Source organism: Podarcis bocagei (assembly GCF_964188305.1).
Source record: "Podarcis bocagei genome assembly, chromosome: 13".
NCBI classification, from domain to species: domain Eukaryota; kingdom Metazoa; phylum Chordata; class Lepidosauria; order Squamata; family Lacertidae; genus Podarcis; species Podarcis bocagei.
Genome location: NC_138138.1, coordinates 6237502 through 6308243, shown reverse-complemented (window position 1 = coordinate 6308243; position 70742 = coordinate 6237502). Strand labels below are relative to the sequence as shown.

The window sequence follows — 70742 nt, the reverse complement described above, 5'->3', positions numbered from 1 at the left end:
CGAGGACAGTGGGGAAGACGCGCTGCGCTTCCCCGCTGTCCCGGAGATTTCCCTATGGGCTGTCGTCTTGCGAGGCAAGCCCATAGGGAAATTCATTTTGCGAAGCACCTCCAAAACGGAAAACCCTTTCGTCTAGCGGGTTTTTCGTCTTGCGAGGCGTTCGTCTTGCGGGGTACCACTGTATTAAGTTAAAGGACTAAGACAAAAACAAAGAGGGAAAGGAATTGCTGAATTAACCAATTGAACTGGAATACAAAAAAGAGAGGTGAGAGGAGGTCAGGAAAGCAAGGAAATGAAATGTAAGTCAATCAAACCTTTATTAGGCATTATGCAAATAAAACCATAGGAGAGAAAATAACATGTAAAAGCCTTGGAATATATATAAAAAGGCAGCAGTTGGCTACATACATATATATATATATATATACATATAGAATCAGTGGTTTTCCTTGTTAACCTGCTCCTTGGAGGACTGCTGCCAAAAACTCGGCTACCCCCGCCGTTACCCTTTGGTCAACGTCGGATAGGCAGAATGCCACACATTCACCTTGCTGGGGTTCCAGACCGCCCAAAAGAGGGGAGAGCACGCGTTGACGTGGGGTACTGTACAATGGGCAATGAAAGAGAATATGCTCTACAGTGTCCGGGACATTCATAGAGCATCTGCAGAATCTCTTGTTTCTAGGGATGTTTTGATATCTTCCCCAGACAAATGCTGAGGGAAAGACATTCAACCGGGCCAGCATAAAAGCCCTACGTTGGGCTGGGATTATTAATTTAGTGACGTAATTGGCTCTGCTATCTAAGATATTTAAATCATAGAATATGGGGGAGCAAATTTTGTTTACAGCTGCCATAATATTTTGTCTCTCGACATCCTTTAGTCTAGCTAGGATATTATGGAAGATGTATTGCTCATTAGAATTGTACAGGGGCTCCAGCTCGATGCCTAAAGATTCAATCTTTTTTTCGAGGTACTGATACCATCTTGATTTGTAGGAGTCTTTGAGCAAATCAGCGAGCAGGCTTGATGGAGGGCAGCGAAAATGGCAGCGTAACCAGTACTTTATTGAGGTGGACCAGGCCCAGTATTCCATTGTGTGTATGCCTATTTCTGCACACATTGTTTCATATTTGATCACAGCTGGGAGTCCAAGAATACGTCTCAGAAAGCTGGAGTGAATCTTTTTTAGATCACTGTTATATGCTTGGACCCATAGCGGGATTCCATAGAATATCTGGGCTTGCACTTTTGTTTGAAATATCTGATTGGCCGCAGGAATAAATTGATTACCTTTCTGAAAATAAAAACGGGCAACTGCTGATGAGGTGCACTTTGCCTGTTTTATGGCATTTGTGCGATGATTTGCCCACCCTAAATTGCTCTGGAATAAGATTCCCAGATACCTATAGATTTTCACTTGTTGGATTTCTTGCCCTCTTATTTTCCATTTCTCTAATTTCCAACCATTCGAGAAGACCAAAATTTTTGTCTTCTCATAATTTATAGAGAGTTTATTACATTCGCAGTAAAGGATCAGAGAAGATATAAGACGTTTCAGACCCAAGCTCGTTAATGATAGTAGGACTGTGTCGTCTGCGTATAATAAGAGAGGAACTGGTTTCTGATTAAGTTTAGGGGCATGTGATTCTATTTTTTGAAGGTGATCTGGCAAGTCTGATAAAAATAAATTAAATAGAAAGGGGGCAAGAATACACCCTTGTTTTACCCCTTTCGAGTTTGGGATGTCTGATGAAAGGTGACCTTTGGTGTTAAGTTTGACTTGACAGACATTGGAAGAGTATAGATTTTGTATTAGAATCAATAAGCGCTGATCAATTTTTAATTCTGCGAGTTTCCTCCACAGCTTTGGGCGGTCAATTGAGTCGAATGCACCACGAAAATCTACAAAAGCAGCATATATCTTAGATTGCCTTTGGGATCTGTATTTTTCAACCAAATGCATAAGTGTAAGGCAGTGGTCTAATGTAGAACAACCTTTGGAGAAACCTATTTGTTCTTTCCCTGGTAAATTTAGATTTTTCATCCAGGTAAAGAGTTTAGATAAAAGGTGCTTAGCGTAGATTTTCCCTATCACTGATAGTAAGCTTATCGGTCTATAATTCCTTGGTTCTTTTGGGTCGCCATTTTTAAAGATTGGGATAATTATATACATATATGTGTGTGTGTGTGTGTGTGTGTGTAATGAAATGTAAGATACGGAAGGATTAATTTGTTTTTAAGTGTGTTTTCTATTTTTTCTTTTTTTTCTATACTTTGTATTTTGTATGTTTTTTCTCTTTCCCCCCCTATATTTTCCCTTGTCTCTTTTATTTTTAACTATGTAATTTTTTGTTTCTGAAATTTTAATAAATATCATTCAAAAAAAACACACAAAGAACGCTGTAAACTGTAGGTGTGCTTTCATTGTTGGCATCTGTCTGTCTCGAGAGACATTGGAGTGCGCCTCTGTGGATGAAGTCAAATGGTCAAAGTGAGCTCCCTGGGGTGCAAAGCCAGGCAGTGTGTCTGGAGGTCCTGAGCTGCCCAGAAGACAAGACCCCCATCTTGGCCTTGCTGATGTGGTCCAAAGGAAAGCAGAGCAATATGTTTGGTACCAGCTTGGCTGCAGGAGTTGCTGGAAGAAGGTGTACAAGGCGCCACCCAACTGTCTCAGGGTCTCCACTCTAGATTTGTGTAGGCTTTACTCCTTGCCTTTTCTTCTCCCAAAGATATCCCACAAGGCAGTGGAGGTTTAAGATCAGAGTTTCCTCCTAGATGGGCAGCCTTCGTAGGTGGATGAGCCCCATCTGTCTCTTACTTCCCTCTGCAGCACGTGTAGAAACCGCCTTCTTGACCGTTGGACCCACTCTTGGTCTTGCCCGTTCAGTCCTCCTGAGCTTGTTGTGGTGATCACACAGGGTCCCCGGATGTTTCACCGTCTATTGATCCCTGTGCCACCACTTTATTTTTCGCTGCCACCACCCAGGCCCTACCTGGTACAATACTGAGTCCAGTCAGGGTTAAATTAGAACATAAACTTATGTTTATTTATTGCAGTTTAACAAGGGTGTGGTTTCATAAACAGTATCAGTCAATTACAACCATGGGGTGCCTATCCAGGCCTATAACTTCCGCTACCTGCTCTCACTCACTAAACCACCTCTCAGATATTTACTTGTCTTCCTAGCTCCTAACTGTTCCTGACTCAGCTTATTTCGCTACACTAACTCAACCTACCCACACTCTATCCCAATTCACTCCCACTCCAACCAACCACCCAACTCCCAACGAACACCTCCCTTTGCCCCTCCCAGAGCTGGTTTTATAGTCCCTCTGACTCCACCCCCAGGTCCTGATTGGGTAACCTGTTTAACTATTTCACCTCCAGCACTCTCATATGTTAACGTCACAGGTAGAGGAAGATCCTAACTCATCCAGGGTTTGGGAGCAACCCTTACCAGGTTCAGCTGGCCAATCGAAATTGTTTCTTGGGGTGTGGCCACTGTCCCATGCAGACAGCTTCTAGAAGCCACAGGTGAGAGCTGAGTGCAGGGTGGGACCCAAAGGTGAACAAGCCACCTCAGAAGAATGTTTCCCCCTCCAGAGGTACTAATCCTCCCCTAACAGCCCATACACCCTGTGTTTTGGTAATGCAAGGTATATTCAGTGGTTTAGAAATACTTCTGTAAAAGGCCTGATGGTTGCTCCTTTTCCTCCAAGATCCGCTTCTCTTCAGTCACTTCATCGTGCCATTCAGGATCAATTTTGGGTCCAATTTTTTCCAAGTGGGATTTTAGTTATTAGGAGAGCGTCACTGGGCCCTGCTTTGAAAATAGACATCTCAGTTCTCCTGCTGTGTTTGCTGACTTCTATTTCTGGGTGATAGTAAGACATTATCCTGTGAAAATCTTCTGCTCAACTGACATTACCTCTTAATTATATCTCCATTAAAACTAAATTAGAAAGCAGTCAGGAATGTTAAGCCAATTGAATTGCTCATTTGTCTGAATATCCCAATACTTCTTTTTTTTGGGGGGGGGATGTTGGCTGATGCAATAGAATGGTTAAAGACTTACTTCATTGCTGGGAAGTGTCAGTCATAATATTAAACTCGGATAAACTGCTTGGACAATGCAAGGCTCTTACATGGTTAAACCTTGTTATGAGTCTGGAGTTGACCTTTCTGTTTTCATTTTTAATTCAACAAGGAGATTTTAATATTAAGTAGGGCTTGGTGGTTGTTGTTTTCCCCCTCATTAAAAGGAGCAGCAGCAAATCATTCCATAGATAAGCCCCAGTATGACCAAGGAAGGCAAAGTAGGCCATAGTATTTTTAAGGCCCTTTGGCAACAAGTCCTGTTCCTCAGTTCATGCAGATCAAAGTCACAGCCAATAAGGGGAAGAGAAGAGTAGGAATGGCATAAAACCCCCTATGATCCCATACCACTGAAGGGGACTCCTGGGTAGACCTCACTTCTTGCAGGTCCTTGCCATCAGAAGTAAATGACAGTATCACTAGCTTGGGCAGATTTACACCAAGAGGAGAGCAAAATGATCTCACCGCTCTTCAACAAATGCTCCCCTGAGCAAATCTAGATCCTGGTGTCAGGATGCTGTCAGCGGTTCCTGGCTGGTTGCCCAGGAAAGTATAAAGACAAGGGAAAGTTTCTTACAGTCCTTTTTTATTTCAGTCTTTACAGAAGGAGACTATAGATCCCAACCTCTTGGATAATGGTGTTGTCCCAAGTGAATCTCCACCCCTGTCTCTCCGACTTCCTCATTCGTCATTCTCATCACCTCCTCTATGGGTGCCGCTAATTGCCCTATGTCTTTGAGCTCTTTGCTCTCCTACTTTTAAGTCCCACCGGGTTCTGGGAGATGGAGAGTCGGTTGATGCTTTCTAATGACAACATGTCAGCCAGGTGTTGCTCTGGTGCTCCCATGATTCCCCAACTTTCCCCCTCATCTGTCTCTGAGCTGCGACCTCCCTCAAACCCCTGTTGTAAATCTATACTGTCTTCCTCTTTCTCCTCCCTGGAAGGGTCAAGATTGAGAGGCAATCTCCACGACTCTGTTCCTGACACCTTGTAACAACCAACCATGACAACCTCTAGGGACAGCAATGGAGAAAAAGTGTCCTCTTGTGATATGAGTGCTCACACACCATCATGCACAACAACAGCAACCCCCTCATCTAAATTTGTTTCTTTTCCCTTCTTTTGTCAACAAATGTGAGGAATAGCCAGGTAATGGGAAAAGGCCAAGGACAAATGAAAAGGTAAAGGTAAAGGACCCCTGACAGTTAAGTCCAGTCACAAACAACTCTGGGGTTGCGGTGCTCATTTCACTTTACTGGCCGAGGGAGCCACAGACAGCTTCTGGGTCATGTGGCCAGCATGACTAAGCCGCTTCAGGCAAGCCAGCAGTGCACGGAAACACCATTTACCTTCCCGCCAGAGCAGTACTTATTTCTCTACTTATTTATCTACTTATTTATCTACTTGCACTTTTTTGGGTGTTTTCAAACTGCTAGGTTGGCAGGAGCTGGGGCAGAGCAACGGGAGCTCACCCCTGAGATTCGAACCGCTGACCTTCTGATTGGCAAGCCCAAGAGGTTCAGTGGTTTAAACCACAGCACCACCCGCATCCCTATACAGTATAAGGGCAAATTAGCCGGGCTCAGTACATTGTAACCTGGCCTTTCAAGTCAAATTTATGGAAAAGTGTCCTATCAGTGGCTTTATGATAGCTAAATGGACTCTGCAGAGTGGACAACTCAGTCATTAGAAACAGACAGATGAGTTAGTGACAGTGTGTAGACCACAAGATGAACTGCTGGCCTGCTGCCTAAATGCAGATGTGACATTTTAGACAATGCTGAGGATGAGTTGATGGTCATGGGACCCATGGCTACCAGTTGCACTGGAAACTGTCATTGTGTGATGCTGGGGGGGGGAGGGAATTGTGGTTGCTAGGTAGGAAGTTGAAATCCAGGAGAGCTTAGAAATGTTACCTGTACCATGTGTAGGACCTGTGAGACAGGTGGAGCAAGGAAGTTTCAATGTGTGGATGAGATGGTGGTATCAAGAGCAAAGATTTGGCATTAGGGAATATTTTGGTATAAGCCAGGCCTATGCAAGAGAATCAAGCTCTACAATGTAGGTAGTGTTGCTGATAATATAAAAAAGTGGCCCTGCAGCTTTTAAACTGGCGTCTGAGGAAACCGAGACAGGAACTGTTGGGTATCCACTTCAGTAGGAATCATAAAAAAAGGTTTCTGATCAGCCAAAGTGGGGTGAGATAGAATGGGAGCACACAGTAGGACGTGAGACTCAAAGGACCGTAGAGAAAAATACACAACAGAGATACTTGTTTATAAGCTAATGCTTGAAGTCTCCAAGCCAAGATGAAGGGGCGTGGAGTGCTTGGTTTACATGGGTATAATGGGAATAATAGAAAACTGGTGAAATGGAGAGAACTATGTTACTCTGTACAGCAAAGAGAAGAGGAAATGAAACAAGCAAGAGATCTCAAAAGGGGCTAATTTAGTCCTGGGCCATACTATCATCCCCTAACCAAAATGCTCAGGGAGATCTGGAATGGAAGATGAAATAACGCAATCACCTAGTGTTATAAGGATGGGTAATTTCAATTCGCCTAATATAAAATAAATAGATTTTTCTGGTCACAACAAAGAATTAAAATGGTATTCAAAAAAGTGTGCGCTGGAGCAGTCGGCCATGGAAACTGACCAGAGGGAAGCTGAATACATCCCTGAAAACCTAGAGAGCGTAAAAGATTTTTTGTGGAATGGGGTTTCAATAAATGTGAGTTGCGAGAGCTTGAGACTCTTGATCTCAGGACTGTGGGTTCAAACCCCATGTTGGGCAAAATATTCCTGCGTTGCAAGGGGTTGGACTAGATAACCGCTGTTGCCCCTTCCAACTCTACAATTCTATGATTCTATGACACACAGCTCTGCTTTTCCTTTAGATCTGCCAATGTGGCAGTGGATCTTTAGGCACCAGGCAAAAACATTCCTCCTCTCCCAGCCTTTGGCTAATCAAACCATCTATGACTTTTTGTTTGTTACTATGTTATGTATTTTTGTGTTTTTATATTGCAAACCACCCTGTGGTCCTCGGATGAAGGGTGGTATAGAAATTTAATAAATAACAATAAATAATAATATGTGAACAATTGCCAAGAGAGCCCAACACAGTCGGATCTGAATTCAAAAAACCCCAATCTTATTTTTTTTAACAAATTGAGGGGTTTGATGAAAAGGAATTTGAAAGGGAAATTCAAAAGAGTCAAATCTCCCCAGAATACTCGAGAGTTACTCAATAATAGAAGCTACACTCACAAAATGAAGGACTCCCAGCATGAAATGTGGTCACACCTCACAAGGACTGGGGAACTGTGTTTGGCAAGAGCCTCTCAAACCTGATCAGGAGGCCTTTAAACTAAACCCTGCGGAGTGAGGTGGCCGAAGGCCGAAGCAAAGTACTGAGCAAAGTCAAGGAGGAGGCAAGTAAAGAAGCTTCTTCTTCTAACTAGTCCCCATTTTCTCTATGCAGATTCACAGAACAAACCAGGTGAACTTGAAATTCTGATAAAGCGTGTTCTCCTTCATGGAGAGCAGGTGTTGCGGTGGGGTCTAACAGGACACCCCCTCTTGGCTACTGGGTGGGACCATTTGGGTGGCCATGACTGTGATTGGGCCAATTTGGGATGTTGGGGAGATTTTGATGTTACCATTTAGAGGGTTGGCCCGAAGGTTATATATTCTTGGCACGCAGCTTTTTTCAGTCTCTTTTGCTGCGTGCATCGGATCACCCGCCCACCCTCCCTAATTTAGGGCTGTTGCGTTTGACCTTGCTATGCCTGTCATGGGGTCGTCTGCTTTGGGGGCAGGGGCCTGGTAGGAATTTTGTCCATTTGGCAGGTTGGCTGGTACCATTTGGTTTTTGCCTACTATGTAGCAAATCGTTACAACTTGTAAGGCTGCGGTTAGGCATTGGTTAAAATTTGGTTGGTGGAGGGGATGTGGTTGGCTGTGCCTGCCCCTCCAATGCTGCTGCTGCAAGGGAATTCCATTAAAGGAATCCAGGGGTTTGCCATACATTTGTCCGAATCCCTGGCATGGGGCTTGGGCCGCACTAGCCCCTGGGAGCATGTGGGGAGGGGTGATGGTATGGTGCCCAGCCCCATTCTCTCCCCAATATTGTTTTCCCTTACTGGCTTTCGCTGGAATCTGAAAGTCAGTTCTGTCCCTGGGCGGGGACAGATGGTCGTAACCAATGCCTAAGCAATCACTCACATTATGTATTTTAATAAAGTTGTGGCCAAAATTGTGCCAAAAACCTTAAACAAAAGTGCTGTGTGAATTGTGATTTATTTAGGGGGTGGCTTGGGGATCTCGACACACAATGGAGATGAACTGCACGGATTGGTATCTAGGGCTGGATTGAAAGAATGTACCCCACTAGCAGAAGCCATAGAAAGGACTTCTGCAAGCAAAATGGGTGACTTCCTCCCTTCTCCTGCCCTCTCCTCCCCCCGTGTGCCTTCTGCTCCCCCAATTTGGTTCAAATGGGAGTGGGGGTGGGAGAATCGCCTGTTGGGCAAGGAGGGGGTGATCACCTTTGTCTGGCAATCTTGCGTTGCCTGAGCTGACAGAAGGCTTCCATCTCATGTTCTTTATTTCTTCCACTCCCGCTATTATGATTCTTTGAACTGTATCCTTCCTTTCTTCTTTTAAACACAATCTGTAAGCTTTTCCTGCTCATTTTCTCATGTGCGATACCTGATGTTACAGCCAACCAAGCCACTCTTTCGGTTAGGTTGGTGGATAATCATTCTTGGTGCTCAGCCGGTGTCTTTCTACAGAGGCTAATTGGTGGGAGGAGATTGCTTAAGGCAGGGTGCTCAGACTAGGAAGGCCAGCAGGACATGGAAAAGGTGAGGCGTCCCAGCCCCTGTGGCTGGAGGAAGAGAGCGGGTGTTTGCGTGTAATTAGAGAGAGCTGGAAAGCTGGCTGAAGGCACATTTTAGTGCAGGGATGAAGATCTGCTGCCTTGCAAGACTGCACTGCTGTTTTCCTTCAACTGCATTCTACTTGTAGATGCGTGAATCAAGGGAATGTCACCAAAAGTGCTATACGTCTCACGGTGTTCTCTCTGCCAAAGGAAACGTGGCCCTGGATAACACTGCCCCCGGGGCCTTTCTTGTGCAACAACAGCCAGAGGTGTGCCTAGGCTCCCTTGCATCCATGGCAAGGAGCTGTAACAGTGCCCCCAATTCCTTGTGTGGGAATGTTCAGGGATGCAGGAGAGGATATATTGTTTGATTATATCCTTTCCAACTTGTGTTAACAAGTTCTACAATTTAGCAGAGTAACATTCCCCTTTTTAAACTTGCAGAGCTGATGCGTTTGCTCAGGCTTGCTAAAGCCTCTAAAATACATTTTGTTGGTAATTCCCCATTTAAGGTAAAGGGGACCCCTGACCATTAGGTCCAGTTGTGACCGGCTCTGGGGTTGTGGCGCTCATCTCGCTTTATTGGCCGAGGGAGCCGGCGTACAGCTTCCAGGTCAGGTGGCCAGCATGACTAAGCCGCTTCTGGCGAACCAGAGCAGCGCATGGAAACGCCATTTACCTTCCCGCTGGAGCGGTACCTATTTATCTACTTGCACTTTGACATGCTTTTGAACTGCTAGGTTGGTAGGAGCAGGGCCCGAGCAACGGGAGCTCACTCCCTTGCGGGGATTCGAACCACCAACCTTCTGATCGGCAAGTCCTAGGCTCTGTGGTTTAACCCACAGTGCCACCCATGTCCCTAATTCCCCATTTAGTCCCTCATAAAAAGATAGACACGACACAGTCTTCTATAAAAGTATAAAAAGAGTTTACTCACACATTCTGTTCACAATTGGATCCCAGAAGGCAGACTTAAGTTACAAAAGTAATATACACCTGGAAACTATTCCATAAGGAGACAGGTCCTTTGTCCTCTCTTGGCTAGAAGCTAGAAGCCAAGAGAGCATCTTATGCTAAGCAGATGTTACTCCTTTGACAAATGTGGTCAGAGAGAGAGAGATGGCTGATCAGTCCGGCTCTTTTGTTACCTGGGCAGGTGAGGTCACGTCCACCTCTAGTCACATGCAGAGGAAGTCTGTCCCAGCCTAGGAGAAACAGGAAGTTCCAACTGGCTGGTCCAGACATCCCCTTTTATGTCCACTCTAGGGATGTTGTACTTGACTGCTCTTGTGTTTCACATCCCACACCTTACACCCTTGCCAACGAGAAGTATTGTTGCCCCCCATCCCTTGTGTCCTCGCCAGAGGAGACTGTGCTCCTTTTCCAGCCACCCAGAGCAATGGGGAGTATGTGGACCGGTGGGCGAGTTCCAAGCCAGAGTGGAGAGGCGGGGGCCAACCTGACCAAGGTACACCCCTGACTACAGCATCCCTGACAGAGGCCAACCAATCTCTGCTTCAAGACACCCAGTGACAACAGAGCCCAACACCTCCCAAGGCAGTCTGCTCCACCGTCAAACAGCTCTTACTGTTATGGTGTTTCTCCTAATGTTTCAGCAGAAATCTTCTTACTGGGATTAAAGGACATCGAGGCCATTAAGTTTACAGATAAAACAGTCTGATTTTAAGGTGGAGACTGATGGCGAAGACAGTATAAATGTAAGAAACCGCAGAAAGGGGGGAGGGGAGTAGACGTATGATATGGAATAATTCAAATTTATGTTTTGTGTTTGCTGTAAAATGAAAAGTATAAATAATTTTTTGAAAAGAGAGAGAGACTGAAGGCGAAGAACCATAAAACTTTCCAAATGGAGCAATACCCGAAGTGTTTAATTGCAAAGAAGATATGCCTTGGGACAAAATAAACCCTAACCACTTTTGCTTTGGTAGCGTCCACAACGACCATCATCTTGCTCTTCAGGCCGAGGGAGCCGACGTTTGTCCACAGACAGCTTTCCAGGTCATGTGGCCAGCATGACTAAACTGCTTCTGGTGCAATGGAACACCGTGACGGAAACCAGAGCAGACGGAAATGCCATTATTATATATTATATATTATATATTATATATTATATATTATATATTATATATTATATATTATATATTATATATTATATATTATATATTATATATTATAATATATTATATATTATATATTATTATATATTATATATTATATATTATTATATATTATATATTATATATTATATATTATATATTATATATTATATATTATATATTATATATTATATTTCTCACTCCCCCATCTGACTGGGTTGCCCCAGCCACTCTGGGCAGCTTCCAACATATATAACATAATAAAACATTAAACATTAAAAACTTCCCTATACAGGGCTGCCATCAGATGTCTTCTAAAGATTGTATAGTTACTTATCTACTTGGCTTGGTGGTCACATAACCCCATACCCTCCAACATTCCTCTGATGAAAATAGGGACATCCTAAGGGAAAGTGGGACATTCCGGGATTAAATCAGAAATCAGGACAGCATCTGTAAGTCTGGACTGTCCCTGGAAAATAGGGACACTTGGAGGGTCTGTCATCAGTTGGCAACACAGTGGAAGCACGAGCGCTAAGGCCCAAGCAAAATGTGATGCTAAAAATCAGGCTGCTTCAAAGATCTGTGATTGTTTTATCGGCTTCAAGTAGAATCCGACTTTATTCTGCAATCTTGACTTCATACGAAACATTCTGGCAATTGTCCCAGATAACAAAACAAGCCCCCAGCAAAGCCACCCCACCCCACAACCTGTGCAAGCCTAACTAAAACTGCACCCTAACGTGTTCAGCAATTCTTACTCACTCTTTCAAATGCTGTTTTGAAGTACTACTAATCTGCAAAGAGGGGGCATATATTTGGCCTGCCAGATGTACTTCAGGGACTCAGTTGTATATTAAAAGATTAAAGCCCCGGACCAGATTTCTTCTTCTTCTAGATTTAACGTCATATGGCGTGATTGATATATATCAGAAAAAAAGCCTTTTCTGTCTAATGGCTCCCCTCACCCCCCCCCCCCGAATGGTAGATTTGGTTCTGTTCTCTCTGTGAGAATTCCTTGAGATTCTAGAGATTGAGATAAAAACTATTAGTACATTAGAGCTGCGGTTTTGATAAATGTCTACATTATCAGCTCTCACGAGGCACCAGCTGAAACCATGAATTTTTCATAGCACAGCCAGCACAGTCACCCATAGATTACATTACTCTGTTCACGAGGGAAAAAAATAGATTGGGCACAAGCTATTTATAGATTTCCTTTCCAATATGTTCCTTCCCAAAGTTGAAGTTTTTGAAAAGGACTGTCATATACAATTCTTGGTATACTGGATTACGCTTGTCCCACCGCCAAGTCTTCATTTATTTGGTTTATATCCGCCGTTTCATCTCCAAGAGAACTGCATTCAAGATGGCCATTCTCTGAATGGGGATTAGCAAGACTTTGTGAATGTAGTCCAGGGAATGAATGGATGTATTTGCTCTTCTGGAATCCTCCAGAAGGTTTGCTGGGTTTGACCTCTGCAGTTTTGAAAGGGCAGGAGGGGAATGAAACCACATGTTTTCCAAGGTATCATTTGAAGCAGATGTTATGGGGACTATGCCGTTGTCTAGGGCAGTGGAGAAGCACTTTTGTTATACAGTGGTACCTCCGGTTAAGAACTTAATTCGTTCTGGAGGTCCGTTCTTAACCTGAAACTGTTCTTAACCTGAGTTACCACTTTAGCTAATGGGGCCTCCCGCTGCTGCTGCGCGATTTCTGTTCTCATCCTGAAGCAAAGTTCTTAACCTGAAGCACTAGTTCTGGGTTAGCGGAGTCTGTAACCTGAAGCGTATGTAACCTGAAGCGTATGTAACCCGAGGTACCACTGTAAATGCAAACTATGTTCTCCACATGTAAAAGGTGCCAGTCAAGAAACACCAACCAAAATTTTAATAAGTCCCCATGGGCGCTCTCTCTCTCTCTCTCTCTCTCTCTCTCTCTCTCTCTCTCTCTCGTCATGTTGCTCCATTCATTCTGCCATCTGCCCACTCTTTCCTTCTTATTTTATAATTTTTTTATTTAACTTTCAAAAATATAAACAAACAGCAAAACCAATTCCGAATCCAAATGTTGAGATTGCCCTGAATATGCTGGCTTCCCTCCCATCCCTTCATGGGCCCTATTAATCCTATTTTCAACTGCATATCACTATTTCTCCAATTTGTTTAAATCTTTTTAAGTTATCCACACACACTGTTACATCACAAGTATGTTTAAAATCCTGCCAATGTTTTAACCTACTTAAAATAGTCTTGTATATACATTATAAACTTTCCCCATTCTTTTCTTAAAAATCTTGTCTTCTTGATTCTTGAGCTTCTCAGTTAATTTTGCCAACTCCTTCCTTCTTAAGGCTGCATAAAAGGTAAAGGGACCCCTGACCATTAGGTCTAGTCGTGATCGACTCTGAGGTTGCGGCGCTCATCTCGCTTTATTGGCCGAGGGAGCCGGCGTACAGCTTCTGGGTCATGTGGCCAGCATGACTAAGCCACTTCTGGCAAACCAGAGCAGCACACGGAAACGCAGTTTACCATCCCTCTGGAGCGGTACCTATTTATCATTCCGGACCTCCGGAATGAATTACGTTTGGAACCAGAGGTGCCACTGTATTTCCCATAGCTTTCAGAACTTGCAATGTCTGTTGATGTTCTTTCTATGCTGTCTCCTTTTCTTGTTTCTGGTCCTTGTTAAGCAGTGCTATATTTCTAGAAAAAGGTGCCAGAACTCACCATGAAAGCCTCCCTTGTTCTCTTATAATGGCAATGGCACCCACTTGAGAGGTGCCGGAACTGAGTTCCAGCTGAAGAAAAGCCTTGTTAAGTATATTTGGTTTAATTTACACTGAAATGAGAATGTGTGTGTTGGTGAGAGGGTTTAACTGGAAGACTCCGTTTAAGCTAAGTTAAGAGCGAAAGGGGCTCTCTGACATCCCTTGATGGGTAAATAATTAACTGTTATCATTCTCAGGTATCTCTGACATGATGTTTTAACCGTAGGTCACATTAGAGGTAAAGGTAAAGGACCCCTAACCATTAGATCCAGTCGTGGCCGACTCTGGGGTTGCTTCATTGGCCGAGGGAGCCGGCGTACAGCTTCCGGGTCATTTGGCCAGCATGACTAAGCCGCTTCTGGCGAACCAGAGCAGCGCACGGGAACGCCGTTTACCTTCCTACTGGAGCGGAACCTATTTATCTATTTGCACTTTGATGTGCTTTCGAACTGCTAAATTGGCAGGAGCAGGGACCGAGCAACGGGAGCTCACCCCATCATGGGGATTCGAAGCACTGACCTTCTGCTCAGCAAGCCCAAGAGGCTCAGTGGTTTAGAAGAGTTTGGATTTGATATCCTGCTTTATCACTACCCAAAGGAGTCTCAAAGCGGCTAACAATCTCCTTTCCCTTCCACCCCCACAACAAACATTCTGTGAGGTGAATGGGGCTGAGAGACTTCACAGAAGCTTTTGTGGGATGTGAACCACATACGGTAGCAGTCAAGTACAGCATTCCTAGAATGTACATGCTACGACAGAGGTCGGCAACCTAAGGCCCATGGGCCAGAAGTGGCCCATGAGGGTCGCTTAACTGGCCCATGAGCCACCCCCCAAACTGAGCCGCCCACTCGGCAAGTCCCTGCATGCTGTGCTAAACCAGCGCAGCGCGGGGACTCTCTTCCGCGGCTCGGGAAATCGCTTCTGTGCATGCCCAGATGCTGGAAATCGTGTCTGTGCATGTCCACGGCGCCGGAAATTGTTTCTGCGCATGCCTAGACTCCAAAAATTGCTTCTGTGCAGGTGCGATTTTCAGTGTTTGGGCATGTGCAGAAGCAATTTGTGGCACCGCGTACATGCGCAGATGCGATTTCCAGCATTGTGCTGTGCCGGTCCGGCTCATAGAGGATCTGTGCGGGAGTGATCCGGCCCATGCCCGGTAAGCCTTGCTGACCCCTGTGCTAGGAGATGCTTTGTACCAGCCAGGAGAAAACTTCCTGTTTCCTCCTGAGCTGGGACAAACTTTCTCTGCATGTGACTAGAGGGGTGTGTGGCCTAATCTGGGGAAGAGGAGCACACCATCTTCTTTTGCTCCTCTCTTCTCCACTTTGTTTTTCTCTATGTATGAGCAGAAGTGACTGCCTGTCTGCAGTCACTTGGGACTAACTCCCTTATGGGGTAGTTCCACATGTATATATACTTTCGTAAACCTAAGTCTGCCTTCAGGGATCTAACTGTGAACTGAATGGATGTGAGTAATAAACTACTTTTATATTCACTTTAATAAGATTGCTGTGTATATTCTTTTTTAAGAGGGACAAGAAGGGATCTTACCAGGAATCTTATATAGAGAAGTTCAGATGAACCTGCAACAAGCAAACCGCTGTGCGTTTAAAGGGAAATATTTAAACTCTGCTAAGACATACCGTATTTTTTGCTCTATAAGTCGCACTCCCCCCTTCTAAAAAGTAAGGGGAAATGTGTGTGCGTCTTATGGAGCAAATGCAGGCTCCATGGCTTCAGCGAAAGTAACACAAAGCCCCTGGAGCGCAGCTCCCGCTGCACTCCAGAGGCTTCGCTTCGCTGGAGAGGCGCTGCGAAGCTTTCCCTCCCTGTGCAGCACCCCTTCAGCGAAGCGGGAGGAAAAATGGAAGGGGCTTCGTCTCTCCTGCTGCGCAGAGAGGGAGAGAATATTTTTTTCTTGTTCTCCTCCTCTAAAACTAGGTGCTTCTTATGGTCGGGTGCGTCTTATAGAGTGAAAAATACGGTAAAACTTGTTAACGCAAGTTAGGAAGGATATCATTAAACAATATATCTTCTCCTGCCTCCCATAACATTCCCACAGCTTTAACCCACAGGGCTTCCCTTAATTTCTGATCAGTTGACTGGCACTTGCAGTAAACCGCAATATGGACAGAGGTTGGCAGCACTAGGGAAGTGGTAGATATGCTGTATTACAGAGTTCTCAGCAGACACTGACGGAAACAGATACATTTCTTTCCGGATAAGGGTTTCTAGTGCTGCAGATGCAGAAGATGTAAATGCCCAAGTGCTGGCACTGGGAGTTTTGTATCAACTCCATATGCCAGTGCATTTCATAATCAGACATCTAAATGCTGGCATCCACACTCAGAGTGTACTCCAGTTTAAACCTCCCAACATTTTAGGCTATTAAGGTCCTGAATAATTAGAACGAAGAAAATGTTGCAGCGTGACACGGTTCTGTGTGGGGTGCCAGCCAGCCAGCCAGCCAATTCCCTTTCTGAAATACTCCATTACACGTGTCTCCATTTTTCCACCCTGCCCTTCCCATTCAGCATTCTGTCACCTGCTAGTGCTTAGCTGCTGAGTTCACCAAGAAGGAAATATATGGGACTGAAATGCATTTGTGAACAAATGGTAAAGTCAACTGGGATGTTATCTGCGCAAGCCCCAGGGAAATTAGCGGAAGCTGTGCCAGGTTGCAAGTCTCATTAAAATAAAGCAATGGAAAATAGCCATGACTGGCTTTGCCAGACCGGTCTAAGTTTGCAATTCCTACATGGGGGTAAATCCTATTCAAGATGCATCAGCACACATCTGTGTTGCATATTGTAGAAAACGGCAACACAAGCCCACTTGTTCTTGCTATTCTTTTTCAGTGACAGGCTGTGTACAGACTACAGTTTAGTGTACATTCTGTGTGCTCCATGTGCTGTTCTTTTTCTAGTGTTGTACACACAACACCAGCCCCAGTTCAGACATACCCATTTCTTCCATTGAGTTAATGTGTTTTTTCACAAACTAGTTTTGATGCAGAAAGAGATTTTAAAGCTGAATAAATTTGCATCACAGCCCGCTTGTATACAACTAAAAGTGCATGTGACTTGTGTCTTTCTTGCTGGGGTGGTTCCCTACCAGGGTGAGGTCTCAGTGGATGTACCACAGTGGAGAATCCCATTTCCTTTCTGCCCTTCGGGACCATCGCTTAGCTTCTGATTGTTCATTCACCTGCTTTATTAATGACCTGCAGGTGACACATTTTTAAAATCCACATTTTGAGATTGCCTGATAGATCAAAAGATAAAGGTAAAGGGACCCCTGACCGTTAGGTCCAGTCGTGGCCGACTCTGGAGTTGCAGTGCTCATCTCGCTTTATTTGCTGAGGGAGCCGGCATACAGCTTCCGGGTCATGTGGCCAGCATGATTAAGCCGCTTCTGGCGAACCAGAGCAGCTCACGGAAACGCAATTTACCTTCCCGCCGGAGCGGTACCTATTTATCTACTTGTACTTTGACGTGCTTTCAAACTGCTAGGTTGGCAGAAGCAGGGACCGAGCAATGGGAGCTCACCCTGTCGCAGGGATTCGAACCGCCGACCTTCTGATCAGCAAGTCCTAGGCTCTGTGGTTTAACCCACAGCGCCACCCACGTCCCTGCACACAAAGGTAAACCTAAACAAATACCTGCCCACAATATTGGGCTAGATGAACCAATGTTCAGGACTCAGCAGATGGCCATTTCCTATGTTCCAGACAGAGGGTATTCTTGATAGTGGCCTCCGCCCTGTGGAAGGAAACAAACAACTATCAGACTTGTAGAAGACATCTGAAGGCAGCCCTGTATAGGGAGGTTTTTAATGTTTGATGTCTTACTGTGTTTTCATTTGTTGGAAGCCACCCGGAGTGGCTGGGGAAACCCATCCTATAAATGGGTGGCAAACAAACAGAATGGACAATGTGACATTTTGTGCCACCTCTCTGTAAAAGTGCTTGAAAACCATGGGAGCACTTCCACAAGAGTCCTTCACTTCATAAAATTCTGTTTCCTTTGTAACTTTGAAATAGTCACGAGGTTTAAGATTCAGTTCCAGATCCCAGGGGACAACATGTTTGTGCTGCGTAATAATATTATGAGTTCTGCGTCTATAGCAGAGGTCAGCAAACTTTTTCAGAAGGGGCCGGTCCACTGTCCCTCAGACCTTGGGGGGGGGCAAACTATATTGGGGGGGGGGATAACGAATTCCTATGCCCCACAAATAACCCAGAGATGCATTTTAAATAAAAGGACAAATTCCACTCATGTAAAAACACGCTGATTCCCAGACTGTCCGCGGGCCAGATTTAGAAGGCGAGTGGGCCGGATCCGGCCCCCGGGCCTTAGTTTGCCTACCCATGGTCTATAGAAATCCATCCATTAGGGAAGCATAGATGTAGCCAAGGAGGAGCAGGGAAGGGCAGCTGCCCCACTAAATCAATAAAAATACATAAAAATATATAGCTAACTGAGGTTATGTCACCCCAAAAAAGGCCTGCCACCCCTAACAAAAGTCCTTTTTTTAAAAAAAAGTTTTTTATTAAATTTTAACAATGCAAAGTATAAAAGAAAAAATACAAAGACAAAGACAAAAAGAATATAGACACAAAATACATACTACAAAATACAACAATACAAACATTAAGCACAAAAATACAAAATACAAAAATACATACATTAAAAACTAATAATGAAAAGAAAAAGCACATATAAGAAAAACACAAAAATCCCCTCTTTCTTAATTTTACATCTTAAATTCACATATTTTCCTGACTTCCTCACGTCCCCCGTTCTTGTATCCCTTTTAAAAGTTGGTTCAGCAAATTCATAGCCCATTAATTTATCTGTTGTTGGTTTAATCTTAGATTTTACCTTGTTGCTAGAACCCCAGCATTTCATTTCAATGTCATCAACATTCAGAAATTTTACAATATTTCTGCAAATAGGCTTTAAATTTCCCCCAATCTTCTTCCACTGAGTCTTCTCCCTGGTCTCGGATTCTGCCAGTCATTTCCGCCAATTCCATGTAGTCTATTAGTTGCATCTGCCAATCTTCCAAGGTAGGTAGATCTTGTGTCTTCCAATGTTTTGCGATAAGAATTCTTGCTGCTGCTGTAGCGTACATAAAGAAAGTTCTATCCTTCTTTAACACCGATTGGTCGACTATGCCCAGGAGGAAGGCCTCTGGTTTCTTCGGGAAGGTATATTTAAATACCTTTTTCAGTTCATTATATATCATTATTCTGCTCAGGGGTCACCTGGGGTTGGGAGGACTCCACCTGTCCACGCAAATGTCAATGAGCAGCATCTTAGGCAATGCATTTGGATTATAGGGTGTGTTGCGTTGGACTGGGGCCTTATTCCATTTCTAACCCCTCTAATCAAATCGCCCAACAGAAGTAATTGCTGACCAGAGTTGTATGTTAAAAAACAACAACAAGCACCATTTATTGCATTTTTAAATAAGTGTGAGACAGTTCAGACCCCTGAGTTTTGCAGGCAGATTTTTCACCTTGTTACTTATTTATACAACACATGTTGCTTTAAAAAAAGGGGGGGGGGTTGTATTTAGCTTTGCATTTTTCAACTCCTCAGCCTACATATTTAGTCCTTCATCAGCTCGTGGGGGTGGGGTGGGGATACATTATGGAACTGTAAATCACTGCAAAAACCATCTCTTGTAACTGTCAAACTATATAATGGGAAAAGTCATAACTCTAAGATGTTTCCCAACATCCCTCTGCTGCCTTAAATGAAGATATAATTAACCAGTGAAGTATTTTGAGTCAATTTGCTGTTTAGGAACTTCTCTGTCAAGAGCCCAGTGATTCACTGCTGTATCTTATGCATGTCTTGAAGTTGCCCGTTAAATCATCCCAAAATGAAATGCTTCTCTAGTGTATGTTGTAAGCTAATTGCTATATTAACAAAGCCATTAGTAGGGAATCCAACCAAATTTCAGAGCGATTTCAGTCATAGGCCTTATTAAAGAATAGTGCTTGCTCCCTTGATTGGAAATAAATGATCAGTCACTTTCACTGAATAACTGTTTCCTTACTAATGAAAAGTCAGTAGAATTAGGACCATTTTCCCTGAGTCGAGTCCTACTTCAGAGGGAGGGCAGCTCAGGTAGGGGGTGACATGGTGGGGAAGTAGCAGTCTCCTGACCTCCTGACAGCTGAGTCAGTCAACTGGGAAGTTCATCACGGTGAGGGTTTGCAAAGCATGCCTTCCTATTCGCTTGTTTTTCCCTTTTGTCCTGAGTTCGAGTGTCTTCAAAGTCCACGACACCGTTTTGTAAAGGCTGTTCTCCAACTGGAGCACTCACAGGCCAGCGTTTCCCGATTGTTTACAGTACTACATTTCTTTAGATTAGCCTTGAGGGAGTCTTTAAACCTCTTTCGTTGACCACCAGCATTACATTTTAAAGTTTCTTGGGAAGACAATAATCAGGCATAGCCCAGGTCTATAAGGCTGCTTTCCAGGTGCTTTGAGCAAGTGGTGTGAGGCATCTGGGCATTAGGAATACAAGCCAAGCCTGGCTCTGTGGCCCTCCTAAATTGAGGTTAATCTGTTCCTGGGCAGCTGGCAGAGCCCCTCTTCGCTGGGCATGGAACTGCCACATTCCCCGGCCTCCACAGGAGACTCACAGTCCCTCTCTGCGTCTGTTCCTTTTTGGACACCATCAAACGAGGGCAATGGCAACTGGACTTCTGATCCTAAACTGAATAGTGGTGTGAGGCTTCTGGGTATTACCATTACAAGCCAAGCCCTCGCTCCATGGCTCACCTAAATTTAGGGAATTCTGTTCCTGGGCAGCTGGCAGAGCCCCTCTTCACCACATACCCCTGGCAACGTCGACTGTCCTACTGATCCTAAGCCCAGCCCAGCTTCAGGCCCCTCACCAAGAGCCCCCATTCTACAACCCACCACTCTCAACACTCCCAACTGCCTCCCCACCAACATTCAAACTCCCTTTCCAAGCTTCCTCCAAGCTTCTCTCTCCACCAGAATTCCACTCTCTCTCTTACCCCCTCCCTCCCTGCTTGACATTCCCTTTGGAACTGTAATAGCATCACCTCAATTACCATATTGCAAAAACAGAGGAAGAGGGTACAGATGGGAAATGTCTGGGAATCCCAAAGTCTAAACTCAGAGACCCTGGCTTATGTCTCGCAGGAGGAGTCAGGATCTACCCTGGACCCCAACCTTTCTCTTTTCCCTCCCTGTGTCATATTAAAGATTGTAAGCCCCTTGGGGCAGGAACCTTCTTATCAAGGGTCACACGCAGCAGTGGTGCAAAGATATAATATAAAATAAATCTCAGTGGGATCCTGCCCCATGCAGACTGAAGCCCGCTAGATGCCTTTCCCTTAAAACCAAAGGGTGTGCACAAACCATCCATTTGGGTCTCATGCAGCATGAAAAGGAGCTAAGTCTGCAGAGCTGCACTGCTGAGAGACAGGGACTCAGACCTTAGAAATACAACTGGCAGAGAGGGCTCTGTGTGAGGTCCCTTTCCCTGCTCTCCTGGATGCAGACATGCTTCTTCTGCATGTTCCTGGCGTTGGTTATCATGTAAATATCAGAACTGTTAAAAAAGCTAGGTGCCACCCCCACACTCTGCAAGATGCCGGGGGCATCTGACAGCCTGGTCCTGTCCAGAGGGGCTTCTCCCCCACAGCAGGGCAGCCCTGGAACCCCAGGCATCTCTCCCAGGTTTTCCCATGGTCCACCAACCCCTTTGGGCATGTTCCTGTCTCTATCCCAGGTGAGGCCCTGGCTTGGAAAGAAATCTGAGCCTGCACTTTCCCCCTGACTTCCAATCTGCCCTTCAATACTCCAAATCTTCAAAATCTTACCATTTCTGAATCTCTAGGGTTTAGGGGTGAGCCCTGCAAATGTATAACACACTCTTTTGCCTCCATAGATTTTACTGCTACTGTTGCTATGAATTTATTATTATTATTATTATTATTATTATTATTATTATTATTATTATTACTCCTTTATGTATATGCCACTCATCTCCTCTGGGCCTCGGAGCTCCTCCTACCTTCACAGTTCCTTCTCATGATGGCTGATGGGCACATTTGTCTTGGCAAGTCCTTCACCATCATCTGGCAGACATCCCTCTTGCTGGCCACTATAAGGCTTGCTTGCAAAGCAGCACTTTGTGACATCAGCTGGCAAAGAGGGGCCAGGCTGCTGGGTTGTCAGGCAGTTGAACTAAGAATAATGAAATGAGGGAGGGGGGGAGTCAAAGTGTGCTGGGATGAGGCCCCCGTGGGTCAGGCCAGAGGGTGATGTTGGGGTGTGTGGTTGTGCCTCCCTTTGTTCTTCATCTTGCTCCCCTGCCTTTGCCACTTCCTTTGTATCTGGGATTGGACCTCCTTACTGACAAAGCAGTAGAGGACGCTCACCCACAGGCCCTGCAAGGAGCTGAGCAACAGCTCAAAGAAGAAGTTGAGGTAGCCCATTGCATGTTCATCGGGAACCAGCAAAAGCACCACCTCATGAACCCCCGACAGCGGGATGAGGGTCACAGTTGACTTGGCCAGTTTGAATCTGTAATCGGTAATGCGTCTGTTGCGGCCGGAGTTTGCAGAGCACGATCTCAAGAATGTGCATGAAGATCACAAAGTTGAATAATGCCATCAGTTCTGCATGTACTTGCCAGTGCTGATAGTACATTGTTGTCGAAATCCACCAAAGTGAAATCCCAAGACTATGAAGAGTTCTTCAAAGAGGGAAGGACAAAATAAGAGACCAGGGTTTGATGCAAATGCAGCATGTAGCATTTGGGGATGTTTTTTGGAGCACCACCACCTGGCAGGCACATTAGGATTTTGAAACAGCCTGCCTTGCTGTTACATTTCTTAAATAAAAAATTAAAAAGACAAATTTCTAGTCCCAACGAGAAAATATGGTATATTTGGAGCTGCAGCTGATCATGGGACAAGGCAAAGTGGGCCGTGTTTGCTGCACGGCAAGATTGCAGAGTCCCCTCCCCACAAGAGACAGTCTCTGCCTCTCTCTCTGTACCATCTCTGGGATGCATGGAATCAGATGGTAGGCCTTGGGCTCCTCATCCCAGCTGTCAACTGCCTGGCCATGGTTCTCCAAAGGGGGGCAGGTAGCAGTTGCTCCCAGCCTGGCCTAGATAGACCAAGGATGGAGCCACCCAGGGGCCTTTTTAGGCCATAGCTCAGCGCACGTGGAAGGCCGCAGGGTCAGTCCTCAGCATCTCCAGGTGAGGCTTGGGAATCTCTGATCCCCAGGTGAGCTGCTGCCAGCCAGGCCAGAGGAAGACAGTCTAGAGCTCCTGGTACCTGGGATCTGGCTCCTGAGGCAGCTGTCTATGCAGCCCAGTGGGTGAGGTCTTCTGCCAGGCAAAGGGCCAGGCGCTTTCCTGCATATTCACCTCTGGCGACTGAACACTTCATGGCCGAGCTTCAATCTGTCTCTCTGTGTGCCTGTGTTGGGTTAGCACAGCAGGAGTGCCAATGCTTCTTGCATCCTTAGAATCAAAGAATCAGAGAGCAGGAAGGGACCTTGAGGGTCATCTAGTCTAACCCCCGCACTGCAGGAAGATGCAGCTGTGCCAGATGGGGATCGAACCTGCAAGCTGGGCCTTCTCATCCCCACACCTGAAGCCAAGCAGGGAGTTGAATCAAGGCCCTTCTGGGTGGCCAGAAGATGCTCTGCCACTGAGCCACAGCCCCTCCCAAACAGAAAGACAGGAAGGGGATTTAGACCCGGGATTGCTCCATCTACCTCAGAGTAGAAGACAGCCTCCAGATTAGGACTGGAGACCACCCCTTCCCCCTAGATGTTGCCCCAATTGGTTCTTTTGTTATGTTATGTTATGTTATGTTATGATATGATATGATATGATATATGATATGATATGATATGATATGATATGATATGATATGATATGATATGATATTATATTATATTATATTATATTATATTATATTATATTATATTATATTACAATACACATTGAATTCCCTAAAACGATTCTCATCTTAAGTCTGTGTTATACCTCCTGCAGTCCTGCATCACTTTTGAGCTTTTCCATCATTCCCACTTTCCCTCCCCACTGCACCCCACCCTGTTACTCTGCTTCCCCTCCAGTTCACTCAGAGAAACATTTCTGGGTATTCCCAAGTCTTATTCACCACGCTGTGACTTTGCAGGTGGTGCTGATAAAGATATCCCCGAATGGCAGCTTCATTTCTTTCCCTCAAATGGACCAGGGCTTCTGCCCACCCATTCCTGCTTCCACACAGCTGCAAGACGTCCAGGAATCAGCATCCCAGAAGCTGACCGCTTCTTCTTGCACAGCTTCCCAATCAGCGTCCCTCTCTTTACACACGAGGTGTCCGCTGCAGCCCTTCCCTGGGCACAAAGCAGCAAGCCATCTTAGCTGTGTTGCCAGGGGGTGAGATTCCTTTCCCAGCCAGAAGGGTAAAAGCAGGCAGAAGTTGGGCAAAAAAATAAATAAATATTAATCTTTTTAAGATGCTTGAATGGAGTTGAGGAGAATTCTGGCTGAAGAAAAGCACTGCTGCTCCCTGCAATCATCCTGATAGAACAAGCACTTCAACTTCCTGTTCCTGGTTCCAAGGAAATGGGTGTGAGGAAGCTGCAGGTTCCTCATCCCTGTTCTAAAAAGCAGATGTCTTCCCCCCAAAGATCCTGGGAACTGTAGTTTGTTAGGCGCTCTGGGAACAGCTCCCATTAGCAGAGATCCGTGGAGTCCTAGGAACTCAGTCATGAGGAGGAACCAGGAAAGTGGGATGAGCTCAGATGCCAGGTTTTTGAGTTGGGGAGGGACCCCGTGCCTTGGAAATGGAAAACTGTTGGGTGTTGAGGGTCCCAGGATTGGGCCTTGCCTTCAAGGGGGACGCCTGGGAGATGGGGCTTGGTCCTGCTCAAGCTCAGGAAGGGATTCCCCTCAGATCAGATTGGCTCAGGCATATCTGAGAGGAGCCAGCAGATGTAGCGACAGCTAGATTGGGGACTGGGAGCAGCTGGCAGGACCATAGAACAAACACCGGTCCTAAAGGATCTACGGTGGCTCCCAGTACGTTTGCTAGAACAATTCAAAGTGTGGATTCTGTATACCTGAAGAAGGGATGCCAGCTGCTCCTTAAAAAAACAGAATTTTAAAATCCCATCCTTGACAGAAACTTAAAAGGATAGGGATCAGGCTGCAAAACCTTGTTTTGAGCAAGTCCAGCCATGAAGCTAGCTGCCTCCCCTCCCTTTTCCCCACTTAAGAAAGAATCAGGCATGAACATGGGAACTTTAAAAATAAGCTTTATTTACTTTACAAATCATGCATCGGTTCACATCAATAGTGGCATTAAAAACTGTGCAGGCAAAATAGTGTTATACATTTGCCGGAGACACCCCCCCCCCTCCCCGCAAACCACAGAAATACACAAAAGGTAGAATTTTGATAAATTGGGATATCAATGAAAGTACAGGCTGCACAACTGTGCCAGGCAAGGAATTCCTGGGCTGACTTTTGCAAACCAGGCTGGCCCGTCTAGCAAAGGGCAAATCTGTTAACACACCTGAGCTTGCTGGGCACACGACCCAAGGGGAAGTGGGGATGAGCCCCAAAGGTATGGTGGGTGCACAGTCTATCATTTCAAGGGAAAGGTCTCTAGCAGGCTTTAGCTCACACGGGGCAGAAACGTAGTGAGATTTATTTTGCATTATTTCTCTGCACCATCACTGCGTGTGACCCTTTAAAAAGAGGTTCCTTAAACTCTTTAATTTGAGGCAAGGAGGCAACAGCGAAAGGCTGAGGGTCCAGGGTGGTCCCCTGAGTCCTGCTGAAAGACAGAAGTCAGGATCTGTCAGTTTAGACTTCTGGGTTCCCTGGCATTTCCCATATGTATCCTCTGGGACAACACTGCGCCTCTACCACCACTGGCTATTCCTGGTCTCAGCTCGCGTGTGACGCTACAGTTCCCAGATGGACGCAGAGTACGATTGCGAGCATTAAAACCTCAGGAGCCACCAGCAATTTCATGCTCTGCGAGTTTGCCCAGCAGCATGGTGTGGCGATGCAATAATTGGGGAATCTGCAGACAGTGAGAGCCCATTCACATGAGAGCCCATACTGTATCCTGCTTCCGCCACAGGGCCAGGCCTCCAAGGATGAGGCTCCAGATCCGGCACCCGGGATGAAGAACCGAACAACATCCCGGCGGTTCCCGGCTGACGTCCCTCGCACCTCTTCCCCACTGCCCCTTCTCCATGTGGGCATGGCTCCTTCCTGGCCCTGTTTGGCGCAGAAGCAGCAGCCAAGGTTTCCACCCATCAAAAACACTTATTCTGGAGCCGGGGGAGAATTTGGCTGCTGCTTCTGTTCTAGGCCGGTCGGGACGGAGCCCAGACACCCGAAGGGAGGAGTTCAGGGTGGGGCAGCTTATAAGATCAGGTAGGAGGAAATGCCCCCTTCCCAGGCCCCCCACTGTTCAAACTGTGCTAGCGTGGCTGGGAGCTAGGAGCCTGCTGATGTCTCCGTTTTCTTTGCAGGGAGGGAGCCTTTCCCCAACATATACTTTGTCCTGGACAAATCCCTGGAGAGACGTGACGACCCTCAGGTACTGGGGCAGAGGGAACAAAGGGGTCCTGCCATAGTTTTTGGCCCACCACAGCCCATTCTCATATGATGTCCTGCTTCCTCCACAGGGCCACATCTCCAGGGATGAGGCTCCAGCACCTGCTCCAGGGACGAAGAATGAGAGACCATCGTGGCGGTCCTTGTGGAACTTCTTTTGGGGGGTCATCAAAAAGGGGCAGTAGTTTTTCATCCGCCCCAGACCCTTCTCATCAGATGCTTCCTGCTTTCTCCACAGGACCACGCCTCCAGGGATGAAAAACCCTCGCACCTCTTCTCCACCTCTTCAGGTAGGAGGAAATGCCCCTTCCCAGGCCCCCCACTGTTCAAACTGTGCTAGCGTGGCTGGGAGCTAGGTGCCTGCTGATGTCTCCGTTTTCTTTGCAGGGAGGAAGACCCAGCCCATTCTCATCAGATGCTTCCTGCTTTCTTCACAGGACCATGCCTCCGGAAATAAGAAACACTCAACCCTCTTCCCCACTGCCCCTTCTCCATGTGGGCATGGCTCCTTCCCGGTCCTACTTGGCGTAGAAAGAGGAGCCAAGGTTTCCCCCCATCAAGAACAACTCAAGAGTTATTCCGGAGCCGGGGGAGACTTGGGCTGCTGCCTCTGTGCCAAGCTGGCCGGGACGGAGCCCAGACGCCCGTACGGAGGAGGTCAGGTTGGGGCAGCTGATAAGATCAGGTAGGAGGAAATGTCCCTTCCCAGGTCCCCCCTCCTGCCCCAGACTGGGGCTAGCGTGGCTGAGAGCCAGGCGCCTGATGATGTCTCTGTTTGTTTGCAGGGAGGAGAAGGTTCAGCCTGGGAGCCGCTGCATCATGGGAGGGACTGGAGCCCAGACAAAGGCATCTCACCCCAGAGGTACTGGGACAGAGGGAAGGACAAAGACCCCCATAGGAAGGCAAAGTGTGGAAAGGCTCAGAGTTCAGGTAGGGGGAAATCCCAATTGAGTGCAGGTTGGGGGGAGGAGCAGGCCTGTCTCTCCCCAGCCCCTCGCCCCCTCCTTCAAAGCCAGGGGTCTGGTCATTATGTGCCCAGGCAGGAGCAGCCATGGTTGGCAGCCAGTGGTGACGTGGGCATGGGCAGCCTGGCAGGGGGGCTTGTTTTGTCCCCCTCCTTCCCTGGGTCAGCTGGCCAGACACCCTCGCCAGCGCTCAGGCTGTCCCTACAGAAGGGGGCCCTATGTCTCCACGCAGGAAGGCCCTGCCTCCACTGGCTTGCCTGTCCATGGGCTGCTGCTGGGCTGCTCTGTGCCAAACAGGAGAAGGAAAGAAGGAAGAGTGAGGAAGGGAGGGAGCTGGGAAGGCAGACTGGCGGGGGGGGGGGAGAGAAAATATTGAGGGTGATGTGCCCCAGAAGGAAATCACTGGGGATGGCCCACGGGACCCCTGTCCCCTAGAGAGTACAATATCCTTCTTCCTTCACAGGGACGTGGTTTGGGGATACCACAACCAGCCCAGCAGCAGCCCAGCGGTGCAGGGAAACCCACCAAAATCCGGATTTATGTTGTGACCTTGTGTGGCAGGGGAAGTGTTTCCCAGTGATCTTGCCAGCTGGAGGAGGAAGGTCTGATTTAGAGATCCCTATAGTTTTATGGAGAGGGTTTCTCTGTGGTCCACCTGGCCAGGACAAGGAGTGGGATCCTCTGCCAAGGCTGCGCTGGGGCAGTTTTAGGATGGCATGACTGGGGCGCTCACGCTGGGCACCACGTTGCAGAGGGGGCTAAAACTATGCGGGAGAACAAGAGGGAGGGGTGCCAAATCGTAGGGTGGTACAGGCAGGGCTGTAGCTGGGGGGGGGGTGAGGTGGGCCCCCAACAGGTGAGGGGTGGGGCACAAAATGGGCTCAAAACTATGTCCATAAATGTGTCTAAATATATAGATGATAATAATAAATATTATGATCTATATATCTATCTGGAACTCCTCCAAGCAATCAGAAGAACAGCTTGTTTCTTCCTCAGGCGAGAGGCCCGCCAGAACGAGGGGGGAAAGGCTCCCACTTCAGGTAAGTGGAAATGCCAACTGTGTGCCCCATATTTTAGGAATGCTTCCTTCCTGTGTCCCCCCACCCTCATGCGCCATCTGGGATCCAGGCGCTTGCTGATTACTCCATTTCCTTTGCAGGGAGGGAGCCTTTCCCCAACGTCTACTTTGTGCTGGCGAAATCCCTGGAGGGACGTGGCGAACATCAGGTACTGGGACAGCAGGAAGGGGTCCTTGTGGAACTTCTTTTGGGGGGTCATCAAAAATGGGGCAGTAGTTTTTCAGCCGCCCCAGCCCCTTCTCATCAGATGCTTCCTGCTTCCTCCACAGGACCACGCCTCCAGGGATGAGGCTCCAGCGCCTGCTCCTGGGACGAAGAACAACAGACCATCATGGCGGTTCCCGGCCCTTATCCTCGCCTGCCCCACCCTCCGTCCGTTCCCCGTGCTGGCATGGCTCCTTCCCGGCCCTACTTGGTGCAGAAGTAGCAGCCAAGGTTTCCCCCCATCAAAAGCACCTCCCGAGTTTTTCCAGAGCCGGGGGAGACTTGGGCTGCTGCCTCTGTGCCAAACCGGCCGGGACGGAGCCCAGACGCCCGTACGGAGGAGGACAGGTTGGGGCAGCTTATAAGATCAGGTAGGAAATGCCCCCTTCCCAGATGCCCAACACTCCTGACTATGCTAGCGTGGCTGGGAGCTAGGAGCCTGCTGATGTCTCCGCTGGCTAGGAGCTAGGAGCCTTTCCCCAACATAGACTTTGTTCTGGTCAAATCCCTGGAGAGACGTGACGACCCTCAGGTACTGGGGCAGAGGGAACAAAGGGGTCCTTCCATAGTTTTTGACCCATCAGAGGCCCATTCTCATATGATGTCCTGCTTCCTCCACAGGGCCACACCTCCAGGGATGAGGCTCCAGCGCCAGGATTATTATCAAGAGACTGTCATGGCGGTTCCCGGCCCCTGACCCTTGCCTGCCTCCCCCTCCGTCTGTTCTCCATGCGGGCATGGCTCCTTCCTGGCCCTACTTGACGCAGAAGCAGCAGCCAAGGTTTCCCCCCCATCAAAAGCACCTCCCGAGTTTTTCCAGAGCCGGGGGAGACTTTGACTGCTGCCTCTGTGCCAGGCTGGTCGGGACGGAGCCCAGACGCCCGTACGGAGCAGGTCAGGTTGGGGCAGCTGATAAGATCAGGTAGGAGGAAATGTCCATTCCCAGGTCCCCACCCTCCTGCCCCAGACTGGGGCTAGCGTGGCTGAGAGCCAGGCGCCTGCTGATGTCTCCGTTTGTTTTGCAGCGAGGGAAAGGTTCAGGCTGGGAGCCGCTGCATCCTGGGAGGGACTGGAGCCCAGACAAAGGCCTCTCACCCCAGAGGTACTGGGACAGAGGGAAGGACAAAGACCCCCATAGGTCGGCAAAGTGTGGAAAGGCTCAGAGTTCAAGTAGGGGGAAATGCCAATTGAGTGCTGGAGTGGGGGGGGAGCAGGCCTGTCTCTCCCCAGCCCCTCACCCCCCTCCTTCCAAGCCAGGGGTCTGGCCATTATGTGTCCAGGCAGGAGCAGCGATCGTTGGCAGCCAGTGGTGACGTGGGCATGGGCAGCATGGCAGGGGTGCTTGTTCTGTCCCCCTCCTTCCCTGGGTCAGCTGGCCAGACACCCTCGCCAGTGGGTGTACTTTGTTCTGGCCAAATCCCTGGAGAGACGTGAGGACCCTCAGGTACTGGGGCAGAAGGAAGGAAGGGGTCCTTTTGAAACATGTTTGGGGAGTCGTAGGAACACTGTCCCCTGTGGCTGTTGCCCAAACCACCCTTATAAAAAGAACAGGTAAGAGGAAGGAAAGATTTGCATGGGGCTGGGAGAACACCCTACAAGTTGAGTGTCAACAGAGAATGGAAGAACCTTCCTGCATGAGAGGAGAAAAGAGATGGTCTCGTCCGGAAGTGGATTCCTCCACAGGGCCACGCTTCCAGAGAATGGTCTCCATCGCCACTTCCCAAGCTGACGGACAAGAGCCAAACTCCGTCATCTGTGGCATTCCAGTCTTGCATTTCTGGATTGACTCCCAAAATATATGAACAGGAAAGAGCGATCACATGCACCAGCTCCTTGATTAAGCACTTCTCTCAACATTTGAACTTTGATGTGAGTAAGCAGGTCTCAAGGTGACTTCTGGACTAAGGCTTAATGCTGAAAATTCAGATTAATATTTTCATAGGGCCACACTTCCAGAGAATGGTCTTCGTCGCCACTTCCCAAGCTGATAGACAAGAGCCAAACTCAGTCTTCCGTGACATTTCGGTCTTGCTTTTCTGGATTGTAAAGTCCTTCCATGTCGCTGGAGGAATCTATGCTACTCAGTGCCTTGCATGTTTTCTCGGATGTCCTGGTTGCTGTCTGAATGTGCCCTTCCCTGAAAAAGGAGAGCAGCATGACTGGCACATGTTAAAACTAAACAAAGAAATTAGAGCAACTGGTTGCTTTCAATATGCCAACGATCAAATAATATTTCATAATAAATAGTGTTAAAAAGGAAAAAAGCAAGCTGTTTTCTTTCCTTCTCTGCCTTCTCTGGCTGCTACTGGGAGCTCTGCTTAAGAAGGCTGGAGCCAGCTGGTTTTCATCAGCGCTTTCTTCTTGGAGTCCTTGAAGCCGCAGGTGAAGTCACTCCCCCTTTTACCCCTTCAGGCTGCTGTTCAGCAGGTGAAGCAGATTCCTGCCCCATGACACTATCCCACTCCCCAAGGTGCGCCTCCACCTGCTGGGTGGGTGCCAGCATTTGGGGAGCACAATGGTGGAAGTGATGGACCAACTGGGGGGAGGGGGAGCATCTTCCCAGAAGGATTTTCCATGAAGGCCATGAAATTGGCTGTAGAACCCAAATCTATCATCTTCTTCTTTGGCGATCACTCGTAGCCAAGTAAGATTGTCTTCCACGAACATGGTCTTAAGAGTGAGTCCATAATGGACTGTGGAGGCCAATTCTGGATCCACACTTCCTTCCACAGTGGGGACATAGGTTTCTGGGTGGGAGTTGATCACGGTGAGGGTTTGCCAAGCGTGCCTTCCTCTTAGCTTGTTTCTCCCTTTTGCCCTGAGTTCGAGTGTCTTCAAAGTCCATGACACCGTTGGTAAAGGCTGTTCTCCAAGTGGAGCATTTGCAGGCCAGCATTTCCCCATTGTTTACACAACATTTCTTTTAGATCTGCCTTGAGAGGGTCTTTAAACTTCTTTCGTTGAGCACCAGCATTACATTTCTAACTTGCTTGGGAAGATGATAATCAGGCATAGCCCAGGTCTGTTAAGCTGCTTTCCAGGTGTTTTCAGAGGGTGGTGTGAGGCATCTGGGCATTAGGGAAACAAGCCAAGCCTGGCTCTGTGGCCACCCAAAATTGTGGTTATTCTGTTTCTGGGCAGCTGGCAGAGCCCCTCTTTGCTGGGCATGGGATTGCCACATTCCCCAGCCTCCACGGGAGACTCACAGTCCCTCTCTGCGTCTCTGTTCCTTTTTGGCCACCGTCAAACGACTCTCATACTGATCCTAAGCTGAAGAGCTGCCCAGCCCAGCTAACCTCCCCCCTCCAGAACCCACCGCTCTCAACTGACTCTCAACTGCCTCCCCCACCAACATTCAAACTCCCTTTCCAAGCCTCCTCCAATCGTCTCTCTCCCCCAGAATTCCACTCTCTCTCTTCCCCCCTCCCTCCCTGCTTGACATTCCCTTTGGAATTCTGGTATCATTACCTCAATTACCCTATTACCCACAATATTGTTATAGATTGAGGGGGGGTCCCATTAAACAATAGAAATTAATAAATGGTAGGATTTGGGCTTATTTGGTTCTCTCTTCCCTTACTCCACCCTAGGAGGAATTGCAAGGGGTCTGTGCATCTGGCTGGTAAGGAGAAGATGGTCAGAGTTTGGAGCCCAGCCAGGGCTGGCATTGGGCAGGATCCTGGCATTGTCTGGGGTTGGACTAGATGACCCTTGGGATCCCTCTCAAATCTACCCTGCACAGGGCCATTCCATTAAATGTAAACCTACAGACTCATTTTCCATTTAAAAAAATTCTAGATCATTTCAAAGAGAATTTCTCAAAGTTTTGGGATCTTGCCTCTGTGTGGGATGGGTTTTAACAGGAAGGAGAGTATATGTGAATTGAAATTAATCCCTCCAGATACCCACAGGTGTTGATGAATTGAAGGTAGAGTGAATGTTGGGGGGGCAGTTGAGAGTAGTGAGTTCTAGGAGGCACTTGGTGGGGGATCTGAAGCTGGGCAGTTACTTGGATGTCAAGACGGATGAATGACGCAGTCATTCTCCTGAAAAGGAGGCCAGCTGGAGGAGATACTGGTTTCTGCCATGGCTGCACCTGACCCACCGCAAATAAGGATCCTGTATATTTCTGCATTTTTATGTTCTGTCTGCTGTACACACCCAGAAATCTTTTCTTTAAATTGCTCTGTTAGCACAGGTACTTGCAGGGATAACACAGGTTCACCTGACCTGCTGGAGCTACAGCATGCAGAAGGTATAATAGGGTACAAAATCCAGCTTCCTGCTAATCTTACCTTTTTTTAATTAAAAAAAAAATAAATGGCAAATTTCTGGTCCTCATGGTCTTTGAAAACTTGAAACTGTGTAGATAACGCCTGATAAAGTCTCAGACACTAGACATGTTGCTGAATAAGATTTTGGGGGGTTGTGGGTGGGGCTTTCACATCCTTGGAATGCCCAGACGGAACAAACTTACAATGCATCTGAACAGAATCAGAATGTTCTGCGAAAGGAGGAGTTATGCAGATGGGCTCAGTTTGATCCCCAAGCATCTTTTATTGGCAGTTTTAAAATGGCCTTAAAAGTTTTTGCACAGTCACTGGTATGGCTGCACTTGAAAGAAATTGAGAGATTATTTGGTGTGGAGAGTGCTCAGAGAGCCCTGCCAGGAACAAACTAGATATGACGTTGAATGCAACAAGTAGCTTTATAAAATGCAAGGAGGAGAGGGCTGATTGTTATCAGGATCACAGCAGATTGGAAGGACCTCTCCCCTGTTTCAGTCACAAGGGAAATTCCTCCCTTGAAACTACTATTGACATTGGGATTGGAAAGCCACCAGCGGTGCCCAAGGCAGCTTCCCTCTCATCAAAGGGTTAAGCTGCTCTCACTCACCCACCCACCCAGCTGCTATTTGTGGTTTTGCAAAAATGGCACCTGTTAAATGCAAAGACGTATTCAATGTCACTTCTAGTTTCGGCCTCACTGAAAACATATAAAGACAGTTTGAGTTCTGTGGTTCCAAAAGCAGCAGCAATGGTGTCAAAACTATTAGGAAGGAAGATAATGCAATCATGGTGCCATATGCAAGTACAGTGGTACCTCGCAAGACGAATGCCTTGCAAGACAAAAAGCTCGCTAGACGAAAGGTTTTTCCGTTTTCGATTTGCCTCGCAAGACAAATTTCCCTATGGGCTTGCTTCGCAAGACGAAAACGTCTCGCGACTTTGTTTCCTTTGTCTAAAAACAAAGACATGTTTTGTTTATAAAGTTAATTTATTTTCCCTTCAATTTTTGAACTGCTCTTTACAGTATGTGTGACTTTAAAGAGCAGTTAATAAACTGTTGTTGTACCAAATTTGGCTTTGTTTGGACTTTTTTTGACCATAGGAACGCATTAATTGAATTTCAATGCATTCCTATGGGATTTTGTGATTCGCAAGACGAAAAATTCGCTAGACGACAAAACTTGCGGAACGAATTAATTTCGTCTTGCGGGGCACCACTGTAGAATGATAATCAGAGAAATCCCTTTATCTAGTTGCTGCCATAGATATTTCATACTCCGCCACAAAGTCCAGAACAACATCCATCACCCCATTGTCTTTAAACTGACAAGAGGCTTCAGTTTTCCATTGGGATGACGCACGCCATTTGGGCCCTTTTTGTGGAGCTTGGGATTTTGAGGGGTGGTGAAGGGGGAGAGAGAACTTGCAAAGCACAACAATCCCAGACCCCGGAGCTGAAGGACAAAGTTGTAGCACTGATTACCATTTACAAACTGTCTCACTGATACAAATGCTTTCACCAATAACAATATATGAATAACATAATTTAATAAAGCACGTTAAGACATCATACAGCTTTGCAAACATACAGAGTGATATTGCTTGAACCATATTTTAAAAAATGTACAAAAAAGGTTGTTCTGGGGGGAGGGGAGCGCAGAAGTGAAAAAAGTGAGGCCTTCAGTCGCCTGTCTCATTTCGCTCGGCATGTACAAAGCCAATGTGCAGATGGGAAACCTCTTTTGGATTTTCAAAGTCCAGCAAATCTTAAAAGATGGTGCAGTGCCATTAGCAAGGTCACAGTTGGGCTTGGCCAACAAGAAAAAGAGGAGCAACATGACTGGTCAATCAAATGTGCACTATTGGCCCCTCTAGGCCTCCTATACTTCCTTGTAAGGGAGTAAAAAAGCTTTTTTTCTTCTGGGTCGGTGGATGGAGGCGCCAGAACCAAATCCAGCCCACCGGGAGGTTCCTCATTCCCCCACACCAGAGGCAAGAGATGCAGACAAAGGGGCTGGTAGGGGAAACTGCCTTATTATACTGACCATGGCTCCACGCCTTGTTCGGTGTGTGGTCTACGCCGGCAGGGCTCTGCAGGAATTCAGGCACCAGCATCTCCCAGCCTTCTCCGGATGGAATCTGGGCCCTTCTGTCTCCAAAGGAGATGCTTCACCAAGGAGCCACTTTTTAAAGGAGGACCTAGTTGTTACGTTCCCTGTGAGGTGGTGGCCTAAGGCATGCCTCTCCCCAGTGGCTGAAGTTCCCCCGAAACGTAGGAACCGCCGCCTTCACAATAGAGCTTGTCAGATCAGAGAGGGTGTGTGTGTGTGTGTAGTTGTTATGCGGCTTTCCCCTGAGTCCATTCACACCCTTGACATTATGGCAATACTGCAAATGCTGCTTAGAAGACAGTAGGATAAAACCACAATGTTCTTTTTGTTTTTGTTTCAAGTGGAGGAATCTGACTTAAAAGAATCTTGGGGAAAGTGCTGCTGCCCAAGCCTCCCTTGTGCAAGGAACAGGTAAGAGGAAAGAAAGATGCGAAAAGAAAAATTTCTAGTCTCAACGGGAAAATATGGTATATTTAGAGCTGCAGCTGATCATGGGACAAGGCAAAGTGTGCCGTGTTTGCTGCACGGCAAGATTGCAGAGTCCCCTCCCCACAAGAGACAGTCTCTGCCTCTCTCTCTGTGCCATCTCTGGGATGCATGGAATCAGATGGTGGGCCTTGGGTTCCTCATCCCAGCTGTCAACTGCCTGGCCATGGTTCTCCAAAGGGGGGCAGGTAGCAGTTGCTCCCAGGCTGGCCTAGATAGACCAAGGATGGACCCACCCAGGGGCCTTTTTAGGCCATAGCTCAGTGCCTGTGGAAGGCCACAGGGTCAGTCCTCAGCATCTCCAGGTGAGGCTTGGGAATCTCTGATCCCCAGGTGAGCTGCTGCCAGCCAGGCCAGAGAAAGGCAGTCTGGAGCTCCCGGGACCCGGGATCTGGCTCCTGAGGCAGCTGTCTATGCAGCCCAGTGGGTGAGGTCTTCTGCCAGGCAAAGGGCCAGGCGCTTTCCTGCATATTCACCTCTGGCGACTGAAGACTCCGTGGCCGAGCTTCAATCTGTCTCTCTGTGTGCCTGTGTTGGGTTCGCACAGCAGGAGTGCCAATGCTTCTTGCATCCTTAGAAGCAAAGAATCAGAGAGCAGGAAGGGACCTTGAGGGTCATCTAGTCCAACCCCTTGGCATGCATGAAGATGCAGCTGTGCCAGATGGGGATCGAACCTGCAAGCTGGGCCTTCTCATCCCCACACCTGAAGCCAAGCAGGGAGTTGAGTCAAGGCCCTTCTGGGTGCCCGGAAGATGCTTTGCCACTGAGCCACAGCCCCTCCCAAACAGAAACACAGGAAGGGGATTTAGACCCGGGATTGCTCCATCTACCTCAGAGTAGAAGACAGCCTCCAGATTAGGATTGGAGACCACCCTTTCCCCCTAGATGTTGCCCCAATTAGGTCTTTTGTTATATTGTATTATATTATATTATATTATATTATATTATATTATATTATATTATATTATATTATATTATATTATATTATATTATATTATATTATATTATATTATATTATATTATATTATATTATATTATATTATATTATATTATATTATATTATTATATTATTACAATACACATTGAATTCCCTAAAACGATTCACATCTTAAGTCTGCGTTATACCTCCTGCAGTCCTGCATCACTTTTGAGCTTTTCCATCATTCCCACTTTCCCTCCCCACTGCACCCCACCCTGTTACTCTGCTTCCCCTCCAGTTTACTCTGAGTAACATTTCAGGGTATTCCCAAGTCTTATTCACCACGCTGTGACTTTGCAGGTGGTGCTGATAAAGATATCCCCGAATGGCAACTTCATTTCTTTGCCCACCCATTCCTGCTTCCACACAGCTGCAAGACGTCCAGGAATCAGCATCCCAGAAGCTGACCGCTTCTTCTTGCACGGCTTCCCAATTAGCATCCCTCTCTTTACACACGAGGTGTCCGCTGCAGCCCTTCCCTGGGCACAAAGCAGCAAGCCATTTTATCTGTGTTGCCAGGGGGTGAGATTCCTTTCCCAGCCAGAAGGGTAAAACAGGCGCAAGTTGGGCAAATAAATAAATAAATATTAATCTTTTTAAGATGCTTGAATGGAGTTGAGGAGAATTCTGGCTGAAGAAAAGCACTGCTGCTCCCTGCAATCATCCTGATAGAACAAGCACTTCAACTTCCTGTTCCTGGTTCCAAGGAAATGGGTGTGAGGAAGCTGCCGGTTCCTCATCCCTGTTCTAAAAAGCAGATATCTCCCTCCCCCCCCCCCATGATCCTGGGAACTGTAGTTTGTTAGGGGCTCTGGGAACAGCTCCCATTAGCAGAGATCCGTGGAGTCCTAGGAACTCAGTCATGAGGAGGAACCAGGAAAGTGGGATGAGCTCAGATGCCAGGTTCTTGAGTTGGGGAGGGACCCCGTCAGTGGTGTAGCGTGGGGGGTGCCAGGGGTGCCGGCCGCACCGGGCGCAACATTTGGGGGGGCGCGAGTCCAGAGGGAAGGGACAAGCAATCGAGGCTTGGTTGGGGTGGGGGTCGTCGTCTCCGCCACTGCTTCTGTTTCCCACGCGCCGCGCTGAGGCAAGCTGGGCGCGGCCAGCCATGCAAGCGCGGCGCCTGGCCAAGCGCTCCAGCCTGGGGAGCCGGCGCCTTAGCGCCTCGCCGTCAGCCGCGCAGCCGTTGCCCGAGCTCGACAACTCGTGGAGGCCGCCCTGGCGGGAGGGCTCGGCGGCCGCCCTGGAGGAGGAGGACGAAGAGGAAGACGTGGTAGTCGACGTGGAGGAGGACGACGACGCCGACGAGGCGGAGGTGGGCGGCGGAGGAGCGGGAGGCAGCGGTAGCCCGCCGCCACCGGCGGAGCACGCCAGGCCGGGCAAGGGCCACGTGGCCGCCCGGGGGAGCCTCAAGGTGCGTCGGCATCGCTGGGCGGGAAAAGCGCCGTCGAAGCCGCCGCCTGCCTGGGCTGGTGGGGTCGTCGTTCGTTGCTCTAGTCTCCAGGCTGCGTTCCGGAGGGGCTTCGTAGGGCGACCTCTTGGAAGTTTCGCGGGAGGCGGGCCTCGCTTGCGCCCCCACACCGGGCACAACATCTGGGGGGGGCGCTCCACGGGTTAGGGGGTGCAAAATCCACAGGTTAGGGGGCGCAAATTACTTGCCTTGCCCCGGGTGCTGACAACCCACGCTACGCCACTGGACCCCGTGCCTTGGAAATGGAAAACCGTTGGGTGCTGAGGGTCCCAGGATTGGGCCTTGCCTTCAAGGGGGACGCCTGGGAGATGGGGCTTGGTCCTGCTCAAGCTCAGAAAGGGATTCCCCTCAGATCAGATTGGCTCAGGCATATCTGAGAGGAGCCAGCAGATGTAGCGACAGCTAGATTGGGGACTGGGAGCAGCTGGCAGGACCATAGAACAAACACTGGTCCTAAAGGATCTACGGTGGCTCCCAGTACGTTTGCAAGCACCATTCACAGTGTGGGTCCTGTATACCTAAAGAAGGGTTGCCTCCTAGTTCTTTAAAAACAGAGTTTTAAAATTCCATCCTTGACAGCAAACTTAAAAGGATAGGAATCAGGCTGCAAAACCTTGTTTTGAGCAAGTCCAGCCATGAAGCTAGCTGCCTCCCCTCCCTTTTCCCCACTTAAGAAAGAATCAGGCATGAACATGGGAACTTTAAAAATAAGCTTTATTTACTTTACAAATCATGCATCGGTTCACATCAATAGTGGCATTAAAAACTGTGCAGGCAAAATAGTGTTATACATTTGGCGGAGACACCCCCCCCCTCCCCGCAAACCACAGAAATACACAAAAGGTAGATTTTTGATTAATTGGGATATCAATGAAAGCACAGGCTGCACAACTGTGCCAGGCAAGGAATTCCTGGGCTGACTTTTGCAAACCAGGCTGGCCCGTCTAGCAAAGGGCAAATCTGTTAGCACACCTGAGCTTGCTGGGCACACGACCCAAGGGGAAGTGGGGATGAGCCCCAAAGGTATGGTGGGTGCACAGTCTATCATTTCAAGGGAAAGGTCTCTAGCAGGCTTTAGCTTGCACAGGGCAGAAACGTAGTGAGATTTATTTTGCATTATTTCTCTGCACCATCACTGCGTGTGACCCTTTAAAAATAGGTTCCTTAAACTCTTTAATTTTAGGCAAGGAGGCAACAGCGAAAGGCTGAGGGTCCAGGGTGGTCCCCTGAGTCCTGCTGAAAGAACTAATCTGTCAGTTTAGACTTCTGGGTTCCCTGGCATTTCCCATATGTATCCTCCACCACCACTGGCTATTCCTGGTCTCAGTTCGCGTGTGACGCTACAGTTCCCAGATGGACGCAGAGTACAACTGCGAGCATTAAAACCTCAGGAGCCACCAGCAATTTCATGTTCTGCGAGTTTGCCCAGCAGCATGGTGTGGCGATGCAATAATTGGGGAATCTGCAGACAGTGAGAGCCCATTCACATGAGAGCCCATACTGTATCCTGCTTCCTCCACAGGTCCAGGGATGAGGCTCCAGATCCGGCACCCGGGATGAAGAACCGAACAACATCCCGGCGGTTCCCGGCTGACGTCCCTCGCACCTCTTCCCCACTGCCCCTTCTCCATGTGGGCATGGCTCCTTCCCGGCCCTGTTTGGCGCAGAAGCAGCAGCCAAGGTTTCCACCCATCAAAAACACTTATTCTGGAGCCGGGGGAGAATTTGGCTGCTGCTTCTGTGCTAGGCCGATTTGGACGGAGCCCAGACACCCGAAGGGAGCAGGTCAGGTTGGGGCAGCTTATAAGATCAGGTAGGAGGAAATGCCCCCTTCCCAGGCCCCCCACTGTTCAAGTTGTACTAGCGTGGCTGGGAGCCATGCGCTTGCTGATGTCTCCATTTTCTTTGCAGGGAGGGAGCCTTTCCCCAACATATACTTTGTTCTGGTCAAATCCCTGGAGAGATGTGACGACCCTCAGGTACTGGGGCAGAGGGAACAAAGGGGTCCTGCCATAGTTTTTGGCCCACCACAGCCCATTCTCATATGATGTCCTGCTTCCTCCACAGGGCCACATCTCCAGGGATGAGGCTCCAGCACCTGCTCCAGGGACGAAGAATGAGAGACCATCGTGGCGGTCCTTGTGGAACTTCTTTTGGGGGGTCATCAAAAAGGGGCAGTAGTTTTTCATCCGCCCCAGCCCCTTCTCATCAGATGCTTCCTGCTTTCTCCACAGGACCACGCCTCCAGGGATGAAAAACCCTCGCACCTCTTCTCCACTGCCCCTTCTCCATGTGGGCATGGCTCCTTCCCGGTCCTACTTGGCGTAGAAAGAGGAGCCAAGGTTTCCCCCCATCAAGAACAACTCAAGAGTTATTCCGGAGCCGGGGGAGACTTGGGCTGCTGCCTCTGTGCCAGGCCGGCCGGGACGGAGCCCAGACACCCGTACGGAGGAGGTCAGGTTGGGGCAGCTTATATTTTTTATATATATAAAAAAAATTTATTGGTTTTACAGTTTTTTATGAACAATACAAACAAATAAAAAGACAAACAAACATGTATACTTTCATATCCTTTTTTTCATAACCCTCGCTTCTCGGACTCATAACCCTCGCTTCTCGGACTCCCCCAAACCTCCCCTTTCTGAATCCCTAACTTCAAAATTATTTCAGCAAATGCCCCCTTTCCCAGGACACCCCCCCCCCGCCTGCCTCAGAGTGGGGCTAGCGTGGCTGGGAGCCAGGCGCCTGCTGATGTCTCCGTTTGTTTTGCAGTGAGGAGAAGGTTCAGCCTGGGAGCCGCTGCATCCCGGGAGGGACTGGAGCCCAGACAAAGGCCTCTCACCCCAGAGGTACTGGGACAGGGGGAAGGACAAAGACCCCCATAGGGAGGCAAAGTGTGGAAAGGCTCAGAGTTCAGGTAGGGGGAAATGCCAATTGAGTGCTAGGGGGGGAGGAGCAGGCCTGTCTCTCCCCAGCCCCTCGCCCCCTCCTTCCAAGCTAGGGGTCTGGTCATTATGTGCCCAGGCAGGAGCAGCGATTGTTGGCAGCCATTGGTGACGTGGGCATGGGCAGCCTGGCAGGGGTGCTTGTTCTGTCCCCCTCCCTCCCTGGGTCAGCTGGCCAGACACCCTCACCAGCACTCAGGCTGTCCCTACAGAAGTTTGGGGGCTGCTCCGCCCGGGGGCCCTATGTCTCCACCGCAGGAGGGCTCTGCCTCCACTGGCTTGCCTGCCCATGGGCTGCTGCCGGGCTGCTCTGTGCCAAACAAGGGAGGGAGCTGGGAAGGCAGACGGGGGGGGGCAATATTGAGGTATGCCCCAGCCCATTCTCATCAGATGCTTCCTGCTTTTTCCACAGGACCACGCCTCAAGGGAAGAGGCTCCACCGCCTGCTCCCGGGACGAAGAATAACAGACCATCGCAGTGGTTCCCGGCCCCTGATCCTCGCCTGCCTCACCCTCCATCTGTTCCCCGTGCGGGCATGGCTCCTTCCCGGCCCTACTTGGCGCAGAAAGAGGAGCCAAGGTTTCCCCCCATCAAGAACAACTCAAGAGTTATTCCGGAGCCGGGGGAGACTTGGGCTGCTTCCTCTGTGCCAAGCCGGCCGGGACGGATCCCAGATGCCCGTACGGAGGAGTACAGGTTGGGGCAGCTGATAAGATCAGGTAGGAGGAAATGCCGCCTTCCCAGGTCCCCCCCTCCTGCCCCAGACTGGGGCTAGCGTGGCTGGGAGCCAGGCGCCTGCTGATGTCTCTGTTTCCTTTGCAGCGAGGAGAAGGTTCAGCCTGGGAGCCGCTGCATCCCGGGAGGGACTGGAGCCCAGACAAAGGCCTCTCACCCCAGAGGTACTGGGACAGGGGGAAGGACAAAGACCCCAATACGGAGGCAAAGTGTGGAAAGGCTCAGAGTTCAGGTAGGGGGAAATGCCAATTGAGTGCTGGTGGGGGGGGAGCAGGCCTGTCTCTCCCCAGCCCCTCGCCCCCTCCTTCCAAGCCAGGGGTCTGTCCATTATGTGCCCAGGCAGGAGCAGCGTTCGTTGGCAGCCATTGGTGACGTGGGCATGGGCAGTCTGCCAGGGGTGCTTGTTCTGTCCCCCTCCCTCCCTGGGTCAGCTGGCCAGACACCCTTGCCAGCACTCAGGCTGTCCCTACACAAGTTTGGGGGCTGCTCCGCCCGGGGGCCCTATGTCTCCACCGCAGGAAGGCCCTGCCTCCACTGGCTTGCCTGCCCATGGGCTGCTGCCTGTTCGCTCTGTGCCAAACAGGAGAAGGAGGGATGTGGAAGAGTGAGGAAGGGAGGGAGCTGGGAAGGCAGAAAGGGGGGGGCAATATTGAGGTATGTTGTGACCTTGTGTGGCAGGCGAAGTGATTCCCAGTGCTCTTGCTAGCTGGAGGAGGAAGGTCTGATTTAGAGATCCCTATAGTTTTATGGAGAGGGTTTCTCTGTGGTCCACCTGGCCAGGACAAGGAGTGGGATCCTCTGCCAAGGCTGCGCTGGGGCAGTTTTAGGATGGCATGAGTGGGGCGCTCACGCTGGGCACCACGCTGCAGAGGGGGCTAAAACTATGCGGAAGAACAAGAGGGAGGGGTGCCAAATCGTAGGGTGGTACAGGCAGGGCCGTAGCTAGGGGGTGGTGAGGTGGGCCCCCAACAGGTGAGGGGTGGGGCACAAAATCGGCTCAAAAATATGTCCATAAATATGTCTAAATATATAGAGGGTAATAATAAATATTATCATCTATATATCTATCTGGAACTCCTCCAAGCATTCAGAATAACAGCTTGTTTCTTCCTCAGGCGAGAGGCCGCCAGAACGAGGGGGGAAAGGCTCCCACTTCAGGTAAGTGGAAATACCTACTGAGTGCCCCATATTGTAGGAATGCATCCTTCCCGTGTCCCCCACCCTCATGCGCCAGACTGGTGCTATCATCTGGGATCCAGGCACTTGCTGGTTCCTCCGGTTTCTCTGCTGGGAGGATGCCTTTCTCTGCAGGGAGGGAGCCTTTCCCCAACGTTTACATCGTACTGGCGAAATCCCTGGAGGGACGTGGCGAACATCAGGGGACAGCAGGAAGGGGTCCTTGTGGAACTTCTTTTGGGGGTTCATCAAAAATGGGGCAGTAGTTTTTCATCCGCCCCAGCCCCTTCTCATCAGATGCTTCCTGCTTCCTCCACAGGACCACGCCTCAAGGGATGAAAAACCCTCGCACCTCTTCCCCACTGCCCCTTCTCCATGTGGGCATGGCTCCTTCCCGGTCCTACTTGGCGCAGAAAGAGGAGCCAAGGTTTCCCCCCATCAAGAACAACTCAAGAGTTATTCCGGAGCCGGGGGAGACTTGGGCTGCTGCCTCTGTGCCAAGCCGGCCGGGACGGAGCCCAGACGCCCGTACGGAGGAGTACAGGTTGGGGCAGCTGATAAGATCAGGTAGGAGGAAATGCCGCCTTCCCAGGTCCCCCCCTCCTGCCCCAGACTGGGGCTAGCGTGGCTGGGAGCCAGGCGCCTGCTGATGTCTCTGTTTCCTTTGCAGCGAGGAGAAGGTTCAGCCTGGGAGCCGCTGCATCCCGGGAGGGACTGGAGCCCAGACAAAGGCCTCTCACCCCAGAGGTACTGGGACAGGGGGAAGGACAAAGACCCCAATACGGAGGCAAAGTGTGGAAAGGCTCAGAGTTCAGGTAGGGGGAAATGCCAATTGAGTACAGGTTGGGGGGAGGAGCAGGCCTGTCTCTCCCCAGCCCCTCACCCCCCTCCTTCCAAGTCAGGGGTCACGCCATTATGTGCCCAGGCAGGAGCAGCGTTCGTTGGCAGCCATTGGTGACGTGGGCATGGGCAGCCTGGCAGGGGTGCTTGTTCTGTCCCCCTCCTTCCCTAGGTCAGCTGGCCAGACACCCTTGCCAGCACTCAGGCTGTCCCTACAGAAGTTGGGGGGCTGCTCCCCCCGGGGGCCCTATGTCTCCACCGCAGGAAGGCCCTGCCTCCACTGGCTTGCCTGCCCATGGGCTGCTGCTGAGGTGCTCTGTTCTACGCAGGAGAAGGAGGGATGTGGAAGAGTGAGGAAGGGAGGGAGCTGGGAAGGCAGACAGGAGGGGGAGTGAGAGAAAATATTGAGTGGGGTGTGGCCCAGAAGAACATTATTGGGGATGGCCCATGGGACCCCTGTCCTCTAGAGTGGATGCCTATGCTGGATATCTTAAAGAATACAATGTCCTTCTTCCTTCCCACATCTCAGACATCTTTGACGCAGAAGCACCAGCCAAAGTTTCCTCCCATTAAAACAGCATCTCAACTGATTTCAGAGAGCGAGGAGACTTTGGCTGCTGTGCCTGAGCTAGGCTTGCTGGGATGGAACTGAGACACCCATACGGAGGCCAAGTGGGGAGAGCTTGTACGATCAGGTAGGAGGAAATGCCCCATCCCAGGTCCCCCACCCTCCTGCCCCAGAGTGGGGCTAGCGTGGCTGGGAGCCAGGCGCCTGCTGATGTCTCAGTTTCCTTTGCAGCGAAGGAAAAGTTCAGTCGGGGAGCCGCTGCATCCCGGGAAGGACTGGAGCCCAGAAAAAGGCCTCTTGTCTCAGGGGTAATGGGAGAGGGGGAAGGAGGGCAGCCTTAGGAAACACAGCGCCATGCCTCCAGGGATGAGGCTCCAGCTCCCAGGATGAATCATAGAATCATAGAATCATAGAGTTGGAAGAGACCACAAGGGCCATCGAGTCCAACCCCCTGCCAGAGGACATCCCTGTGATCCCTGGCTGCCAACCCTCGCACCTCTTCCCCACTGCCCCTTCTCCGTATGGGCATGGCTCCATCCCGGCCCTATTTGGCACAGAAGCAGCAGCCATAGTTTCCCCTAATTAAGACAGCAACTCCAGCTATTTCAGAGAGGGAGGAGACTTTGGCTGCTGCTTCTGGGCTAGGCCAGCCGGGACGGAGCCCAGACGCCCAAACGGAGGCCGAATTTGGAGAGCTCATAAGATCAGGTAGGAGGAAATGCCCCTTCCCAGGTCCCTCCCCCCCACCCCGCCTCCTGCCCCAGACTGGTGCTAGTGTGACTGGGAGCTAGGCACCTGCTGGTGTCTCAGTTTTCTTTGCAGTGAGGGAGCCTTTTCCCAACATTTACCTTGTCCTGGCCAAGTCCCTGAAGAGACGTGACGACCCTCAGGTACTGGGAGGGAGGGAAGGAAGGAAGGGGTCCTCTGAAACAGGTTTGTGGAGTTGTAGGAACACTGTCCCCTTTGGCTGTTGCCAAAGCCACCCTTATAAAAAGAACTGGTAAGAGGAAGGAAAGAGTTGCACGGGGCTGGGAGAACACCCTACAAGTTGAGCGTACGTGTTCATGCTGTGGATGCGTTTCTGAAAAAGGCTTATGCTAAGAAGACAGGTTTGGGAACTGGAGGCCCTCTTACAGGTATTTCTCAACTACCGCCCCCTTTGTCCTTAACCGCTGTCCTTTTTCTCCTGCTTTTCAGACAAACACCCAGGTGGCCACGCTGCAAGTTCCGCACCTTCCAGACCAAGTCTTAGTCCCAGAACCATTTTCATTTGTTGGTTTGAAATATTTTTCATTAAAGATTTTCTTAGTTTACGAAAGTACGTGAATTATCTCTTTTTTCAAGTTGAGTTTGGTCTGTGATAGCCCATTCACAAGTTCAGGGATTCTTCGCTCGAAGCAGCCCTTAGCCTAGAGTTCTGCCATGCTTCAAGGATACCTGCTTTCTTCCAGGATCTCCTTTCTCCACCGCTGTGGCTCCTGCAGAAGCACTCTGTGTAAAAAGAACAGATAAGAGGAAGGAAAAATTTGCATGGAGCTGGGAGAACACCCTACAAGTTGAGTGTCAACAGAGAATGGGAGAAGAACCTTCTTGCATGAGAGCAGAAAGGAGATGCTCTCGTCCAGAAGTGGGTGGGCCAAGTTTTCTTGGGGAACAATGTCAGGGCAGGAGCAATGGGCATCCATTCCCCACCTCTGCCAGGAGGACACCAAGTCCTTCCTTCACAGGGCCATGCTTCAAGAGAATGGTCTCCGTCGCCACTTCCCAAGCTGATGGACACAGAGTGAAACTTCTCTTCCGTGGCATTCCAGTTTTGACTTTCTGGATTGTATTGTCCTTCCAAGTTGCTGGAGGAATCCATGCTACTCAGTGCCTTGCATGTCTTCTGGGATGCCACGCATGCTGTCTGAATATGCCAGTCCCTGACAAGAGGAGAAGGGCATCACTGGCTTAGGTTAAAGCTCAATGAAGAAATTGTAGGAACTGGTTGCCTGTGATGTGCCAATGATTAAATAATATAATGTGATAAAGATTGTTAAAAAGTAAAACTAACAAGCAGTTTTCTTTCCTTCTCTGCCTTCTCTGCCTTCTGCTGGGAGCTCTGCTGAAGAAGGCTGGAGCCAGCTGGTTCTCATCAGCGCTTTCTCCTTGGAGTCTTTGAAGCTGCAGGTGAAGTCACTCCCCCTTCTCCCCCTTCAGGCTGCTGTTCAGCAGGTGAAGCAGATTTCTGCCCCATGACACTATCCCCCTCCCAAGGTGCGCCTCCACCTGCCGGATGGGTGCAGCCTTTTGGGGAGCTCAATGGTGGAAGTGTTGGATCAACCGGACGTTGGGGGAGCATGGACATGCAAGGCATCTTCCCCTGAGGATTTTCTATGAAGTCCATGTCAATGAAAATGGCCATAGTCCTCCAATTTCTCTCATCTTCTTTGGCGATCACACGTAGCCGAGTAAGATTGTCTTCCATGAACACAGTCTTAAGAGTGAGTCCATAAGTGACTGTGGAGGCCAATTCTGGATCCACACATCCTTCCACAGTGGGGACATAGGTTTCTGGGTGGGAGTTGCTCACGGTGAGGGTTTCCCAAGCTCTTAGCTCGTTTCTCCCTTTTGTCCTGAGTTCGAGTGTCTTCAGAGTCCATGACACCGTTGGTAAAGGCTGTTCTCCAATTGGAGCGTTCGCAGGCCAGCATTTCCCGATTGTTTACACAACATTTATTTTAGATTTGCCTTGAGAGAGTCTTTAAACTTCTTTCGTTGACCACCAGCATTACATTTCTAAGTTGCTTGGGAAGATGATAATCAGGCATAGCCCAGGTCTGTTAAGCTGCTTCCCAGGTGCTTGGAGAGGGTGGTGTGAGGCATCTGGGCATTAGGAATACAAGCCAAGCCCGGCTCTGTGGCCATCCAAAATTGAGGTTATTCTGTTCCTGGGCAGCTGGCAGAGCCCCTCTTCGCAGGAGACTCACAGTCCCTCTCTTTGTCTCTGTTCCTTTTTGGCCACCATCAAACAACTCTCATACTGACCCTAAGGTGAATAACTGCCCAGCCCAGGTGACCTCCTCCCTCCAGAACCCACCGCTCTCAACCGACTCTCAACTGCCTCCCCCCCAACATTCAAACTCCCTTTTCAAGTCTCCTCCAATCGTCTCTCTCCCCCAGAATTCCACACTCTCTCTTCCCCCCTCCCTCCCTGCTTGACATTCCCTTCGGAATTCTGATATCATTACCTCAATTACCCTATTACACACAATGTTGTTATAGATTTTTGGGGGACATCCCAAACCCTAGAAATTGATAAACGGTACAAATTTGGGATGTGAAGGGAGAAATGCAAGCTGCAGAGGAATTCATGGGCTAGCCTGTGCAAAAGGACCTGACCAAACTAGGACCATTAAGGATCAGTTGCCCAGAGGGGTGGACAAAGACAGTGGATTTGGAAGGGGGCCAGACTGCCACACGATTTCTGTTCTCATCCTGAAGCAAAGTTCTAAACCAGAGGTACTATTTCTGGGTTAGCGGAGTCTGTAACCTGAAGTGTCTGTAACCCGAGGTACCACTGTACCTGGGTGTGAGGTGACAGGAAAACTGAGGCTAGTGTGGAATCCAACTTGGGAAGATTGGCTGCCCTGTTGTGGGGGACAAGTCCCTCTTGGGAGGACTCTGCTGTAAGATCTGGTCTCCCTCCATGCAAACTGAAGGTGTAAATAGGTGAATAAACTGTATTTCTTAAAGGTAAGACAGTCTCTGCCATGTCTCAGTTCTCCAAAGGTGAGAGCCATGGACTCTTGCCATCGCTCAGTAGAGAGAGGGGCGGCACCTTTTGGAACAAAATTTTATAAGCCTGCTCTGACAAGTCATCCTGTTAGAAGCACTTGAGCTTCCCATTCCTGGTTCCTAGGAAATTGGGGGAAGTGTGCTGCAGGTTCTTCTCCCTGTTCTAAAAAGCAGGTGTCTTTCCCCAAACGATCCTGGGAATTGTAGTTTGTCAGGGGTTCTGGGAATTGTAGTTCTGCGAGAGGAAAGCCGCAATGCCCAGGATCATTTGGGGGACGTTGTGTGCTTTAAATTCTCATTGGATGCACTTTTAATCATAGGATCATAGAACTGTAGAGTTGGGAGGGAACCCGAGGGCCATCTAGACCAACCCGCCTCCCAAGGGATTTCTTCCCTCTGTCAAGCAGCTCTTCCTGTCAGAAAGTTCTTCCTGAAGTTGAGTCAGAATCTCCTTTCTTGTAACTTGAAGCCATGGCTTCAGTTCCTGAGGGCCTCTGGAGCAGAAGAAAACAAGCTTCCTCCCTCCTCTCTGTGACGGCCCTTGAGATATTGACAGGGCTGCATGGTGTGGCTCTCATATCCATGTCCTGAGGGAAAGAGAGCAAAACGTTTCTCTCTCCCCTTTCTCCACCCCAGGCAGAATTGCAAGGGGTCAGTGCATCTGGCTGGTAAGAAGATGGTCGGAGTTTGGGGTCCAGCCAGGGCTGGCAGTGGGCAGGATCCTGGCATTGTTGGGGTTGGACTAGATGACCCTTGGCATCCCTCCCAACTCTTTGTTGTTGTTTAGTCGTTTAGTCGTGTCTGACTCTTCGTGACCTCATGGACCAGAACACGCCAAGCACTCCTGTCTTCCTTTTTTTAAAAAAAAGATATTTATTAAGGTTTTCAAAATATTACAAAATAGAAAAAGAAAAAACAAAAAAACAAAATAAAAATAGTTAAAAACAATTCAATCTTTCAATAACTTATCTTTCATTTGCTTATTTCCCAGACCTCCTCACGCCTCCCTTTTCCGTATTCCAGTTCAACTTGTTAGTTCAGCAAATCCCTCCCCTCTTTGTTTATCCTGATCTTCAATCTTAAAATATTTTAGCATTGGATTTTTACCTATTAATAGTTCATTTTCTCATATTCCCTTATAACATTACAGCTATAAACCACTTAGTTTCTATCCAACATCATGCTAACATTCATAAATTTTACAATATTTCTGTAAATAGTCTTTAAACTTTTTCCAATCTTCTTCCACCGACTCTTCTCCCTGGTCTCGGATTCTGCCAGTCATTTCTGCCAATTCCATATAGTCCATCACCTTCATCTGCCATTCTTCCAGGGTGGGTAGATCTTGTGTCTTCCAATACTTTGCGATAAGTATTCTTGCTCAAGCACTCCTGTCTTCCACTGCCTCCTTGTCTGGGGTTGGACTAGATGACCCTTGGGATCCCTCCCAACTCTGCTATGCTATGATTCCATCAAGCAGCTAAAGGAACGGGCAGAGGAGCAAGATGCAGAACAAGGGGAGGCACAACCACACACCCCAACAGCACCCTCTGGCCCAGTGGCGTAGCGTGGGTTGTCAGCACCCGGGGCAAGGCAAGTAATTTGCGCCCCCTCTGCCCTAGGGGCAGAGAGCTGCGAGTGTGAGCGCGTGCCCCCCCAGATGTTGCGCCCGGTGCAGCTGGCCCCCCTGCACCCCCCACGCTACGCCACTGCTCTGGCCTGACCCACGGTGGCCTCATCCCAGCACACTTTGACCCTATTAATTCAGCTGCCTGGCAACCCAGCAGCCTGGCCCCTCTTTGCCAGCTGATGTCACAAAGTGCTGCTTTGCAAGCAAGCCTTACAGTGGCCTGCAAGAGGGATGCCTGTCAGATGATGGTGAGAGACTTGCTGAGACAAGTGATAATGAGAAGGAACTCTGAAAGTATGAGGAGCTCCGCGGCCCAGAGGAGATGAGTGGCATGTAAATATTCTTATTATTGTTATTAGTGTCACCTGTCACTGATGCATGGCGACTTGGTTCCCTGGCTTGACTTGTCCACAGCTGTTGAAAGCTTCGCAGATCTTCTTCAGCTGTGGTCCATTCTCCAAAGGAACACAGACTCTGGGTGAGTGCTTGAACCCCCCCTGGCATCTTGCAGAGTATCGGGGTGGCACCCGCCTTTTGTAACAGTTCTGATACTTACTTGATAACCAACGCCAGGCACATGCCGAAGAGGCATGTCCAACACAGGTCAAAGGAAGAGAGAGGGGAACAATTTGCTCTTTTTTCTCCAGGAGAGCAGGGAAAGGGACCTCACACAGAGCCCTCTCTGACAATTGTCTTTCTAAGGTCCGAGTCCCTGCTTCTCAGCAGTGCAGCTCTGCAGACTTAGCTCCTTTTCATGCTGCTGGAGCCCCAATGGATGGTTTGTGCACAGCCTTTGGTTTTAAGGGAAAGGCTTCTAGCAGGCTTTAGCTCAGGGCAGGAGCCTAGTGAGATTTATTTTATATTATATCTTTGCACCACTGCTGATTGTGACCCTTGAGAAAGAGGTTCCTGCCCCAAGGGGCTTACAATCTTTAATATGACGCAGGGAGGGAACAGGGAAGGGTTGAGGTCCAAGGTGGATCCTGAGTCCTCCTGCGAGACCTAAGCCAGGGTCTGTAACCTCTGGATTCTATCTGAACCATCTTCCTCCTTTTTTGCAATATGGTAATTGAGGTGATGCTAGAATTCCAAAGGGAATGTCAAGCAAGGGGGAGGGGGGAAGAGAGTGGAATTCTGGTGGAGACGGGGGGGGGGTTGGAGGAGGATTTGAAAGGGAGTTTGAATGTTGGAGGGAGGCAGTTGAGAGTCGGTTGAGAGCAGTGGGTTCTAGAAGGGGGGTTCTTGGTGGGGGACCTGAAGTTGGGCTGGGCTTAGGACCAGTAGGACAGTCGATATCCCCAGGGGCATGTGGCAAAGAGGGGCTCTGCCAGCTGCCTGGGAACAGAATTCCCTGAATTTATGTGAGCCATGGAACCAGGACTTGGTTTGTACTGCGAATGCCCAGATTCCTCGCACCACCCCCTCCAAACACCTGGAAACAGCATGACAGACCCAAGTTATGCCTGATTATCATCTTCCAAAGCAACTACTTTGTCCCAAACTTATATACTTTATCATGCATTGGCAAAATACTGTTACGGATTTGTAGGGGACACCTCTAAACCCTAGAAATAAATAAATGGTAGGATGGTGATGATTTGGAAATTTAAGGAAACGGCGTCCAGTGGGCTTCAACTTGTATGGGGCAGGGGCCTAGAGAGATTTATTTTATATTATTTCTCTGCACCATCACTGCGTATGACCCTTGAGAAAGAGGTTCCTGCCCTGAGGGGCTTACAATCTTTAATCTGACACAGGGAGGGAACAGTTTAAGTTTGAGGTCCTGGGTGGATCCTAAGTCCTGCTGCGAAACATAAGCCAGGGTCTCTGAGTTTATGTCCCCGACATTTCCCATCTGTAACCTCTTCCTCTGTTTTTATTTTCCTTTCTGTCTCTTAGGTCCTAAGAGGCTTCTGTGGTGCCGGGAACAGATGGAGGAAGGGGAGGCGGCCACACTTAAAAATGGCATTTTGGAAGTCGTGGTATGTTTATTCCATGAGGAATCCATTCTCCACATGTGCCAGGAGGTTGTGGTGCCAACCTGAGCAAACATTCTGGTGAAATCCCTGGACAGACGTGATGACGCTCAGGTACTGGGGCAGAGGGAAGGAAGGGCGACCTTCTGAAACATGTTTGGGGAGTTGTAGGAACACTCTCCCCATCTGTGGCTTCCAGCAAGTGCTTTTCAGAAGCATTGCTCCCTCCAAGCAGGTTGCCTTGCACAACCCCATGTAATTGTCTCACCCTCTTTGAAAGCCACCTCATCCAAGATGCTCTTGTGGGGCATCTGATTCTCCTGGGCTTCCTTGTTCCTGCAAGATTGGCAGTGTGATCTTGTTCACTCATCTAAAGAATGGAAAAGGGAGCAGAAAGCAGGCGGGTGTCCTGGAAAAGGGACTTTGGCATTGCCACCCAGCCCTGAATCCCATGTGTTTTGACCCTGTGAAATTCTGGTGTGAGCCCCAGAACATAACCCCCATGTCAGTAGCAGGCTTCCTGTTGAGAGCATCCACCACACCAGACATTCAAAGGCCTCTTCTACCACTTTCACAGTCTTGGCTTCCACCAAGGAATCCTGGGAACTGTCCTTTGTCCAGGACCTCCCATTCCCGACGGCTCCCATTCCCAGCACCCGGAACACACTACAGGATTTCCAGGATTCTCCATGATAGTGAAAGTGGAGAGAGAAGCCTTTGAATATTTGGTGTGGCTAAAGCAGCTGAAAGAGCGTCCGAGCTGACGTTCTGTCTGTAGTTTTTGGCCAGTCACAGCCCTTTCCCATACTGTATCCTGCTTCCTCCACAGGGCCAGGCCTCCAGGGATGAGGCTCCAGCTCCAGCTCCCAGGATGAAGGACCAGAGGACATCCCTGTGATCCCTGGCTGCCATCCCTCGTGCCTCTGCCCCACTGCCCCTTCTCTGTGTGGGCATGGCTCAGTCTCAGCCATCTTTGACGCAGAAGTAGCAGCCATAGTTTCCTCTAATTAAGACAGCATCTCAAGTTATTTCAGAGAAAGAGGAGACTTTGGCTGCTGCTTCTGAGCTAGGCCGGCTGGGACGGAGCCGAAATGCCCGTAGGGAGGAGGACAGGTTGGCGCAGCTGATAAGATCAGGTAGGAGGAAATGCCCCCTTCCCAGGCCCCCCACTCTTCAAACTGTGCTAGCGTGGCTGGGAGCTAGGAGCCTGCTGATGTCTCCATTTTCTTTGCAGGGAGGGAGCCTTTCCCCAACAAATGCTTTGTTCTGGTCAAATCCCTGGAGAGACGTGACAACCCTCAGGTACTGGGGCAGAGGGAACAAAGGGGTCCTTCTATAGTTTTTGACCCATCAGAGGCCCATTCTCATATGATGTCCTGCTTCCTCCACAGGGCCACACCTCCAGGGATGAGGCTCCAGCGCCTGCTTCCAGGATGAAGAATGAGAGACCATCGTGGCGGTTCCCGGCCCCTGACCCTCGCCTGCCTCCCCCTCCATCCATTTTCTTTGTGGGCATGGCTCCTTCCTGGCCCTACATGACGCAGAAGGATGAGCCAAGGTTTCCACCCATCAAGAACACCTCAAGAGTTATTCAGGAGCGGGGGAGACTTTGGTCGCTGTTTCTGTGCTAGGCTGGCTGGGAAGGAGCTGAGACGCCCGTACAGAGGAGGACAGGTTGGGGCAGCTGATAAGATCAGGTAGGAGGAAATGCCCCTTTCCCAGGTCCCGTCCCCCTCGCCTGCCCCAGACTGGGGCTATCGTGGCTGGGAGCCAGGCGTCTGCTGATGTCTCTATTTCCTTTGCAGGGAGGGAAAGACTCAGCCTGGGAGCCGCCGCATCCCGGGAGGGACTGGAGCCCAGACGAAGTCTTCTTGTCTCAGAGGTGATGGGACAGGGGGAAGGAGGGGGGGCTTAGGAAACGCACAAGAATGGCCAGCAGGATCAGGCCACGGGCCCCTCTGGTCCAGCCTCTTCTTCTCCCAGGGGCCACCCAGATACCAGTGGGAAAGCCGCAAGCAGCATTCGAGCCGGAGAGCCCTCTGCCCACCTGGGACTTCCTGCAACGGCTTTTCTGAAGCATGTTGTCTCCATCAGGAGAAGTAGCCTTTGACTGCCCTCTCCTCCGTTAAGTCGTCTAACCCTAATTTAAAGCCCTGCCGTCAGAGATGCTCTTCTGCTGCATCTCCTGGTCACCTGACGGTTTCTGCCAAAAGGCTGCTCTTGTGAGCTCTGCAGTGGGATCTGCTTTAAGTCCCTGGGGAGGGTGGGACAGCTGAATGGGCGTCTGAGGGGACGTTCTGTCCCTGGTGTTCGGCCTGTGATAGCCCATTCACATCTTTAGGGATTCTTCCCTCGAAGCAGCCCTTAGCATCGAGTTCTCTCCTGCTTCAAAGATTCCTTATTTCTTGCAGGAACCCCTGTCTGCACTGCTGTGGCTGCTGCCAAAGCCTCCCTTTTGAATTCAACAGGTAAGAGGAAAGAAAGATTTGCACAGGGCAGGGAGAACACACTACAAGTTGAGCGTACATGTTCAAGCTGCAATTAATCCAGAATGCGGCAGCCAGACTGGGGACTGGGAGCGGCTGCCAGGACCACATAACACTGGTCTTGAGAGATCTGCATTGGCTCCCAGTACGTTTCCGAGCACAGTTCAAAGTGTTGGTGCTGACCTTTAAAACCCTAAACGGCCTCGGCCCAGTCTACCTGAAGGAGCGTCTCCACCCCCATCATTCTGCCTGGACACTGAGATCCAGCGCCGAGGGCCTTCTGGCGGTTCCCTCATTGCAAGAAGTGAGGTTACAGGGAACCAGACAGAGGGCCTTCTCAGTAGTGGCGCCCGCCCTGTGGAAGGAAATAAGCAGCTATCTTCTCTTTAAAAGACATCTGAAGGCAGCCCTGTTTAGGGAAGTTTTTAATATTTAATGCTGTACTGTTTTTAACACTCGATTGGGAGCCGCCCAGAGTGGCTGGGGAAACTCAGCCAGATGGGTGGGGTATAAATAATAAATAATTATTATTATTATTATTATTATTATTATTATTATTATTATTATTATTATTATTAGCTGTGGACATTTCTTTAAAAAAAGCTAACACTGGTAAGATGGTTTTGGGCACTGGAGGCCTTCCTACAGGGGTTGCTTGACTACAACTCCCATTGTCCTTGACCAATGTCCTTTCCCCCCTGCTTTGCAGCCAAACACCCAGGTGGCCACGCTGCAGGTGGAAGTTCTGCTCCTTCTTGGGTCCATCTTTCAGCCTGCAAGGGAGATGTGAAGGGCCTTGCCTGGATGAGGACATGGTGCTGCTCTTTCATCTCAGAACCTCTTACATCAATTTGTTTGTTTTATCTAATTTTTATTAAAGAAATTCTTGATTTCCAAAGTATGTGTATTTCTCTTTTTTCAAGTTGTGTTTTCTACAGTTCAATTGCATTTGTTGTGAAACATTCATGTTGTGTATAGTATAAGACTGGGGAAGAAAAGGGGGAGAGAGGAGATGAGGTGGGAAAACATATATTCTTTTACTTTGTGTCAGGATCAACTGGGTAGCTTCTCATTTTATTCGTTTATTATATTTCCTTGGTAGTGGGGGGTAGGGCATGGTTGGTTGTCTTTTAGTTGGCTGCAGTGAGAATTCTTTGCCTGTGGGGGGGAATTGTTGAGTCAAGATATTGGTTCATATGCTGTCAATAGATTTCTTGTTGTTTTCTTGCCCCAGAACCTCTCTTGAAATTCTGGCATCAGAATTTTAGAGATGCTTAGGTGGGAAATGGCCAAGAACGGTTGGGAACCACTGCTAGAGAGCTTTCTGTCTAAGCTCAGAGACTCTGTAGCTGTAGCTGTTTTCCTCAGAGTGGATGCTAAACACAGATCAGAACCAACTCTCTACACCTCTCTCTCTTCAACCATCTCCCTATTTATCTGCTCACTCCCTCAGAAACGGCTCCTTTTATTCTCCTTCCCAAAGTGCTGGCTCCGCCCTCCTTTGGTCAGCTGCCTTGGTAGCCAATCAGAGGGAGGTTCCAGCCCTCGGAAGCACTGCATCCCCAGACTCCAGTCTGGCTCAGCTGTCCATCAAACCTGGCAAGTGAATCAGTCAACCATTCTGGGCTATTAACCAGCAAGCTGCCTAACAAAGGTTGGATAAGTGACAATATAACCTCATTTAAATAAATAAAACAAGTTTAAAGCCCATACTTATGGAAGAGTTACACATATATGTAACACTGTGCTGCTTTTACGTCTTCAAAGGCTATGTGGTCCTAGTTCATAAACTGGTGGTGTTTTTAAATGTCAGCTCAGAGAGTCAGAGGCGTCTTGTGTGTATGTGTTGACACCTACCAGGCTCTATTGCACATTCTGATATCAGTGACATCTTGCCTCACCCTTGGGGAAACGGGGTTCTTTGGTCATATATCAAAGCTGTCATTATATAGCCTGTGCTGGCGTGCCTATCCCAGAGAGTCTTGAACCATATCTGTTAAATGCATTAAGAGTCTAAACAAATTCTCAAGCTTTTGGATAAGCACACAGTAAGTAGGTGAGGCAAATAGACTTATGTCACTCCAGCCACATTCCGCGTTTCAAAAACGGCACCAGAAAATCATTTGGACGTTTCTGTTGGAAGTAATGCCTGGACCACGTGCCTTGTCTGCAGCCCTCTCTTGGATTGCTGGAGAGGAATAAAGCAAGCATGGCAGTCCTGGTTTGTGGTACTTCTAAGTTATGCAGTTTGTAGACAAGAGAATTGTGCAGGGGGGGGCGGAGGGGCAGATAATAGCTTGGGACATGACTAGCACTGGATGGAAGATGAATGACCTTCAAGGAAGACGGCAGCACAGAAGCACAATAAATAAATAGAGGGCAGGCATAGCAAGTGAACCTCTGGAGATTGCAACCCACCAGGCTGAATGCCGCTCACTGGCTGCTCAACAAAACTGCCCACCCAAGGGTGTCATCAAGCAGTGCGCAGGCCACAATACATGGTTGGTGGGCCACACTCAGCTTGGTGGGTCACAAGTTGTGCTTTTCGTAAAGCTTTTTTTTTAAAAAAACCAACAACAATCATTTTATAATGTATATAAACTAGATAGAGCAATTATAACAGCTGGAAATTAAAGGATGAAAAGCAAGACGATAAAATAGGCATGTAGAACGAGTACACTCGCACATGGGTTAAAATAGCAAAGTCCAAGTAAAAGCGGTCAACGTTATCAGATTATAAGGCCTAGTTCTAGATTTGCCGGGTTTGTGAGGAGAATTGTCTTGAAAATGATAGTTCCACTGTATATGTCCTAAAGTAATGCAAAATTATATAAAAAGTCAGTTGTGCAAGATGTTTGACACACGTGTGTGTGTGTGTGTGTGTGAGAGAGAGAGAGAGAGAGAGAGAGAGAGAGAGAGAGAAGGAGAGAGAGAGAGACATCCCATCTGAATATTTGGAGTTAATTGCAATGACCCCCAATCCCAAACATGCCATGTCTGGATGCACCAGGCCACCTGACCAGTATTGGCGATTTCATTATCTCCAAAGGGTCAGACAGAAATGACAGGCTGCAGACGGGCAATTTTAATTTTGAAATTCGCTTACTGATGATAAATTCAGCATGTTCAAAGGTTACGCAGAGTTTCGTTTAATATTCATGAGCCCAACAGCAAGATGATCCTGGTATTTCAAAGGTGATTGTCAATGTGAGCCCGTGAACCTAAACGTACTGGGTTCCCACCCACTGGAGGTGAACGCCATAACCTTGAATTCCTAATGCATAATCTCACTGGGAGGAAGGTGGCAGAGGCTTGCCCCCTTAAATTAAATCTACTTTCTCAATCCCATGGTTCTAGAAGTGACACTGACATTCCCAGGGCACCATCCACTGGTGAGAAACCCCCGCTTGAAACTTGGCCATTACTTTGGATTTTATTATTCTGTGCAAAGTCAGAATTATCATTAATGTGGCTATTATTAATCCAACCAATAATTTATTTAATAGCATCAGACTGCATGCCTCATTCATGCTGTATGTAACCACAGGGATTATAAAAGTTGTAGTTGATTTAGCTTTAAATAGCTGATCTGGAGTCTCATTCCTTTTTTAGCTTCATAATAAATTACAGCATTCCTCATCAGAATGCCCCATCACCTGGGTGACCATGGGTCCTATTTTAAAAAAGACAGTCTTCTGTTTGATCACTTGTCACTCCTCTGAACAGCTGTTCTGTCCAAGTCCAGTTTAAAAGTGAAGGACCCTAAGGAGGGAAAGCAACAGGAACGACTGGCCTGTCTGCTCCATAATAATAATAATAATAATAATAATAATAATAATAATAATAATAATTTATTTATACCCCACCCATCTGGCTGGGTTTCCCCAGCCACTCTGAGCAGCTTCCAACAAAATATTAAAATACAATAGTCCGTCAAACATTAAAAGCTTCCCTAAACAGGGTGACCTTCAGATGTCTTCTAAAAGTCTGGTAGTTGTTTTTCTCTTTGAAATTTGGTGGGGGGGGGCATTCCACAGGGTGGGTGCCACTACAAAGAAGGCCCTCTGCCTTGTTCCCTATAACTTCACTTCTCGCAGTGAGGGAACCGCCACAAGGCCCTCGGTGCTGGACCTCAGTGTCCGGGCAAAACGATGGGGGTGGAAACGTTCCTTCAGGTATACTGGACTGAGGCCATTTAGGGCTTCAAAGGTCACCACCAACGCTTTGAATTGTGCTCAGAAACATACTGGGAGCTAATGTAGGTCTTTCAAGACCGGTGTTATGTGGTCTCAGCGGCAGCTCCCGGTCACCAGTCTAGCTGCCACATTCTGGATTAGTTGTAGTTTCTGGATCACCTTCAAAGATAGCCCGACGTAGAGCGCATTGCAGTAGTCCAAGTGAGAGATAGCTAAAGCATGCACCATTCTGGCGAGACAGTCCACAGGCAGATCCAGGGACTCAATGGTTTGGTCAACACCTGAGAGGGGATTGTGCCCATGCCTGAATCCAGGGGGACATCTGGGTGGCGGAGATAGCCTGTTCCCAGCTTTCCGTTTATCCAGGTGTTCACCCTTGGCTGAGCTATGCTGGAACCCTGGGTCAGCGCTACCTGCAAGGCAGGGAGCTAGTCGAACCAGAGCCTATGCAACCATTCACTTGCTGTAATTAATAATTCTGCCAAAAACCAAAACTAAAATTTGAGTCAAGTGTGAATTTATTTAGGGGGGAGGTTTCTGGGTCTGAACACGCAAACAGCTGCCCCAGACACAGAATTGACTATGGTGAGATGTATTGTGTTTTCATTTAAATGACAGTAGTGCTCTCTACTTTTGCATTTATACATATAGATTAACATATGCAAATTTAATGCAAATCTGTGTTCTCCTTTGTTTTGTGATACATTTTCCTTTTTGGGGATGATGCACAAATGGTTGCCCAAATATCTGTCTTTTACGTTACCTTGAATGGTAGGCTGTCTCCAGCAATAAGACATTCTTCTGGCCATATTGTTAATATGATTAACTTCTGTTCATCTAGCCAGTAACATGCTGGCAGCAGTGGCAGACCTTGGGGTCTCAAATTTCAGCGGTGCCCTGTGCCACACCTAAATGTGGTGTGTCCCCCTCACCTTCCATTCCACATCATAGATGCAGCTCCTCCAGAGGAACATCTGGGGCTCTGCACTGGGTGCAACTGAACTGCTCAGAAGTCCCCTAAATTTGCCTCTGCTGCTGGCGACCACAGCAGTGGGTTATTTCCAATACACAACCATGTGCGCTACATATTCATGTCATAAACTGTAATAACAGAAGCAGAAGATATACCTATTACCAAAACCACAAACAATTCCTAATCAGGTTCCTTCAAGCATGAAAACGTCTGTCAGTCCGTGACTAATCTCCAAGACAGTAGCGTGTGTTGAATTTTTCAACTTTCGAATTCCAAAAATGAGGGGTGCTAAAAAGTTGTAACATGACTTGGGAATCCAAAACTATCTACAGTATCCCCTTGCTGGCCCCCCATCACACTTACTTTGCCATATCTAAGGCCGGTATGATGTCAAGTCATCATTTGACAGAAAGACTGCTGAATTCATATAGCAGAAAAGTGTCAGAACGTGGAATACCCATAGTGCCTTTGGTCCCATGGATCGATTTAAACTGATGGAATTTAAACTGCCAAGAAAAAAAAGACCAATTTAAATAATTGATTTAAATTAGATTTGCCATTTTGTAAGGCATATGCTTCTGAAAAATATGCATAACATTTTGTTTTTATTACAAAAACATATTGGTTTGCAACTAAACAGAGTCTGTATACTTCCTAGGGATGAATTACAAATGCTCTGATCAGACAGACCTCATGTTTTTGCACTACAGGTTGGCATCTGCTCAGAGACAAGGGAGGCTGGTGTGAAATTAATGAATTTCAGTTTAGTTTCTTCATATGCCTGCAAGGATAAGTAAGAACACTTCCAATTTCTGCACGCAAATTACTTCCTGCATTAGGAATAACCACAGATGGAAATCAGATACACATACAGATGGGAATGTGTATTTGAGTGTGGATGCTGTATTGCTTTAGAATTCACTTTTGAACATAGATTCAAATATGCATCTCCTACATTCTGCCACAGCTTGTTGTTGTTTAGTTGTTTAGTCATTTCTGACTCTTCATGACCCCATGGACTGTCGCGAATTCCTCGCGGCGCTTTCAGCAGAAACGCTCAGAGTCCCAGGTTTCTTTTCAGTGCAGTCTTTTTAATGTGAGCTATATACAAGTATTTACAAAAACAGTCCATACAGAGTACCTGCTCCTTAAGGCAAACGAATACTCTCCACCACAGCACCACCACACCACAGCACAACCACCACACTACTGTTGAACAGGCTTTCCTTTTTAAAACAGGTGATAGCCAATCACATTAATCACACTCCTGCTGAGTCACTCTGACCCAGCACTTCACAGAGTATTGCATCATCCTGTTGAAGCCTGCAGACTTACTCAGTATCCTGCGAATCCCAACATGGACCAGAGCGCATCAAGCACTCCTGTCTTCCACTGCCTCCCGCAGTTTGGTCAAACTCATGTTGGTAGCTTCAAGAACACTGTCCCACCATCTCGTCCTCTGATTTCCTTAAGAATGGATCAGTTTGATCTTCTTGCAGTCCATGGGACTCTCAAGAGTCTCCTCCAGCACCATAATTCAAAAGCATCAATTCTTCAGCGACCAGCCTTCTTTATGGTCCAGCTCTCACTTCCATGTATCACTCCTGGGAAAATCACTACGTTCTGCCACAGCTAGTAGTGCATAAACACCTACAGTGGGAACTGGGAGTAAATGCCCACTTCCAGAAGCAAAGTAGGTACAGTAGTTACCAGAACTAGACCAAAACATTTTGGCACCTGAGGCGAATTGCAAAATGATACCCCTTGCCACCAGCAAAGAAGTGGGAAGTGAAGATCTACGTTGGGAATGGGGGCAGGAATCAAAACAACCTTACCCAATGGTTGAAGTGGGAATCAAAAGCCACCCCGGTCTAGGAAGGGAGGAAGGGCCTGTTCTGAATCATTCCAGGTGGATGCAGAGCCCAAGAGACCCCAGAGGGTCTCCCACCATTTCCTCCCTTAGAGGTGGAAGACTGACAGCATCTCCTATTCACAAAGAGGCCACTTTAGAGGCAGGGCTGCCAAGAAGGGGACAGATCTGGCCTCCAAGGAGCATGCTGTAGCCACCACTGGACATTGATTGGGAAACAGCAAATTCTTACTACCTTCATCAAGCTGCCAATATTTGTAAGTAAATACCATGACCGCTGTACTGGCACAAAACTGATACAGGTTTGTAGTGCTGATCTCTTATACCTCAAAGTTGGCTTGTATTGTACAATGGTATCTCTGGTTGTGTGGGATGCAGGTGGCGCTGTGGTCTAAACCACTGAGCCTAGGGCTTGCCGATAGGAAGGCCAGCGGTTCAAATCCCCACAACGGGGTGAGCTCGCGTTGCTCGGTCCCAGCTCCTGCCAACCTAGCAGTTCAAAAGCACATCAATGTGCAAGTAGATAAATAGGTAGGAAGGTAAACGGTGTTTCCGTGCGCTGCTCTGGTTCGCCAGAAGCGGCTTAGTCATGCTGGCCACATGACCCGGAAGCTGTACGCCGGCTCCCTCGGCCAATAAAGCGAGATGAGCGCCGCAACCCCAGAGTCGGCCATGACTGGATCTAATGGTCAGGGGTCCTTTACCTTTACCTCTAATGTGACCTACGGTTAAAACATCATGTCAGAGATACCTGAGAATGATAACAGTTAATTATTTACCCATCAAGGCATGTCAGAGAGCCCCTTTTGCTCTTAACTTAGCTCCGTTTACCTTCCTACTGGAGCGGTACCTATTTATCTACTTGCACTTTGATGTGCTTTCGAACTGCTAGGTTGGCAGGAGCAGGGACCGAGCAACGGGAGCTCACCCCGTCACGGGGATTCGAACCACCGACCTTCTGATCAGCAAGTCCTAGGCTCAGTGGTTTAACCCACAGCGCCACCCGCTGTTCTGAATTCCAAATTCGCCATCTAGGAAGGGTGGTGGCGGGAGTCCTTTGTTCTCAGACTCTTTAAGGTTGTGAGGATGAAAATGAAGCTCTCCAGGAGCACATGACCACACACAACCTAGAGCAGGCATAGGCAAACTTGGCCCTCCAGATGTTTTGGGACTACAACTCCCATCATCCCTGACCACTGGTTCTGTTAGCTACGGATGATGGGAGTTGTAGTCCCAAAACATCGGGCGGGCCAAGTTTGCCTATGCCTGACCTAGAGCCTCTGCTTCTACGTCTGTTTGGAGTATTTCATATTTTCAAAGGTGCTGAGCATCTTAGAAACACAAGACAGCACAACATGTCTTATGAAATTATTTGGATGTATCTTTGATGTTTTTGTTTTGTTTTGAAGAAACCTCTGCAAGTAAAGATTTACTTAAGGGCCTTAACAATGTTTTATTTCCAAGAGGAGTCCGCTTCTATGCATCCAGGCACTTCAAACTGCGCAATATTAACACCTGGAATAGTCCTGTGCCCTGGAGAACAGCCCTACATATATAAATGCAGAAAATGTTTTTTTCCCTTACCCAGTACTTATTTTGATCCAGGAAAAGTTGTATATTTTGTGGCCTATAGCATTCTGCTCCGTGTTTATGTGTTATACCATGTTTATTTGTTATATATTGAAAATCAATAAAATCTGTTACAAAGAAAACCCATCCTGCTGAAATGCTGTCATTTTTTATAGCAGCAATGTTCTGATTTATTTTTGTCCCTCCAGACAGCAATAATGTGGTTGCATGAGGGAAGCACCACTGAATTAATCCACCTCTTATGTACCATTATTTAATCAAGAACATGCAGCAGAATATAAGGGGTTGGCAGAGCAAATTTTGTGAATTTATAAATATTGCAAAATTGACCACAACTATAAGAGGAAAATCAAACCAAAAAATTTAAAAAAGAATGGAGTTGTGTAAAGGAATATATGGAAAAACATTGTTTTGGTATTGGAATATGGATATGAAGTCAAAAATATCGCAAGGAGAAGTGACAGAGTAATAACAGGCATAACAGAAACAATGGTACGGTGGTACTTCGGGTTACATACGCTTCAGCTTACATACGCTTCAGGTTACAGACTCCGCTAACCCAGAAATAGTACCTCGGGTTAAGAACTTTGCTTCAGGACGAGAACAGAAATCATGCTCCCGCGGCGCGGCAGCAGCGGGAGGCCCCATTATCTAAAGTGGTCTTCAGGTTAAGAACAGTTTCAGGTTAAGAACAGACCTCCGGAATGAATTAAGTACTTAACCCGAGGTACCACTGTATAAGATAGTGTAAGAACACATCTTGATTTGTATTGATTATTCTACCTGATATGTTGGTATTTGATATTTGTTTTATTTATGCAAAATAAAAAAATAAAAAAGAACATGCAGCAGAATACACTCCCAATAAAGCAGCAGTCTGGAGGGATCCACACACTCAACAATTTGTGAGTCCAACAATCCACTGGATACATATAACAGAAAACCCAACAATTTGCTTCTGGGCATGGCAGTCGGGCATACTTTGTGTGTTGTACTCCACTGTGGAGGACGAGCTACGGTCAGAACATATGAACAGGATTCCAGGTTCAATCACCAATTAAAATAATGTTGGGTAGCAAGAATGGAGGACCTCTCTGCATAAGCCCACAAAGAGCCACTGCCGATCCAAGTAAGCAGTATTGGGCTAGATGGTTCAGCAATCCAGTTTAGAAGAAGACAGAAGGTTATCATCTACTTACTGCACCACACCACCTACCCAACCTGCCTGTGAACTCAGCAGTTTTGAAACGCTGAGCCAAGCTGTGACACTTCAGATGCAAGTAGAAAAAATGAAACAACACCTCTGTGTACAGTGATGCCGCTTGCATTTTGTAAGCAATTGTGACACCTGTGCTGTCGTTTTCATTTTTTACCTATTAAAGTTGAAAGTAGAATTTTGAGTTGGGACCAGATGTCTCTGCAGCATCCCATAAACATCAAGAATCAATTCAAAAGGGCAAGTTTAATCCGGGAATATTAGATCCATCATTTTTAGTGGGGAGATAGTGGGGATCAGGTAGAAATGATTATTGTGGACAAGGCATCCAAATACAGTGGTACCTTGGTTCTCAAACTTAACCCGTTACGGAAGTCTGTTCCAAAACCAAAGCGTTCCAAAACCAAGGTACGCTTTCCCATAGAAAGTAATGCAAAATGGATTAATCCGTTCCAGACTTTTAAAAACAACCCCTGAAACAGCAATTTAACATGAATTTTATTATCTAACGAGACCACTGATCCTTAAAATGAAAGCAATAATCAATGTACTTCACTATAAAATAAATAAAACAGTATTGCAGATGATTAAAATTAAAATTAAAAAAAAAATTCTTACCTACACTGATGATAGTCATTGTTTGGAAATGGGGGGGGGGTTATCCATTTCCACAGTCACACAATCAATCAATCAATCAATCAATCAATAGCTGAACTGGGATCCACACAGTCACAAAAACAAATTGACTGAAAAAGCCTCAAAACAAAAAATGCAAAATAAATAGCAAAAACAAAAGCACCAAATATAAGCTCCAAATATCACCTCAGAACACTGCAATCAGAAAATGAAGGCTTGAATTACAATGTGGGGGACGCAAATTAGCAGCGCAACAGGAAACACAGGGGGACTCAAAATGGAGCATGTTCAGCTTCTGAAAAAAAGTTCAAAAACCTGAAAACCTACTTCTGATTTTGCAGCGTTCGGGTTCCAAGTTGTTTGTGAACTAAGCTGTTCGAAAACCGAGGTACCACTGTAACTGAGGAAGCTTAAAACCTCTCAAACAAATCAAGCAACTCTTCACCTCTTCTAGAAATCAGGAATACCAAACCTCCATTCTAGATTCTACTGAGGAAGCATATTTTTTTTAACAGAACCCCAGTAATGGCTGGAGAATGGGGTCTCCAACTTACAGCAGCACATTTGGTGATAGGTCAGAAAGTGTCTATTCTCTGTGGTTATTGTTCTTTTGAGTTGGCCATCAGTTTCTGAGATTGAAATTAAAGACTTGAAATCATTCCTATTGGTAGGGAAGACCCCAGGAGAAGATATGATTCCCCTTAGTTTTTCCAATTAGACCTAACTGGTGAATTATTCCCATCTATAAACTCAACTCAACTCCAAGGATAGTCATTGAACTATCAGTTTCTTTAAAAGGCAATCTTTGTAATACAGGCAATTGTAGACCCATTCATCTCTGGAATGTGGCTTCTAAATTATATACATGGTTCTTCTTCAAAACTGCAATCCTGGGATTAGGAAAATGCCATTATTAATGAAGAGAAGTCTAGATTTTGAAAGAACTGCAGCACAATTGATCACCATTTAATTACCAAGTATCTCAGGGGCCCAAATAAACATTTAATTGCAAAGCTCAATTATTTTACTTCAGTCTTTTATCCGATAAACAGAGAGATCAGTTATGGTGTACATTGGCTGCAAATATTGACAAATGATTGTTTTGGCTCACACAGGTATCACATCATAATACTACCATTAAAGTAAGGATTGGCCTTACTGATGTTTTAACGCAAGTAATTCAGCTAACAACAGGGTTTAAACAGAATTGTATATTGTAAAACACAGTTATATGTCCTATTTCCTACACTCACACCCTCCCTGGCATTGAAGGAATGAAAGATATAAGTCTATTTAATGACACCCTCGTATTGTTATCCTTAAACAAATTGGATTTTAAAAGGCTGTGGCTTAAATCTGGTTTCCTATGCAGAAAGGCAAAGTCGGCTATGAATTATTCTATGACAGGGATTATGTTTTTTAATAACCAATCCCAGAAATGAAAATAGCTGCATGATGGTCAGGTAATTTGAGTAAGTTCAATCGTTTAGATATTTGGGACACAGATTTTAGGAAAGGTTGTCTTGGAAACAACAACTACCATCTATTAACACATCAGCTTCTAGGACAGTTTGTCATCCTAACCCTAAACCCTTAACAACTTACGTTGGTTGGAACAATTGTGGATTGGGAGTTGGGCAGAGAGATGTTGAAACAAATGGCAAAATATGATTTAATTATTGAGGGACTTTGGGGATTAGGGCATCATTGCACCTTGGGGGAATGACGTTTTTGACTATGATGTGCAGAAAGATGGTAAAGCTTTTTAAAACATGTTTTGTTGTGGTGGCATAATATTAAGAAACATCACGTCATTACCCTGACTCACCAACTTATCATGCATTATGTGTGGCCTTTACAGAACTTAAATCACACAGAATTCCATCTGTGTAGCTTGAAAGAGGAAAAGTGTGTTCGGATGTAGCCAAATTGAAGATATAACTTAGGGCTTATCGTCACTTTCCTGTCCTCTGCTCTTTCCAGGAATGGTTCTCATTTTAAAGTACCCTGTTCCCCTTTTTTTTGTTCCATAATTTGGGACAGAGCGCAGCAAAAGGTTAGTGTGGATAAGCCTGACGTATTACTTATCATTTTGCACATTATGTGGGGAGCCAAGAAAAAATTGGGGAGGGGTGTGAATGGAGGTTGAGGTTGACACAATGAAGAGCAATGGATAACATAACCCTCATCACATTAATTCAGAAGTAATTTGCAGCCCATGGGGGGTGAAACTTCATCTTTTCAAATTTATTCAGTGACGGGTCTTAAAAATATGTTTTCGGTTGTGAGAAATTCCAATTTGCTATCATTTTTGTGATTGGACAACATTTAGCTTGCTGTCTACATTTGATGAAGAAGCACATAAAATACTTTCGGAAAATCAAAGAATTTTAATTTTACCTTCTGAAAATGTCAGGTAATGCTAAATAATAACCAAAAATACATAAATAAAAATAATATTTATATATAATGTAACTTCAAGTACTTGGCAATCATTTTTAATGATATCTATGCAATTTTACACACATTTTACTTGCCAAGCAAAACTAAAATTATACTAATTTAACCAAAATATTTTTTGAATTCCCAAGTCACGTTACAACTTTTTAGCACCCCTCCCTTTTGGAATTTGAAAGCTGAAAAATTCAACACACCCTGTCATGAAGGGAAAGCGAATGCTGGGTGCTTTCCTAGTTCATGAGATTCAAATGCAAATTCTGATAGGGCTACCCAGAGGTTCTCCAAATAAATTCATTCTGAAAGACACCTCAGAGTTCTGTGGCAGACTTGTAGGGATTGCTTAGCAAACAAATCAATTGAGGTTCCCTGAAAGGAAGAGATCTGAAATCCCCAGCCGTAAGCTTTTCAACAGTGACACATGATATTATCTTACAAAATGTTCAGCTGTGTTGCAAAACTATAAGCCAGTGGTTTTTCAAGATGAGTTCAAAGGGAGCCTCAGAGCTCTAGTAAACTCATCGGGAGCTCAGGACTGAGAAGATCAGTAATGGGAGACAATCTTCCCCGAAAGACATAGGATCTAGGTCAGAATTATCTACTCCGACTGGCAGTGATTCTCGGAGGTGTTAAGACAAAATCTCCTCCAATTTATCAAAAGTTTTCTTCTCCTAAGAAAGAAGCTTCTATTTTTGTGCCTTACTCTTTGGGCACATTAGACTTCCTTAAGATCTATGGTATGTGCAGGGTTTTGAGCTTAGATTATTGTTTGTGAATGCAAATTCTTTTATTGTTAATTGATGAATGGGGAGAACTGTTTGACGCAGGACTTGTCCTCAGATAAACCTCTTTCGAAACACCTGCTACCCAATTATTTTTCACTGGGAACACCCGGGATGGAACCTGGAACTTTCTGCATGCAAAGTATGTGCGTCCTTCACTTTCTGTCAGTTACCACAAAATTGCCACAGCCACAGGATCACAAGCAAAAGGAAAATGCCCCAGTTGAGTTTCTCTGCCTACTTCCCTCCCTCCCCAAATACACTCTGTAAGTCATCTAGACACATCAGGTGGTCTCAGGGGCCGTGTGAGAGTGTACTGATAGACTTGGAGACTGTGGTCACAATCTGCATTGTTTTGCATAGTGCTCAAACAAAGGGTCTTCTCAAGACTCAACCAGGTGGAATTGCAGGGTTGTGGCTGGGGTGGGATGCATGTTGTGTCAGGAGCTTGTCCTACACTCAAGTAGGACCCTGGCAGAGACACATGCCCAACTCGTAGATAGTTTGGGAGTTTCAAAAGCTTTCTTCAGCCCGAACATCACAGCAACTGATGCCAACAGACATTGGCACACTTAGGGATCCGCAGAGTCTTCTCAGCTTGCGTGACAGACCTCAGCAACTCAGCATTTTGGCTAATCTACTTTATTTACATATAAACACACATGGAGCACTGCAACATGGCTCCCTCTTTCTCTAGCATCAGACAGCAAAGAGAGAGAACAAAGGACAATAGTCCCACTTCATGGAACACAGTAACACAAACATCCTGTCTCTGTCACTTCCCACTCTGTTGAGTCAAAACATACACCGTCATGTGATAGACAGCAATCCCATGACTGCAATCACAGAGCAGGAATTCTAACATGCTGATCAGAGTGTTTTGCTCTTTTATTTAAGCTTCGGGAGTATTCATTTTAAAACCTTGTGCTTTATCCTGCAATAAAGGTGCTTCAATGTTATTTCATGTTGTGCCTCACATCATTTTCATCTTCCCTAAGGTCGGAAGATTAGCAAATTAACCATAGACAGGCAGAGTTAGAGGCATCAGAGAGAGCTGCTGAGTCTAGCGTGTGGCTTCATTTTGGGAATGCGGTGTCCTGGCGACTCAGTGACTTTTTGGTGGCTCCTGTCCCTGAACCATAATTCAGAAGACGTCCAGGTTCAGGCTTCACGCTAAGCCATGGGTAGGAAAACTAAGGCCCGGGGGCCGGATCCAGCCCTTCTAAATCCGGCCCACGGATGGTCTGGGAATCAGCATGTTTTTACATGAGTAGAATGTGTCCTTTTATTTAAAATGCATCTCTGGGTTATTTGTGGGGTATAGGAATTCGTTCAGTTCCCCCCCCCAATATAGTCCGGCCCCCCACAAGGTCTGAGGGACAGTGGACTGGCCCCCTGTGCTAAGCTATGGTTAATGTAAACCAAGGCTTATAAACAAGGTACAGTGGTGCCTCGCAAGACAAAATTAATTCATTCCGCAAGTTTTTTCTTCTTGCGAGTTTTTTGTCTTGCGAAGCACGGTTTCCCATAGGAATGCATTGAAAATCAATCAATGTGTTCCTATGGAGACCGTCTGGGGACAGAGGGGAAGCGCCGCTCTGTCCCCTCTTTTGAAGCAAGGGGCGGAGAGGAGAAGATCGCTTCTCCCCCTTGCCGTCCCTTGGTTCAAAAGGGGTCCCCGGAGCTTGTGGGGCTGGCAACGGGGAGAAGCGATCTTCTCCCCGCCGCCCCTTGCTTCAAAAGAGGTCCGGGGACAGCGGGGACGACGCGGTGCGCTTCCCGCTGTCCCCGGAGCTTGCGGGGCAAGCTTCATTTTGCAAAGCAAGCCCATAGGGAAATTCGTCTTGCGAAGCAACTCGAAAACGAAAAAACCTTTCGTTTTGCGAGTTGTTCGTCTCGCGAGGCGTTCGTCTTGCGGGGCACCACTGTACAAACCTTGTTTAACTAGCACCTGTTCACCATAGTTAACAAACTACAGTTAAGCTGTGAGACTGGGCTTTGACTATGGTTGACTAAACCATACTTTCTAAATCGTGGCTTAGCATGACAAGTCAACCAGTCCATTAGGCTATGGCGCATGGTAGAATGATGCCCCCAGAGTTATGTGCTGATCGATGCGTGTGTGCAGGGATTACTTGGCTGACAAGCAAAAGTAGAAAACAGTATGTGAAGATAACTGATAGAACCCATATAAAATGAAGAATTGAAATAAACTCTCATAGGCCTAAAAGACAGAGGTCAAAGAGACAATCTTCTCTCTCTGAGTAGAAAATTATTCAAATGAAGAGTCATGATTGCATTCAAAATGGTTTCCTGCCTGAAACCATTTAGATCATTGGTTTGCTAGTGTGTCTTGTTCTGTTGTGTCAGTGTGTGTCTGCGGTATCCAATGTTTTCAAGCAGGTACATCAGTATTCGTTATATACAATTAATTATTTTCCTGATTAAATGCTTCAGGCATCCCGTCAAGGAACAGGAACACTATAAATGAAACTTAACACTGACCACAAGTAACAAATAATTAATAGCAAGAATTGAACAATTTGTGGGAAGCCTCAGGCCTGGAATTTGCTTAGACATTTAACAATTACAACATAATGAATGGATTCATAATAATCAAAGTCTATTGGCTTACGTTTTAGGAACACAACAAATAAAAAGCTTAATTTAAAATATAGTGGAAGCAGACACCAGTAGCCAGCCCCTTGGAGATTAGAAAGAGGGGTACTGTGTTTGTTGACTTCACAGCTGAGATAGGGAAAATGAAAA

The 70742-nt window shown here is 47.6% G+C and overlaps 2 protein-coding genes and 2 long non-coding RNA genes across 5 annotated transcripts; 3 read left to right on the top strand and 1 right to left on the bottom strand.

Moving 5' to 3' along the window:
* Positions 1 to 19312: 19312 nt before the first annotated feature.
* LOC308571416 lies at positions 19313 to 47414 on the bottom strand. Its single transcript, XR_014001405.1, has 2 exons — positions 47354 to 47414; positions 19313 to 20517 (listed from the first exon to the last, which is right to left on the bottom strand). It is a non-coding gene; the product is annotated as an uncharacterized lncRNA (long non-coding RNA).
* Positions 26428 to 46350, top strand: LOC308571324 (uncharacterized protein). The gene is made up of 8 exons (XM_081166966.1): positions 26428 to 26516; positions 27319 to 27463; positions 28498 to 28541; positions 28661 to 28728; positions 28850 to 29155; positions 44616 to 44692; positions 45836 to 46015; positions 46112 to 46350. Exons 5-8 carry the CDS (start codon positions 28866 to 28868, stop codon positions 46336 to 46338), a joined length of 774 nt encoding a protein of 257 aa, XP_081023092.1. The 5' UTR covers positions 26428 to 26516; positions 27319 to 27463; positions 28498 to 28541; positions 28661 to 28728; positions 28850 to 28865; the 3' UTR covers positions 46339 to 46350.
* Positions 29197 to 42218, top strand: LOC308570612 (uncharacterized protein; the record flags this gene model as incomplete). Its single annotated transcript, XM_081165529.1, has 5 exons — positions 29197 to 29231; positions 29552 to 29706; positions 40032 to 40099; positions 41478 to 41784; positions 41888 to 42218. 5 exons carry the CDS (start codon positions 29197 to 29199, stop codon positions 42034 to 42036), a joined length of 714 nt encoding a protein of 237 aa, XP_081021655.1. The 3' UTR covers positions 42037 to 42218.
* A 2704-nt stretch (positions 47415 to 50118) lies between the features above and the next one.
* On the top strand, positions 50119 to 55151 carry LOC308571374. 2 transcript variants are annotated; one of them, XR_014001337.1, is made up of 8 exons: positions 50119 to 50269; positions 51691 to 51881; positions 52597 to 52903; positions 53002 to 53069; positions 53159 to 53464; positions 53573 to 53649; positions 54179 to 54235; positions 54963 to 55151. It is a non-coding gene; the product is annotated as an uncharacterized lncRNA (long non-coding RNA). The 2 variants fall into 2 exon arrangements; XR_014001338.1 differs by lacking the exon at positions 50119 to 50269 and adding an exon at positions 50994 to 51152.
* Positions 55152 to 70742: the final 15591 nt, after the last annotated feature.

What these genes read in the sequence shown, in the direction of transcription:
- LOC308571324 (XM_081166966.1), top strand. Translation starts at nt 28,866, where the DNA reads ATGAGGCTCCAGCGCCTGCTCCTGGGACGAAGAACAACAGACCATCAT. An exon ending in GGGGCAGCTTATAAGATCAG is followed by an intron (nt 29,156 to 44,615) that starts GTAGGAAATGCC and finishes TTTCCTTTGCAG; the next exon opens with CGAAGGAAAAGTTCAGTCGG. An exon ending in ATGCTCTCGTCCAGAAGTGG is followed by an intron (nt 46,016 to 46,111) that starts GTGGGCCAAGTT and finishes CTTCCTTCACAG; the next exon opens with GGCCATGCTTCAAGAGAATG.